Here is a 71,402-nt window from a genome sequence, read left to right on the forward strand (position 1 = left end):
TGTAAGGGTGGGACTGGTAGGAGAGGAGGGAACAGGACTGCAATCAGTCTGTAAAGTGAATAAATAAACCAATGGAGAAAAAGAAAAGAAAAAATAGGATTTTTACCAAAATATTTGTAAAATTAACTTTTAAGTTGTATAGAAATTTTATTAAAACAAATAATAAATTTTAACCATTATTGTTTTCTAGGTGAGTTACCATGAATTTATTTTATTTTATTTGCAAAGCATTCATACTAAAACAAGTTAAATGTGCCAGCAAATTCTTTTCCAATTTGACTGAGAATTAGGGGAGGGGTGCAATGACCCTACAAAGACAGATGATCCATTACCAGGTGATCTCTAACTCATAGGGTTCCGGTAACCCAAACGTTAATGGAAATATCTCTAAGCAAAAAACAAGGAACGAAGGCCTGGACTTGTCACCATGGCCTCACAGCCCATAGGAGAACTTACTTATCTGTCCTTCAGTTACCTCATATTCCAATCTGAAAATTCATAGTCCCCACTAGATATAGCCCTTTCCTAGCCCATTAAACTCTCATGTGTATATCGTGATTAATACAAAACACTTGGGTCTTATTTAAGGAGCTGCATAGTTTTTTTTTTTTGTTGTTTTTTTTTTTTAACAATAGGATGGTTAAAAACTAGCCTACAGGCAAGTCGTGCAAGATGTTCAGCATATATGCCCGCCTTCCTGTTGGCATGGCCTCAGGTTGGCAGGTGAATTCTGTTTCTTACAGGAGCAAACAGGTGCTTCAGTGTGTTTCAGAAGTCGTCGCTTTCTTACAAAACGAAGTAATTGACATTTTTCTTATTTCTGAGATCAAATTTTCACAAATCATTCAACCCGGATGAGCTGAGAAGGCTATTGACATGCTGACTGCTGAAATACGGTAGACCCTTCAGAACATGATACTCAAGTATTTCCTCCTAATCTCTTACTTTAGCAAAATGTCTGAATGTATAAGGAGGAAATAAGAGTAAAGAGAGTTTGTCTATAAAGAGGAAGCCAAGAAGGAGGGCAGCATAGATTTGTGTGAGCAATTTGGTACTCTACTGAGTCTGGCTTTATAGTAACAGTATGGTATAATAACAGTGCACAGTAGAACTTACTTTTATTTTTATAAAAAATGGCACACGCCTTTAATCCCAGCACTTGGGAGGCAGAGGCAGGCAGATTTCTGAGTTCGAGGCCAGCCTGGTCTACAAAGTGAGTTCCAGGACAGCCAGGGCTATACAGAGAAACCCTGTCTCGGAAAACCAAAAAAAAAAAAAAAAGTTTTTAATAATTAATATTATGAATGATAAGGTGCAGGGACATATTTCATTAACTAAAAATAATATTTTATGTTAATAATGGATTGAAATCTTAGCAGTTTGCAAAGGTGTCTCATGGAGGTCATTTGTTACGAGTTAGCTCAGGGCCTCAGGTTGTAGTTCTGTGACATAGCAGGGGTCCACCATACACAAGACCCTGGAAGTGATCCTCACATGGCCCAACAAGAAGTTAATGTAAATTATACCTGGATTTTAACAATTAACTTTTAGTGGTTTTTGTTTCACACTAGAATTTGTATACCCTCTTCCACAATTCAAGTTACTGTAACTTCACCTTAAAAGATTTATGTAGCCCCATCAGTTATAATTCTGAAAGTTTATTGGGTAGGTCACCACTAAACAATGCCCAACTAAAAAGGCTAATCTGTGAATGGAGTAAGTTTTTCCATGAATTTCCTAATTTAGGTATTTGTAGCCCAAGACTGTGTTTAGTGACTATATTATCCACATGCATTTATACAGTTGAAAAGTACAATACGCCACGTATCATGTGAACGCCTTCAGTCCCAGCACTTGGGAGCAGAGGCAGGCGTAGTTCCATGAGTGTGAGGCCAGCCTGGTCTACAAAGCAAGTTATAGGCCAGTCAAGTCTACGCAGTGAACACCTGTCTTAAAATTAGAAGGAAAAAAATTCACTTTGAGACCATTGCCACATTTCTTAAAGGAAGACTCCAAGGTTGTGAGTGTTTTCGTCATGGTCCTCCTCACTGGTCGCAGTCTTGCTATGTGCAGTCATCCCATAAATGTGCTCTGGTTTCCAAAGCTGTATGCAGTTGGCTTGTTCCTCCCCTGCTGCACTCTCACATCGTCTTTAGAATCTTGCTCTGTGCTGCGGTTATTTGTGAAGGACCATATAAATGCGGCAAACTGGAGCAGAAAAGCCTGTTGCTTGCTAATCTTTGTGGAGGAAGCACAAGACTGTTGGTTTTCATGTATAAAGATTTTTCTATATATGACATCACAAGAGAGGTTTGGTTGAGTTTTTGTGCTTCTAGGAAAGAAAAGGAAAGAAAAGGACGGAACGACTCTACCCTCTGTGCTAAGCAGAGCCAGCTGGTGACCACAACCGTGCTTTTTCTCCATACGGGACCCAAAGAGCACTGCCCAACACACTCTAGACCTTAGTGGCTGTCAGTTTAATCAACTGAAAAAAATCACTTTTCTATGACCAAAAAGCGTGTCTATAGGTAACTCCTAGCCTGCACGGCTCTGAAGAGGAACTTTTAGAAAAGTACAGCACTGGAAGTTGTATCAATGTCAAGTCATGTGTGCTTTGTGCTACAAGAACGTTAAATTTCTGGTCTTTATTTTAAGCAGCTGACTGTGAAAAAGAAAGGGATTTGGGATGTGCAAGAGCCCATCTAAGACCGCCTATATGACTATATTAAAAGATATTTTTCTTACACAAATCTGCTTGAAGCTGCTCTTTGTTTGATATGCCATCTTGTCTTTACATAGTAGATAATTCATTCACAACTTTCATGCAGGTAGATAAATGTATTCAAATGAGTGATCTGTATATTTTGTGTCACATCCAACATAATCAGGGATCTGAGTTAAAATTTATGCTGCACTGTTCTTTAACCCCAAATTCCTAACACTCCGTGTGTCTCTCACAGTAACGCTTTGTCTCTTAGCATGACTACCGGTATGGCTTGGTCACAAGCACATACTGTTCTTTGCAGTCTGAATATTCCCAATAATAATTGTACTTTTTCTTTCCCTTTTTCTTTTTCCCTTTCCCCTGCCCCTGCATAGGTTAGAAAGGCTGGTGGATGTCCTGAGGAAGAAGGTTGGAACAGGGACCGTGAGGACCGTGATCTGACTGAAAGCCACCCAGTCTGGGGGAGCAATCACATCTGGTGACCAGGCTGCCTCATTCAACACTGTGTAAACACTAAAAGCCTTAACTTAGCAAACAGTTGTTAGAAGTGGGACACTCCAAGCACATTCCAAGCTGAGATAAAATCAAATCACAAATGTTTAACCACTTTGCTGCTGACTACAGTTATTTATCCAAATATATTAACTACAGGCTTTTACCAACTAGAACATTGCAGCTTATTTTGTAGCTATTTTATATTTGTGCCTTTAATGTAAATCTTTTAGCCGGTATGCTATAAAAAATGTGTGAAGTCAGTTGGGATCGGAGCCCCGCATATGGCCCTTTCTGAATCAAAGTGCAGCAAAGTAAATATTGTCCAAGCCTTAATCCACTGTGTTAGGTCAAAACTTCAAATAAATGCGTTTTCAGTATAGAGTATATTTCTTAACTGATGGGAGAAGCTCAGACATGAGAGAATGTAGCCTACCTTCAGTGTATGTATACAGCTTTTGTTCATACTATTGAAGAATATAGTATAGATGGCATGAATTAAATGTATAATTTGCTTTAATAGGACATTAAAATGGCAATCACCAAGACATGATTTTTGTTTCACTATAAATAATATACACTGTTTTCAATAAAAAGGGCTATTAAAGTACACTTATACATAAATATTGTTGGTATTTTTTAATGTTGAGTCCAGGTAATTATCTAAGCATCATTTAAGCTGTAGAAAGAGCCAAGTTTCTGCTCATAGTTTGGGACACTTTTGGCTTGAAAATTAGCATGTGCCAGTTAGCATGTCTCTATCCTAAAAGGCAAGAATACATAAAACTTGTAAGCATTCTTGTTATTTTCTTAGACTATTCATTTTACTGTGGTAGAAGGGAATCAATATATAATATACAAAAGATTCCAAATAGGAGAGCATAAAAAAAGCATTCTTGCAATTTGGTTCAAATTTCTACTTTGAATTTATTTAAGACATAACTTAAAATAATGAAAGCATAGGCACTTAGCATATGATGTTGTGAATACTCATGAAAAATATTGTCAGTTTTACAGACTGAGTAGCCGAAAGGCCAAGCCTCAAACAGGATGAAATGAAAATAAAAAACAGAGTTAGTGAAATTTTATAATTGGAAACTGTTCTAAGTTCCTAACTCATCTATTAGAGTGAGCTAAAGTATTTATCATTTCCTGTTTTCAGGATAAATATGTTCAGAATGGTAGACTATACCATTCATTCATATGCCGTTAGAAGTATCTGTGTTATTTCTCTTTCAACTCTGAAGCACATTTTGAGTTGTTTTTTTTTTTTTGTCATAGATGAAATATGAATCGAAATACCGATACACTATTTTCTTGTTACTTAATCTATAAAATGAAGATTCATCTCACTGCATTCAGCTTTGAAAGCTGCTCTTGCTTCATGTTCTTAGTGATTTTAAATTACAAGACTTACAAGATAAATAATAGCCGGCCTTAAAATAAATGCTCTGCCCTTGTTCCAGAGACACAGAAAGCATCACAGCCTCTGATAGACCAAACGACTCCTTAAACACGGAAGGTAGTGGCTTAGTTGCCTGTCCTCATGTCCTGGAACAGCCACCCCACCCACCCCACCCCACCCCTCCCCACCCAACCCCTTGTGAAGACATGGTATCTTGCAACTTACCCAAGAGATGTGGGTAAGTATAGAAAATATCCATTCCTGAATGTTTTTAACACAGTCACCGGCAGAAGTTGAATTTTTCGTTTAGCCTTTAGAAACAGACACTTTCCTGAAGTTATTTACTCTGAAGTCTTAGAACACTGAGCACAAATAAAACTATTTTATAACTTCCAGTGTCACTTCGAGCAACCGGTTCCTGTGCTGTTGTACAGAGCAAGAGATTATAAAATGAAACTCATGGAGCACTTCTAACATCCACCACATTTACGAATAGGTTCCCCAAATCATTCAGAAATGTCCCGGACAACTTTTGTCTTGAGTCCTTACACATAAAAATGCCCACCAACACTCTTCTGAGTCATCACTACTTTTTATGTGGAGGAATAACCATAATCACTGAAAAATCCACTTATTAAAAAGCAGGGCATCTATTAAAGAATTCCGTTTGCAGAGTTTCCTTGAGTTTGCCGTAAGCATCACCAAGGCTGTTCCTATAGCAGCATGATAGTTCACGTCTTAGAAAAACAAGCAACCCATTTGAAGAAGAGGTTACTGTTGGTTGTAACACATGACCTGCAAATCATACTCCACATCGTTTTATATTTGGCTCTAGCAGCAGCCGCATGATAACTATATGGATTTTAGTATTGATTTTATTGTTGTATGGTCATTGTTAATTATTTTGATTCTGATAAGGAAACAAATACAGAGCCTTTTGGAACTTCCCAGAGGACTGAGGTCTTGAAACTATCCCCCACTGGAACTATAGGTCTCTAAGCCTCACTGTAGGAAAAGAATAGTATAGCAAATATTTTTCTTTTTAATTTTTCCAGATATTTTTATTGATTCTTTGAATATCTCCTACAGTGTATTTTAATATTTATCCCTACCTGCTCCCCTTAGCTCTTCCAAGATCCTTCACCAAATCCTTATCTGCCCCAACTTTGGATCTTTATTTTTAATTTAATAGCCTAGCAACTAAATTTTGTGCTATCTGGGTAATTATTGGTACAGAGAAATCCACTCGAGCACAGCAAAGATTTTAATGTCTCTGCTACAGAGATGCCCTCATGGTCAAGTCATTTATTGTTCTTGCAGAAAACCCAGGTTGGTTCCCATTACCCAAGTCAGGTGCCTCATAGCTTTCTATAGCTCTTATCTGCAAGATACAACACCCTCTGGCCTCCGTGGGCACCTGTATTCACACAAACACACAAAAGTTAAGCAAGCACACACACACCATAAATAAAAAGTTAAATAGGGCAGCAATTAGAAGCAATGTCTTGAAAGATACATTTTTAAGTTCTGTCATCTCTGCTACCATTGTTCTTTACAGATAGGCATGAGTTCTCTAGTGATCTAAAGATTAGATACATCTCTTTCTGTGTAGTTCAACATGAACTACATATGCAAATCCCTTGATATTACTGTCACCTCTGTGTACTATAGAACAAGTGCTTTGCCTCAACATTCACTTAGACATAGGTAGGCGTATTCTAAACTACCTTTCATTTGGTCTGTTGCTAAAACCCAATGCTGCAGTGTTACAAAAGTGGTAATGTATATTTCCAACACACTCTGCTTCCTACAACGCATATTTGATAAAAAATAAATAAATAAAACAGTTACAGGTAAAGTGGTGGGTTATAAGAAACATATAAGCATTGCAACAAAATTAATGATTAATACATAATAACTTTGAGTTTGATAAATAAGCCATTGTGTTTTAAACTAATTAACAAAAAAACTTTTTGAAATAAATATTTTAAGCTTCTATTTTGTGTGTTTCCTTATCAAAATAAACTGAAGAATCTTATTGGATAACTTACTAATAGAATTTGCTTATTTCACACACAAAAAAAAGGTTTAAAAGATTTAAAAGATTTATAGACTTGATAAGCAAAAGGGTACATAGAAATTAATCTGCATCTAGTTTTTTAGAGATTATAATAACTTCTTGAAGTTCCCATTGTCAAATGGTGATTATACATAAGGCATTATATGATGTAATAACCATAACAGATGTTCAGTCATCTTACATGCAGTTTGCGTCGTTCACAAATTTTTCACATATATTAGTGTGTTTTTGGTAACTCATTTACAGTTAACCTCTGAATCTGGTTATTACATACATAACCACAAATAAACACAAAAGCCTATTTGCCTGTTTAAAATTGATTTGTAAGTCGGTTGTCAGGCTCCAGCGAGCAGCATTTTGTGCATGTTTGGTTGGAAGCGCATGTGGTTTCTGGGGCTTTTAAACAAATACATGAACTGGTTGAAAGATTTATATTGCCCATGCTTAGCTAAATATGTCATCTCCAGAAAAGATGTGATTTATTTTGGCACCATTCTAAAACTCAAATATTTTAAACATTTGTTAAGTTGGAGCTTGCACATTTGAACTAGTAGCCTACGTTCCAAACTAGCGTCTCAAGTTACCAAATGTTTTGTAATCCTTTTACTGAAATAGCCCTTACTGAAAAGCTTCTCTTTCACTGCGTTCCTTAGGATGAGTTTACATCTATAGAGGTTGAAGTTGTTTTTAATGTAGGTCTTCACAAACTTGACAATGACAAATGTGTATTTTTAAGAATCATGAAAGTGATTTTTACCGCGCAGCCTTCCTATGCTCACCCTTGATTCTGCTGTTCTCTGGTGTGTTTTCACAATATGCTGGCACTTGGGAAGCCACCCGCTTAACTATCCAGCTATTAACAAGGATACATTTTAATGCACCAACTATCTAAATGCACCAATGTATCTAAAACTTGTGTTTACTTTTTAGTCACATAAAATTCCTTATCTCAAATCCTACATGTTTTAATACAGTTCCTACACATTGATCTTAATCAAATTTATAAGTATACAATACTGAAGACATTGTACTAGGCATTCATTGTGAAATATATTGCAGTGAAGAAGATCAAGTTACAAACTATTTATTATTTCCTTAATACAGATAAAGGTTGATAAGAGCAAACCTATGAGGTACCCTACAAGCCTCCCTAAGCTATTCCATCTGAACTGAAGTTCCTACCCGCTCAGTCTCTCTGGAGCTGCAGCATGAGCGGGGCTACACTGTGCCTTAAGTCCCAAAGCAGACCTCTTCCACCAGCTCCGTGGCTCCCACAAGCTCTTGTAAGTTAATATAGGGCCATCAGGGATGATTTTCAAGAGAAGGGAGATAGAAATGAGTGCTATAAAGGCTTAAAGAGGAGTAATGGAACGGGAGGGGTTAAACTGTGGTAAGAGGGAGGCAGACAGGATAAAGACAGTAGTACAGAGAGGAATAACACTAAGGATCAAAAAGATCACATGCAAACACTTAAAAGAGTGTACGGAAACTTACCACTATAGAAGCTTCCTAAAATAATATAACCGTATGACATGTACCTAGCGAGTTTAAATGGACTTACCATATAACAAAAATGTGACGTCCCTACTGTGTATCACAGGCTAACAATGGAAAAGCCCAGTGCTACTGATTTTGGAGTTCTTGGCCAGTGAGATTCGATAGACAACCTCTAAATAGTACAGACAATGCTCTTGGTTACCCTCAGAAACTTAGGAGTCAGATCCTCTTGCTGAAGGTACCACATACTTGAGTCACTGGGCATGGAGAAATCGAGTTGACATTGCCCTGGAAGGTTCATTCCCTACTGTCCAGCCTTCACAGTGCTGGAAGATGCTATGTAAACTAGAGGGAGGTGGGGATATGGAGTGATCATCAGCCTTATCCAGATGTGAACTCTGAGAGGTCTAATACCAAACAGCCTGTCGTCAACACACGCCCTCTGTATAATAATGGCTCAAATGTTATGGGTATGACCAACCATCTCTGATAGATTTAAGTCCCACTCCATAACATGAAAGAAATCTATACTTGGCAATATTATCTGAACTAAGAACCTGTGTCAAGACAGGTCATAATCCCTAGGGGAGAACCAACTACTACTATTCTGATAAATGGACACAGTGCTAAAAATGACTCCTAATGGTTTATCATTATACTCATAGATTATTGCATCTCTCCACCCTCACCAGAGAAGTGTTGTTTCTACAATACATGGCTGTTAACCGCAAAGACCCACAACTGGTCAAGGTGCAGAGAATAAGAGACTGCAGTATATTCCACCTTCAATGAGACCTGTGTACTACACCCCATCCTCCTAAGACTCAGGAATTGTTGCTTAAGAGAGCAGAAAGATTGTAAGAGCCAGAGGTAGTGGATGACTGACAAGGAAAGAGTATCTTCCAGACACAGCATGGCAATTGCACATAGGAAATCCTAGCGGTTATGATGACATACACAAGACCTGTGCAAGTTAACCTCGATAAAGTCTCAGCATGGAGATGGGGGAGGGGAATTTTATTATTATTATTATTATTATTATTATTATTATTAAACAGGTTTGGGGAGTAAGTAGGTAAAGTGTTCTAGTGTAAGTACACATAAGAACCTGAGGTCAGGCCTGGTCAACCATCAGTGGAAAGAGAGGCCCCTTGGTCGTGCTAACTTTACATGCCTCAGGACAGGGGAATGTTAGGGCCAAGAACTGGGAATGGGTGGGTGGGGGAGCGTGTGGGGGACTTTTGGGATAGCATTGGAAATGTAAATGAAATAAATACTTAAGAATAATAAAAAAAAACCTGAGGTCAGAAGTCCATCCTAGAGGACAGCTGGCCATGGACACAGGAAGATACTCGAGCGCTCACTGTCCAGTGATCTACAGATTCAGTGAGAGACCTTGACTCAAAACAATATAAAAATTTAAAAAAAAAAATGCAAAGGTAGAAAAATGGGTGAATCAAACAGGCTCATGTTTACCTCTGGCCTTCACACATAACTACAAGGGTGAGTGCACACTCGGATGCACACACAAACGAAAGAGAGGTGGGAGGCAGGAGGAGTCAAGAAAGCATGCTGGGGAGGGTACGTACCCTGCTGGTGGAAGTCAGTGTGGGAATGTCTCCAACGAGAGCTTTCACATGACCCACCTAGACTTCTGGTCATTTACCCAAGGGCTTTGCGGCAACATATCACAGAGACTTGCACATCCGGGTTTATTGCAACACTGCTCATAATGGTTGAGCTATGAAACCAACATTAGTTAAGGGGAAATGAGGCACATAGACACAGTGGAACATTTCAGCATGTAGAAGGATGAGCTATGTCATTTGAAGGCTACAACCATTGATGACTGTCTTAAGACAGACTCAGAAAGAAGTTATTGAATTTGTAGTTCCTAGACTTTATATAGATGTATGAAATTGTGTGTGTGTGTGTGTGTGTGTGTGTGTGTGTGTGTGTAATGAAATAGAGAATCTGTCTGAGGGACAATGGGAAGTGAAGAGGTGAGAAGAAGGATGGGGAGCATGCAGAGTATATTCTCAACATGCAATACAAACGTACAAAAACTAGAGCATGACGTTCATTTTTTAAAAAGGGATTTGCTGGGCATATTGGCACAGGTCTGCAGTCTCGGCATTTAAGAAGCTAAGGCAGGAGAATTCAAGTTCAAAGGCAGCTCTATATACTTATTCTGTCTCAGAAAAAAAATAGTCATAACAATTAATAATAATAATAATAATAATTATTATTATTATTACTATTATTATTATTATTATTATTATTATTATGCAGAACTCTGGAAGCAGTGATCCCTCTGTGCTGGAGTGTGGACTCATGATGAGTGGCTACAAAGACATTGTGTCATTTATACTGTGTAGTGAACTTAGGTCACGTACACATCCCCAGGATTGAGGTGGACAGTAAGAGTCCGTGGAACAGTCTATAAAGTAGGAATGTGTAAACTGATATTATTACCTTTAGAAAAACGAGGTTGTCTCATACAGGCCTTCTTGCTACATTTACCTCTTGTGTGTACCAATATTGTAGGTGATTTGCCTTTAAAATCAGAACGTGAATGGCAGGGCTTCATTTCTGCCCCCGTATGTACTGTCCCTGGTGTTCTTGGCTTACATCCACTCCCACCTGTTACCATTTTGTCCTGCCATTGGCTACAGTGCTGTCTGCTTGGCTTCTGAATGCCCAAAAATGTTTCCTTTGCTGCCTGCTGCCCATGAAGACATAAACTGCTAGAAACAGAGTCTTGGGATAAAGAGCTGTACATCTTCTTCCTAGTACATTTCAGATGTGGTAGCTTACCCGCATCCTCTTGTTCTTCTATGCACCCTCTGCTCATGTCCTTTGGCTTCTGTAAACTGTTTCTCCTTGTCATTTATGGTGACTGACCTTTGAATTATGCGGTACGTCCGTGTGAATGTGACTCTTGTATTTTATGTGAGTTTGTAGTCTTTGTCATTAGAAAACTTTCAGTAATGACTTCTTGCAATAAATTTGCCCCAAACTTCCCTTCCCTCTGCCTCTGGCTCCTTGTTGTGTGGTGGACACTTGACATCTCCCCACAGTGCATTTATTTTTTAGTTATTTTTCACCTCTTTGTGTTTCTAATATTTTCCATTGCTTTGCCTTCAGTTTTAATAACTATTAGGTTGGGTTTGGGGGCGGAGGTTGTTTGTTTTGGTGTCTAATGTTCTAATGTTCTGTCAGTCTTACCCATGGCCCTTTTCATTGCAGATGCTATCTTGTTTTGTTTTGGGTTTTTTGTTTTTTGGTTTAGTTGGTTGGGTTTTTTTTTTGTTTTGGTTTGGTTTTTTTGTTTTGGTTTGTTTTGTTTTGTTTTTCGAGACAGGGTTTCTCTGTATAGCCCTGGCTGTCCTGGAACTCACTTTTGTAGACCAGACTGGCCTCGAACTCAGAAATCCACCTGCCTCTGCCTGGTCACTATAGAGTCACTATAATCTGTGCTGGGATTAAAGGCATGCGCCACTACGCCACTAAGATACTAGCTCATTTTATCTCTCTCTAAAAGTTAGAACTTTCAGCTTCTTACACGCATCTCTCTTTAGCTTGGAGATAGCTTCCACGACTTTCAGGACTGTAAGTGTTCTAAGCTTTCTTTAGGAACATGAGTACATTATGCAGAAAGAGTTTCAGAGTATTTTAAGGCAGTTTCAAGCTTGGACGTGCGGGACCAGCGTGCCCAACAGTCTAGGGCAGACTTCTTCCTAACGCAGTCAGCCCAGTCAGTCTCCCACTGAACACGTGACTGTACGGCCCCTGCACTAAGAGATGCTTCCACTTTGACTGCCCACAACAGAATCTATTTGTAGTCCTCCCTGAGTCTAGGCATAACTCCTGAGTCTCTTTTTATGCTCCTGTCTGGTGAGTTGCACCTTGGCCTAGGTAGTGTGTTCATCGGAAGACCCGGAAATGCTCGGCACCTCTGCAGCTTGCTCACTCTGGCTCTCTGCCCTCCTCCCCTCAGTCTGCTTTGGAAACTCCCTAGACAGCCAGGGCCACCACAGGGCTCATGCTTTGTTTAATGTTTGATCCCTTCCTGTCGGGCGTTGCTATCTGTTGTTCACAGTCCAAAAGCATTGCTTTGTGTATTCTCACCATTATTATTATTATTTTTTTTTTACTTTCTTGGTGGACTTTTATTTTTATTCCTTACGGTTTTAGGATGAATCTGGAGCTTGTTACTTCACAGCTGCAAGTGTGACTTCTGGGAGCTGTCTCCATCTTCCCTGTAACCAGCCATGTCATTCGTGGCTGTTATGACATTCTTTTCTTCAGCCTCGTTTCCCTGACTGCCTTTTATATATTGTTCATTTACATTGTTTTCAACAGCTCCCTTTGGTGCTAAGATACCATGACTTCTCTGTATTGACTCTGAGAAACCAAGTTAAAACTGACTGGCTATCCTTTTATCAGTGTCTCCACAAAACACAACGCTCACCTCAGAAGGAACAAGAGATAGTTTATCGTGAAGCCAAATATGAGTGACCGTGGTCTGGAAACACAGAATAAACTTACCCCAAATTTCATCATGAAGGTTTTATTGTAATATACTTAAAAAGCCGTAAATTAAGACACTTCTCAAATATATTGGTGGGAACATCAGGCGGAGGGGTTGTAGCAAAATGGGGAAACCTGCTGGAGACCTTGGATGCTATCTGACAGCTCTTTGGTGGGAACCAGAGGTCTGTACACGCTTTCCAAAAAAAAGTCTTATTTGCTGGTCACCATGTGTTAGATATGACACAGGAGTCTGAATGTCTATCAAAGTGGCTAAAGATGCCCCCAGATAAATGGAATTTGGTTCTGGGCCCACAATATTCCAACTTCCCCACACCACTGAGCTTGCCAGTTAGTCAACATTTGCAGACTGCTTCTTACCAGGAGTTCTAGTTCACAGCAGTTTTAGAAGTCTTTAGTCAGTATATCTATCTGGTTAGACTCCAGTAGTATCTATGCTAACATTTTCACTGGGTCTCATGTCTTTCCCATGCCTCCTATGACCCTCTTTAGTTTCATTGTGCTTATTTTTAAATGCCTGATTATTGGGCTGGAACTATAGCTCAGCAGAGAGCCTTTGCCTAGCGTGTGTGAGGGCCTAAGGGGTAGGGGGAAAAAACCTAGCTTAAAAGTGGCTTTTATTCCCCTGATTGTGCCTTCTGCTGTGAGATCACCTGTTGAATCCTTAATTTCAAAATTTTTCCCTTAATTGTTGATTTTTCCCGTTTCCCTGTTTTCTTTAATTTACTAGTCATAGTGACTCTAAAATCCAGGTAGGGGCAGAGAGAAGACTCAGTGGGTAGGGATACTTAACCACCAAGCCTCATGATCTGAATTTGATCCCTGGAACCATTATGATAGGAGAGAACTTATTCCCACAGTTGCCACTGAACCTCTGCATATATGTGTGTGCATGCACACCACACACACACACACACACACACACACACACACCACATAAATACAAATATATAAATGTAATTAATAGAAATCCAGCTTTACAAACTCTAACATTAGAATTATCTGTGAGTCTTTTTTTATTGTCTGTTCTGTCTCTTTGGCATGCCCATTGATTTTTTGATTTCATGTCAGCCATCCTGAATCTCCAGATGGCTTGGCCTTCCTCTAGAGAAGGTTTATCCTTTACTGGGAAGCCTGAGCAGAAACTAAGCATCCTAAACAGGCAAGCACAACACTAGCTTGGGATTGGGTTGCAGTTTGAATAAAGTTCTGTTACTTTTGGTTTTCCTCTTTGCTGTGGAATAGTACACTAGAGCTTTGTGTTGTGAAAGCCACATCTTTATGGAAACTCCTTTAGTTAATCCCATTTTAGCTTCTTAAATATCCTAGTTAGGGATTCTGGTAAATTCAGCTTTGCTGCGTTACAAGAAGGGGCGTAGGCGTCCATTTTGAGGTCTAGAACATTCCAAAGACACAACTGGTTTGACTATTCCTTTGAGCAGGTATCAGCTATTGTGCAAATCTACACAGAATTGCCACCGACCCTCAGGGAAAGTGACCACAGGCCATTGGGTCACCATGCAGTTGATGGCACCTTTCCAGAATCTTGGCCCCTTAGTTGTCTTTGCCTCAACCCCTCTCTGATACTTTGAAGCAAATACTCTTTTGTAGTTTAACCAGCTTTTCTTGTCTTTCTTGGCAGAAGTGTGAGTCTACCAGAGACTATTCTGCTTGGAAGAAGAAGTCAGTGAGTCTAATTCGTGTTTTCATGTCTGGAGGTTACAGACTATTCATCCCCAACTCCACTTGGTTTTTTTTTTAATCACCTTTCTAATGATCTCATTTCTTTTATCCTTTCCACCCCCCATGTATTTTAAGGTATGGGTTTCATACCTGTTTTCTGCTCATTTGGATGTCCCAAGTACTCACACTCTGGTTTTGCTATTACTCCTGCCCACAGTTCCTTCTATAGGTTGCACTTTATAGTGCCTCTATAATATGAGCTGGAACCTGTAAATATCCTCTGTGCTTTGTTTCAAGAGCTGTGTTAACAGCAGACTCCTGCCCGGACACTTGGAAACGTGTGTGAGCCTTGGATCACTTCTAAAGCTTGATTTGAAATTGATGGGGTTACTCAGATGATACTATTTTTTGTTGAAAAAATTCCACATGGGGGCTAATTTTTTATTGTAAAACTTGTAAGGAAAACTTTTTTGTCCCATTTATAGTTTGAATTCTAGTTTTCTGTCCTTAGGCATGTCCCAGCTTTGTCTCCTATACCCTGATACCACGATAAACAAGCTCAACCTCACCCCATCAACCCTTTGTGCTTCAATGCTCAGGACCCTGCCTCTTAGACTAGGGGCCTTCAATGACTCTGCTGGTGGTGGATTTCAATAAAAAAAAGATTGTCATTTTCTGTCTAATACTTTTAGTTTCCTGTAGGAGGGACTAAGTAGATCATAATGGGAAACCATGGTCCAGCTCAAATATTTGAGAGAGAGAGTTAGAGAGAGGCAGAGAGAGGTAGAGAGAGGCAGAGAGAGGCAGAGAGAGAGGTAGAGAGAGGCAGAGAAAGAGAGGCAGAGAAAGAGAGGCAGAGAGAGAGGGAGAGAGAATCAGAGAGAGGCAGAGAGAGATAGAGGCAGAGAGAGGTAGAGAGAGACAGAGAGAGATAGAGGCAGAGAGAGGTAGAGAGAGACAGAGAGAGATAGAGCGAAGCAGAGAGAGGAGAGAGAGAGAGAGAGAGAGAGAGAGTTGTGCCACAATGCTCTGATTTAGTATTACTTGTATACAAGAGTAAAAGGAGCAATAATTATCTATCTTCCGAGAACAATAACTGTAACTCTGGCTCTACCAATAACTACAAACAATTTTTCATTAAAAGGAGAAAATGATTGAATACTCCAAATTAGCCCTGGCAAGAAAAAATAACAGCTGTCTAAAACGAAGTGTTTGAGTTATGAGCCATGAGCCACTTTGGTTTATCTGTAGCCAAAAGCTTCGAAATCCTTATTCAATTAGCCACGTTGCTGGGGAGGGCCCGGTTGCCCGAACACGAGCTGCCTAGTAGTGACTAAGAGCTATCTCTGACGCACAAGTTCAGACCTTGCAACTCTGTTTTTGTTGTTTGAACTTTCTTCTCTGTTGTAGCTAGGGATCCGGCATGGAATTTAAACACTTGTGTGGTAACTCCGTCCCTTCAGCCATTGTGTTGTTAAGCTCCAGCTAACGAACTTTAACACTGGCTCTAGTCAGGCAAGACTTAGGAACCAGCAGCCGTCAACAGTTCTAGTTTTACAACTAAAACTATGCGGTTTATCTGTCTTTACAGCATCTAGATGTTCTTGCCTGCCCAGTCCAGTCACTCCATAAAATGCCTTCGAAAATACATATGAAAATAGATAGACCAAGATACGCTAAAAAAAAAAATAATAAAATAAAAACCAAACCTTAGGAAGCAAGTTTCATTACAGAAGTTTATCTGCTCTGGCAGAAGGTTCAAAATGTGTGCCTGTGTTAAAAGTTAGGCACTCAGCTGAAATGCAGAGAGCAAAATTCCATAGTGTTTGAAAGGTGAGAACTGTGAGGAACAGCCAGCACGCATGCTGTCTCCTGTGCACTTTCCTTCCCCACCAATGTCTTTAGTTGCTTAGGGATCCTCTTGCCCATGTCACAAAGAATGTCTCAGAGCCCTGTGGATTATGCACACATTGGATTGCTAAGGACAAATGCTGTGTTGAAATCTCTGGGCTATGTTTCACTTCCAAACATATTCTGAGTCTAAAATCTAAGTGCCTGAAAAGGGGGAGACAGCTTCTTCTGTGATTCATAACTTAGTTCTAAAGGCAGTGCTGAGAAATTCAAGTGTGCTTGGAACGTTTCCATAGTAATTCGATATCAAGGACATCAGTGTTTCTGCTTTAAAGTTTTGCACTGTAGTTAAATGTGTGTTGATCACCAATCATCACTTAGGGCCTTGTTACATCATAGTTTGATCGCTTTGCAAAAGTAAAATGGTTTTGCATCTTAATCATGGTCATCTCCTAAAGAATAGCTAGATACTTTCGTTAGGTGACTAAAGGAATGGAAATATATAATCTTGTTTGCCAATAGGACTGTCAGGGAAAGCTTTTAAGGTCAGAGTTGCCTTTCAGTTAAAGCTCCAAGAATAATCACTTTATTTCTACTTTTATAAAAAACTGTACAAACATATCATATTATAGGCTGTAAGTTTAAATATCACAAATATTATTGTCTAAATTTTAAGAAAACTGTCTGAGCCTGTTATACTGGCTTTTCTCATGAGGCAGCTGTCTAGGCCAACTCTAGAGGTTCTCTGCTGAACTGTTTTATTTTCATGTGTGTGGCAAGAAAACCAATAAAAGTTGGAGTCTGTGCTCCCAGCACATTCTCCCTTCCAGTGAGCTCCAATCCTGAACTTTTATTGTTTAATTCATTTACTTACCATTTTAATTACAACTACATCTACCTTCATTCATTTAAGTCTAATTCATCCTTCAAAAACACTTATTGCCACCCCCTACATGAAGCAGTCCCTAATTCCCTACCCACACAGCCAAGTAACTCTCTGTTCCCTGTACATGGTGACACTGTCTGCAGCTCTCTATTAGGGCGGTTGGTAAGCTTTCTCTCCTCTCCTTATCCCTGCCCTGTCTCCCATTAGAATGCAAGTTTTTGGGGACCAGAGCTTCGCTCTTGTACATTTCTTTGCGCAGGTAAATACTTGGGTATTCTTCTTCAATGCTAAAACCTATATTTTCAAACTACATTTGTTTTTGGTAACATTTGTATGATGTGTCTTTAAAAATATTAAAAGATTAAGACTAAATGTTTTTGTCTATAATTGTGTTAAAATAGATTTATCTCATCAACTCGTCTAGCACTGGAACAGGGCAGACATGGTGTCTGCCTGAAGCTTGTCATTGTGTGACGCCATCAGTTTCAAGTAAAAGGTTACTGAACATTGTTACAGCCGATGATGCTAGTGTTTAAGGGAGATGCTTAGCTGGTTCATTGTAACTCAAGGTTTCCTATGTAGTTGTTTAGATGTGTCTCAACAATCCTAAGTTTGAAGCTCTTCTCTGGTAAAGTGAAGTCGTGGTTTCCTTTTGCTGACTCTGAAGGTCATACAAAGTTTCCACCCTACAGAGCAGTCCAGTTACATACTCACTAAAGAAGGGCAAGACTAAATAGCTTTCCAGAACCAAGGGAATCCAAATGGATGAATAAAATCCAGATTTCAGCCAGCGTGGTGTTCTCAGCTGCCTTCCAGTGCTGCTTCATCTGCTCTCAATTCCCATAAAATACCTGGAGTTTTATGTATGCGGTCTGGGTTCACACTTTCTTAGTCTTCCAGTTATATATTATTCTTTCAAACGCTGAGCTGTATTTGCAGATAATGTGAGAGGAAAAAGCAAACTGTGCATGAATATTGCTCCCCAAGCTATGACTCCAAAAAAATGAATATTTAATTATCATTTCATGCATCTATATAGTCTCCACCAGTTGCTGTCGTAGGACATATTGAAGATCCTCGGGTCTAAGGTGTGAGCCGTTCTGCAGAAGCAGGTCTGTTGTGTCAAGGCTTCCTGAAATACTGAAGCACGGAGTAATACTCCTGTGGCTATGACATCACCACACGGAAAAGCTTAAGCTACTTTAAAAGTGTTTTCTTCTCCTAAATATACCCTTAACTACATCTAACTAAAGACACTTCTCAGTATAGTGTGTGCTTGGAAACTGTTTCCAGTGTGTACCTTGCAAAGCTAACCTTCTTGAATATGATTGACTGCCTGCTGAGTGATCATTTCAGGAGTGTTCTGTTTGCAATTTTCTAGGAAATGTTGCTTCTTTACTCATCAAGGAAGAGCAAACCAGAAATGCCAGCATTGTTTACCGTGTGGAAAATTAAAATTATCTTAATGAAGAGTGTCCACATGCTGGCACATGGCCAGATGAATCATATTTGTCAAAGTTGCCAAAAGGTTAGGACACTTAACTGTCTTCACTCTCAGCTTGGAATTCATCAGACAAGAAAGTGCTATTGGTTCTTCGCTTTCATATTTAACATCTACAATTCCCTTAGCTAATATTTTTTCACTTGGGATTATCTTTTCAGTTACATGCTCTCCCAGCTTTTCGAAACCACATATGGAAAACATTTTTTTTTTTACAATTTTCACATTTGAGTAAAATAACATGGGAATTGAAGAATCTGCGTGTGTGCCATCAGCAGACATGTCTAAAGCTGGAAAGGGGCAACCATTCCTACTGTCCGGTTCGTCAGTCACACTGTCTCCCTGTCGGCTGCTAAGAGCTGAAACCTGTGCCATCACGGTCAACGTTTTGACAGATTTTATTGTAAGCCTTACTGCTGTAAATTCTCTTTGAGCCAAAATTTAACATATTAAATGCTCACAAACGACTTTTACTGTTTGTGATCCAGAAAATGAAATAATCTGATATGTTATTTTAAATGATGGAAGTAAGTGGACAGTTTAACTCTTTCCGTGTGTGTTACATATTAAGTTTTGGAAGAATTCTCATTCTCCATGCAAAAGGCCCCTACATTATCACCAGAACCATATGTATGCATTCTTGTGATTAGGGCATTAGAAAAGACATAAAGAGAACATTATATGATTTATATGTTCTCAGTAAATTTTATAATCAAAATAATTCCTTTTTAAGTTAAAAAGTAACACCCCAAACTATGAGCCACTTAAAAACTCTGGAGCAACCCCTTTGCTTACAGGGAGCTTCTCAGAGCTCATGTTAGGGAGAACTTAGTATGTCCTTTATCTGTTCTGGCCACTCAGGGAATTTTAGAAACATGATCCCAGTCGTTGCTATTCCTAGGAGACTGCCAATCAAGATTTTTTTCTCTCTCTCTAAAACATCTTCAATGACCATGACCATTAATATTTACCTATAAATGCGTTTGTACACAGGCTCAACCGTAGCACATTAGTGATGACAAAAAGAGTTTGTTACTCAGTTCTTTACCCTAAAATAACTCAAATCAACAAATATTTATTGAATGTCTACTGTGTGCAAATAACCCTGGGCTGGGCAAGTTTTAAAAGCCACCCAACTTTTCCAATTGGCAAATCAAAGCGTTATTTTTTTTTCAATCATCACAGAAGCCACTTTTGTGTCCTTAAGGACAAAGTGTACGAGGACGAGGACGGCAAAGAAGAGAAGGTGAATTCACAGCATGAAAACAGGAGAGAGGTTACCCTAAAATACCATCAGTGGACGGCATCATCTGTTATGTATGTATGTATGTGTGTGTGTATGATTGTGTGCATGAGACTGTATCATGTATGTATGCATACATGTCCATATACATATCTATATATTCATTCCAGAAAATTATGAGTGTATTTGAGAGAAACAGCCTGTGCTACAGTGACGTTAGAATAGATATTAACATTTGAACATATTAATGTATAAATAATGATATATAGTGATATTAATATTTAAATCCAGAGATTTGTTTTTAAAATAGACTTTACAAGTTTGATTAGTGTTAAGTCCTGTGATGCCAACCATCAAACCAAAATTGTTACTATATTACAGACCAAAAATTCAACCTAGAGTCTGCTGTTCTACAGAGCAACTTCCTCTAGAGTCGATTATGGCATGACCCTGTCGACGGCAGATTTCTAATCAAAGACTTCACTTCTACATTGTTACCGCAGAAGTTACTGAGGAAGGCTTTAATAAGAAGATCACATCATAGTAAAAGAAGCCACTTCAAAGCTAAATGTAAAGGTTCTAATTGATGTGAGAAAATGAAAATAAAGCTACCAGGAAGAAGAAAACATCAAGTGTTTCACTGTCCTGTTCCAGTCTCTGCATCTCATTTTGTTAATTCTCAGAAAGAAAACATTATCTGGGCTCACACCAAGTAACTGCAAGTATCGTCTAAGTGAGATATAGTAAAGGAAGGCTGACGCAACATTCATTATTCCCGAATGGAATTGGTTCTGCATGTTTCACATAGAAGATGTGTGCATGGATTGACTGTAGAAGCTTATTGCTGAGATTTTTACTAGGGGTATATTATGTTAACTTTAAAATGTTTCTTTTTAAGGAGACAATTTTTGCCATCTATTGGTAGGCTAATGTTACATTCTAATCAAAACGGACTCTAAATAACATTTGTTATCCAGAAGTTTTTCTTTCTTAAAAATGTCTGAAATTAATTCCTTAGTAACCTGATGGGGAAAATGCTGTTCAAGTTTTTTAAAATCTTACATTTGCCTAATGGGATTGTTCAATGTTAGCGTTGCCTGTACCTCTTCACATCTTATTTTAGTTATTTGACACACCGATCTGGTTCATTATTTTCAAAGACTACTGGTTGCTCTGTAGTAAATTTCTACAGTTGTTCACTTGAGGTCTCGAAATGACCTTCTTAAACACAGTAAGCACTTTGCATGACAATGTTGCAGTGCTTTAGTGTCTTCTGTTTATAAAGGAAAGTCTTTAGATGTGTTTTAAATCAAGTTTCACATGTGTGAGATCTAATGCTTGTATTCAAGAAGAAATAAGTCTGTAGAGTTTATTCCAATTTCCACTTAATTCTCTCCTCCCAAACTCCTTTGGCCAAAGTTCTTGAATATTGGGACCCTCTTACCTAGGACCTAGCCTGCGTTCACCTGCCCCCTTGTGGTGTTTTTATCCAAAAAGTTAATTAATTTCTGAAACTTGACATGACACAGTCTGAGCCAAGAAACCTCATTCTTTGGCATTCAGAGGCAGCAGAGTTCTCTTCTATTAGTCAGTCAGTGGCTAACATAACAGGACAAAGGAAATCATTTAAGGTTTTTGTTTAACCCAGAGCCTAAGAAGGAATTGGGCACATGAGAAATAAATGCATGGAATAATCTGGAGTAACTTAATTTTCTCTAGAATCTTTGTTAATGACCTGAAGTCTAAGAACTAAAGAGTTATTTCAAAAGTTTTTTTTTTAATTCAACCTAACATTTGTTCTATGTTGATATTTTCCTTTTTTTCCATGAGTGAAGAGGCTGCTACTCTACTTAAATTTTAAGTAAAGTTTCCAAGTCTCCTGTCAAAGATACATGTATAACTGTAAAAATAAGTTAATATATAATCACATATTTTATATGCTTGACACAAATATGCTATTTGTCCTTCTTCATATGCCCTAAGACTAATTATGACCCCTTTAATTGAAGGTGACAGGTTTTGTAGATGGGAAAAAGATGTGTGTGTTTGTGTGTGTGTGTGTGTGTGTGTGTGTGTGTGTGTGTGTGTATTTAATGAGCCAACTTACCTTGTCACAAATTCACAGTCATTTTTCTAGATGTAAGACTTAAGGATTATGCCTCTGGTTAATAAATAATAATGTAACGAAAAGGAGAAGGGAAGAAAAGCTCTATTTACATACATACACTATTTGTCTTTCTTTGAGATGGTAATAGATTATTGTTATCAACAAGACCTCAGATAACATTCTAATGACTTCTATTTCTGTTTACAATGGAACATTCCTAGCAGAAAAGAACTGTCTTTTTTCTGCCCTATTCCATCCCCATTCAGGCCCCTACCCATGGCTGGCTGGGTGGAGACGCTGGCTTCCTGTCATCTCACCTGAGCCCGGGAAGACACAGAATGGAATTCTATGCAGCCCTCTGTGGGCCCCCGTTCCTACTGTCTACCACTGCTTTTTGGTTTCTCTTAAATTATAACAGTTGACCGACTAACAGGTTCCCAGAAACAGGTTCAGATATTGGCAGGCAAACCCAACCTCTTTGTCCTTCCAAAGTACATAAGTGCTAAACTGTGCTCCGGCTGAGAGAGTTAGTGTTCCAGCAAGGCTAAAACCCGAGTCTCCTGCTCCCCAGCAGCTTGCTGCCATCTCTCCCCCAAGGGATAGTGTGTGAGGACGCCCTTGGCATCATTTCTTCGGCCCGGATTAAGCACAGGTGACTGAGAGTCGGCCTTATCTTCACAAGGCATTAGTCACTCTATAAAAGTTAAATTTATTATGAAACGTCTTGTTTGTCTTAGCATATATCTTCTCTGGGAAGTTGGAAACAAAGGCATGTCCTCTAAGGCTCCTCAGGGGGCAAGCACATCCTCCTTTGGAATTTAACCTTAATTTGAACCAAGATCTGTGAAAGAAAAGCACTTTGGTGTATTGTTCCGGAGCGCCACCCTTCTCTCCCCTTATCTAAATGCAGCTACTTTTGTTTTGTGGGTTTTAGACTTCTCCTCCTTCTCCTTCTCCTTCTCCTTCTCCTTCTCCTTCTCCTTCTCCTTCTCCTTCTCCTTCTCCTCCTCCTCCTCCTCCTCCTCCTCCTCCTCCTCCTCCTCCTCCTTCTTTTTGAATTCTCCCAATTCCAAAGCACAGTGCTCTCTCTGAGTTTAAAATTTATCCTTAAAAAGAAGTCAAGACAATTGTAAAATTATACTTTGGAAGTGAGTCATTTTATGTAGCCTTAATTCTGATGTTCTCAAAGTTGTATCCATTTTTGAACACTTTTTTTCATTTTTCCTTCTCATATGTTATTTTAAGGCCCACTCTGCTTTAGGAGTCGGGCAAACAGCACAGTGGCGGATGCTTTCCTAGCATTCACATGCCCTGGGTTGGTCCTCAGCACAGGAAAAAAAAAAAAAAAAAAAAGGAAAAAGATGTAATGTTCTTATTTCTCCAAAATATACTTTCTAAAAGTCTTTTGTAAAATGTAAAAATGTTCTTATTTCTCCAAAATATATTTTTCTGAAAGTCTTTTCTAAGACACTGGCAAATATTATAATATATACATAGTTCATTCTTTGATAGAAGTAGGGAACAATTACATGTAAAAAAATTATATTAGGGGGTACTGAGTTGTTTTTAATAGTGAAAAGCAAGAGTGAGGTATGATTTGGAAGACCCATTGGCTTCGTGTTCTGCTTCGTTCTCTTGACAACGCCTTTCTAGTGCTCCCTGGGCCTCTGACGTCATAGCTACTACACTCCTCCCAAATCCTAAACCCCATCTCTGTTGTCCCTCCATAGTAATTGTCTATAAACTGTAAGGAAACGATTTCAGTTTCAACAGCTACCACTCAGGCTAATGACTAGTTTCTTTAATACTGCTAACATCTATCACTAAGCCTGAAATCATCCAAATAATTATCCTTTCTTGATGTTTTTTCATAGGAAAGAAAAATCACTAATGAAAATTCTAATGGAAGTCATTTATTCTAAAAAAAAAGGACATCGACAAATTCCTTCAACCACATGCTTTACTATAGTATTATGGCATTATATATTTCACTTAAATGGTAATGCTGAAATTATTTGGGTAGTCGTGTTTTTGTTTTAATTTGGGAAGGAGAGAAAGTTAAAAGTATAGAATGTATGCCTAACACAGTTAGAGAATGCCTAATAATAAGTCAGAGGATCATTGTTCCTAATACAGTTAGAGAAGGTGTAATATTGAATCAGAGGGTCATTTTTCTTAACATAGTGAATGTGTAATAAATATCAGAGGATTGTTGTTCCTCACCCAAGTCCACCACTAGCTCAACTCCAACCAACTTTTTTTTTTAATTAACATCAGTTTAATAGTATTCAACAATGACAACTCTTATAAGTCTACAGGCACAGGACATAGAACCACCGTAAACAGCATTCCTATCTCAGCTAACAGCCAGGAGCACCTCCACCCTTCTCTGAGACACCTGCGCTCACTGGTGGACTGAACTCTGCTTCCGGGTTCTCTTGCAAAAGCCAGCAGGATCTCAGTCCCTGTCCCCAGCCTATGAGCTTCATGTTTCCACACTTGCAGACCAGTGACAGAGGACAGCACACAGCATACAGCGCTCACGGGAATTGACAGAGCGGGAGAGAAGTACAAGAATCATTTCACAGCTGAAGTTGGTTTTCTAAGATCAAAACCCAAACACTTCCAGCAGATGTGGATGTCCTCTGATGCAAAAACATTCATACATTATTTGCTGTCATTACTTTCTCACCAAAGCCACAGAATTGGGTGACAAACACGCGCACTCGCGTGTGTGTGCGCACACACACACACACACACACACACACACACACACATTTTGCACCACGAAGTCTCTGCATGTTCTCTTCCTTTTCTTAAGCTCTTTTGTGACTCAGCACCACCATTAATCCCACACAGGGTTTCAAAAGTACAGGGAACCTTCATGTTCCATGGCCCAGCCATAGCGTTGATGTGACCCCATGACATAAAGAGTAGTGGCTAAAAGTGGAACTGAACTGTCAAAAGTCACAGCCTGTGCCGTGTAGTGATGACTTCTTTGGTGGAAAAGCGTGTAGACAGAAGTTGTCGTCTGGCAGAATATTCGCAGCGCTACTCTCAGTGAAGTTCTTCCACAAACATTTGAAGTGAGATGAACTGCAGAGATTGAATGAAGGCTTCATACTGTGTTTTGGTTTATGAAAGAAGACACAAGTTAAAAAAAAAATCAACTAAACTAAACTAAAGAACCAAACACCACGATCTCCCTGAAGGAGGGTTTCCCAAGGAAAAAGCCCATGGTGTGGAATTCAAATTAAAATAAGGAGAAAAGAATGTGGTTCTAGCCAATGGTTCCTACTTTTAAACTAGCAAGGAACTAACTCACTTATGTCTGGTGAGAGAACATTAAGAAGAAACCTGAGAGGAATTGTAATGTTGGTTACTTACCAGTCAGGCAGACAGCACTTCACTTTCATCCACTCACGCCATCTTAGTCCCCTGTGTAACAAAACTTACGAGTTTCTTTAGCTTTTCCTCCTTTTTAAAAAAGAAAAATGTCAACAATACTGCTGAATGTTCTCCACACTGAAGAAAAAAAAAACTGAAAATATTTAGTACATACCTGTTTTTCAATATGCTTACCACAGGCTTAGAAAAGTTTAATTCTCACCATTTCTAACCAACAAGCCAACCAAACAAGCAAAACTCACTGTCCGTATTCCCCAGAAAGAGGATTTGGAATCCCATGCTTGAGCCAAACCACAAAAACCAGCCACTGCCTGACCCTGCGTTTGATGCTGACCCCAGTCAAATGGGGCATCAAAACTATAACAACTGTAAGAGTTGGTTCCAGAATGAAAAGCCTGATTTGGTCCCTCCAGCCTGCTGCCCTGGCTTTGGGCCTGACTGGTTTGGCTGGCAGGCTAAGAGGCCCATCATTACCCCAATTGCTCTGCTGCCTGCTGGGTGGCAGCCATCACTGCAGGGTTCATGATAAAGACTCCAAAGCTCTGCTACCACCATGGTTATTTCCTAGGCCAGCCCTTCCACTTCTAGTGATACCAAACCATCTCGGACTCTCAAACCCACCTGGATGACCACCAAACCTTCCACTTCCCTTTAACCGCCTATTGCTCTTCTGCTTGGGTTCAGCATTGCATATGCGCACAGTGATTTCTTTAGTGACCAGATCCTCTCCACAAACAGACTGGACAGCCTTGGCATTTGTAAACGCAGCAAAATCAAAGGGCCTGAAGAGTTTAGAAAGAAGGGAATCTACAACGTTCTCACGATGACAGAAGAACTGTTGAAGCTCTTTGGTCATGATGTCCTCCATATAATGCCCAATAAACACCTTTCTGCTTCTCAAATTCTCTTCTCGGCTTTGCTTAGAATCCAGAAGTTTACAGTCACACCATTGGCTGCCTGTCAAAGGTTGCTGTGATATTCTTTCACGTGGGTTTTATATTCCATAACTTGAACATAGCCAAACTCTTTCAGTTTTAGGGTTCTCTCTTTCTCTCTCTCTCTCTCTCTCTCTCTCTCTCAATTTTATTGCTTATTTTATCTATTTACATTTCAAATGTTATCCCCCTTCCTGGTTTGCCCTCCGAAAACCCCCTAGCCCACCCCCTCCACTTGCTTCTATGAGGGTGCTCCCCAGACACACTCCCTCCTCAGTGCCCCAGCATTCCCCCATTCTGTGGCATCAAGCCTTTACAGGACCAAAGGCCTCCCCTCCCACTGATGCCAGATAAGGCCATCCTCTGCTACATATGCAGCCGGAGCCATGAAGGGTGATTCCAAACTCCATGTGCACTCTCTGGTTTGTGGTTTAGACCCTGGGAGCTCTGGAAGGGTCTGGTTGGTTGATATTGTTTTTCCTATGGGGTTACAAACCTCTTCAGCTCCTTCAGTCCTCCCCCTAATTTAGGATCTCTCTTAACCTGCACCATAAGACCCTCTCCAAAGCACTGGAATAGTCTATAAGATCCTGTTCAGTTGTTTTCCATGGGAAATCCAATGCTATTAAACCAGATGTTCTCTTGCTACTATCACTTTTGAAGAAGTACCTTTCTCCGTTTTCCTTTTGTTATCTTCGGGGTGGTTGGCAATACAGACTAGATTTCCCCAGCCAGCTTCAGGGGATGCAGAATTCCTCCCACCAGTCTATCATCACCCATCTACCAAGACACTGGATTGCTGTAGTGCAGGCTGCATGCCCTGGAAAGTGGGCTGTAACTGTGCACAGCACTACTGTTCCATGGTCTTTTTGATGATATTTCAGTGTTCTCATCGTTACCTGCACATGTGCAGACATCCTTGCTTAGTTCTCTGCTAGCTACTGGAAGCACAATGAAGAAACTGAGGCAGCAAGAGAGCAGAGATTAGCTAAGCTACTGCTTTGTGCCCACCCCAACCAACACTTTACATCGCTCTTATTACAGATCATCTCTCCCACTTGTCTGTACTTGATTATATTCTTCTGTTACTTAAATTCACAGTATAGAACAGGTTTCTTCATGGACATTATAAACTAACAATGAACAATAAGTTCACAGCTTGAATACTTTTATATCTTAAACTCTAAGTTACTGTTTTTCTCGGCTGGCATGGCATTGGTATATATTTAATATAAACTTTCTTTAAAGAGAATGCCCTTATAGAGCTAGTGCCTCCTGGCTCTCAAATCTCCCCGGGGTTAATTTTAGATGACTGTCTTCACAGCATAAGTAGACGCTTATCTATACTACATCATTCAGGAATTGTTCAGTGATAACTGGGTGGGTACCAAAAGGATTTTGTGACAACACGATTGTTCAAATAAGCCGGCCCTGGTAGAACACACCTATCACTGCAGCACTAGCATGCAGAAGCAAGAGAATCCTTAGTTCCAGGACAGCCTGGACTACTTAGCAATTCCTTGTCAAAAAAAAAAAAAAAAGAAAGAAAGAAAGAAAGAAAGAAAGGAAAGAAAGAAAGAAAGAAAGAAAGAAAGAAAGAAAGAAAGAAAAGAAAAGAAAAAGAAGAAAGAAAGAAAGGGAGGGAGGGAGGGAGGGAGGGAGGGAGGGAGGGAGGAAGGGAGGAAGGAAAGAAAGAGGTGGTGGCACACGCCTTTAATCCTAGCACTTGGGAGGCAAAAGCAGGCAGATTTCTGATTTCGAGGCCAGCCTGGTCTACAAAGTGAGTTCCAGGACAGTCACAGCTATACAGAGAAACCCTGTCTCGAAAAAAAAAAAAAAGAAAGAAAGAAAGAAAGAAAGAGAGAGAGAGAGAAGAGAAGAGAAGAGAAGAGAAGAGAAGAGAAGAGAAGAGAAGAGAAAAAGAAAAGAAAAGAAAAAAGAAAAAGAAAAAGAAAAAGAAGAAAAAAATCAAGCACTAGGGAATTATCTCAGAGGTAAAGTGCTTGCCTCCCACATGTAACAGGGTTTATAAGCGTAAAGACAGATGTCAAACAAAATTGAATGGAAGAAGGGAAAAGAGCATGCTTTGTGGATGTGAGAAGAGAATGGTTTGGGAGTTGCTGAAATAGGGAAAGAAATGGGACAGAAAACATGAAGGGTGATTCCAAATGTTATGTGCACCACCGCAGTAAATGCTACAGAGTTTGCAAAATTGTAGCTACAAAACAAATAACAGCCAAGCTCCAGTGTGTAGGGTATACAGTTCAGTGGCAAAGCAACTTCCTGTGCACAGAGACCGGAGTCCAATCCCAGCATCACAGAAAAAGAAATAAAAGTTCATGTGAGTGTGTGCAGAAAAATCTCAAAATCCTGTAGAAATCCAAATATGTAAAGTTGTGCAAACCAGTTAGAATAATCAAACATCAGACTGCTCTATTAATTATGAGTGTTATTGCTAGCTAAGGCCGTTAGGTAAAACTATTAAGAAAAGTGTATGAGGTATTTCTTTCATTGCTATTTATATGTTTCTTAACCAGAGAAGAGTCACATAAAATAACAAAGATAAACATAGTCCTTAGCTAATAACAATCACAATCTAATAGAATTATAAGAAGTTTGGGGCTGAGAATAAGTGGTATGTGCCTTTAATTCCAGCACTCAGGAGGCAGAGCCAGGCAGAGCTTTATGAGTTAGAGGTCAGCTTGGTCTACTTTGTGAGTTCTAGGACACCTAGGGCTACATAGTGAAACCTTGTCTTGAAAAAGATCTTCCCCCATCCCCACTTCCAAAAGAGAAGTCTTTTGCTGACCTATGGTGATGGGGGAAGCTAAAAGTTAAGGAAACCAACTGTAAAGCACCCAGGATTTAACCAATATATTAATCACTTAATAGTTACAAAATAACTCAGTATAAGAAATGCACATATAAGGAAAAAGCATCTTCTCAAAGGAAATATCTACTCTGTTTATGTCTTGAACAGCTTGGTTTTGTGATACTTAGAATGTTCTATTGTTTTTCTGCAAGTATATCTTGGCAGAGAGGATTAAAAGAAAAAGATAGTAGGGGAATGGTCTTAGTTACTTCTATTGTTGTGGCAAAACACCATGACCAAGGCAACTTATAAAAGAAAGTATTTAATTGGGCTTATGACTCCAGAGGGTTAAAGTCTATGATGGGAGAGCAAGGGCAAGGTAACAGGAAAAGCTGAGAGCTAACGTCTTGATCCAAAAGCAGAAAACAAAGAGAAAGCTCTAGACATCCTATTAGTCTTTGGAAACTTCAAAGCCCACCACAGTGACACAGAGCCTCCAACAAGACCACATCTCCTAATCCTTACCCAAAAGATCCACCAACCGAGGACCAAGTGTTCAACTGTACGAGCCTATAGGGGCCATTCTCATTCAGAAAACCACAGGCATGGTAGTAATTAGTGATAATAAGTCAGTATCACACCTGATTCTAGGGAAACGAAGTTAAATAGCACAGTGTCTCACCGAATACTACCCAGTCCTGAAATAGTAACACCTGTAAATAGTTTTAATGTGGGGAGCGGCACCATTATGGTGACAGGTTCAGAAAGTCTTGGCAGAACAGGGGAGATGGGCTCTTACTGTGCCTCTAGGCTTAAGAAAGGCTTCCCCTAAATTCCTGTGGAGTTTGCAATGGATAACTTTCATAAGAATGATTTCTACTGAAATGAGAAACAAAATCCAAATGTAGGGAGCCAAGAGGTAGATGTAGAAATTGAGTCAGTGGATAGAGACCATTTTCCCCAGGAAATTACTTTCTAACCATTCTGAAAAGATTTAATAATGAATTTCATATTGCAAAGTACAATTACAAGCCGATGGTGGCAATGCTTCCTCTTTTTCTCCTGGGTGTTAGTGAATAATTGCTTTCCATTTACACAGTGTCAAGGACATGAATGCTTTCAGCAAGAGCTTATCCCTTGAAGGAGGGTCCTAGCCACACCTTTGCGTTATCCATGCCTTTGCTCCCCATTGCTCTCTTCCCCTTTTAATGTCCTGGGGTTTCATAGTCTCTGATCCCAAGTGCCCCCCACCCCCATTACCTGGTGGCTCTACTATAGCTTCTCCCTAAATATGATCCACTAAGCTCCAGTGTCCTGAATTTTCAGTCTATGCTGCACATGCCACCTCTGAACGCACACCCCTGTCAACACCACTTTTCCACTCTCTCCTCTCTGGAGGGACATAACAAACACTAACATACTTCCAAATCTCCTCTACTCATCCAACAGCTCCCTACTATTTGCCAATGACTTTCATCTTAAAATGTCTCTCTGGCCAGGGAGATGGCTGAGTGCATAAAGGTGCTTGTCTGTAACCCTGATAACTTGGTTAAATCCCTGAAGCCCTCAGGGGGGAGGGGGGAGAGAGCAGACCGTGCATGTACTATGCATGTGCCCAGTCACACAGATGTACACACAAAATAAGTAAGCAAAATCCTAATATATCTTATCTCTAGAACATTCTATTTTTTCACTTTCTACAATATAGTGTAGCATAATCACTCCAGCTCTTTAAAATTCACTTTCAGAAAGGGTTTTAATGCTATGTCAAATCTAGGTCATTTCCCATATATTTTCAACTACTATGTTAATTTGACTCAAATGCATATTTCTCTTTTTCCTTTCTGTGAGACCCCTCATTTCCCCCTTTCACTGAAGATAGCTTTTTTTCTCACATAATATCTCCTGATTAGCTTCCCCTTCCTCACTCCTACCAGTTCCTTCCCTCCTCCCTTCCCCCACCCATATTCTGTTCCATTCTGCTTCACATTAGAAAACAAACAGGATTCTAAGGGATAATAATAAAATGTAATAACATAAAACAAAAATGATCACATAGAAGTCAGACAAGACAAAAAAGTAAAAAATAAGTAAATAAAATGGAATTCATTCAAACACTGAAGAATACCATAAAGAACACTAAACTGGAAGCCATAAAATATATGCAGAAAGCTGGGTGTGGTGGCGCACGCCTTTAATCTCAGCACTTGGGAGGCAGAGGCAGGCGAATTTCTGAGTTCAAGGCCAGCCTGGTCTATAGAATAAGTTCCAGGACAGTCAGGACTACACAGAGAAACCCTGTCTCGAAAAACCAAAGAAATTAATATATATATGCAGAAGACCTAATTCAGACTTGTGCAGGCCCTGTGCGTACTGCCTCGGTCTCTATGAGTTCATATGAGCTTTGGCGATCCCTCCATTGTTTAACCTAAACTGTAGTCTTTAATTGTGCAGTGAGCTGTGTTATATATGTGAATTCTTATTCACACAATGATATTAATAAGTAGTTTTTCTCCCCCTTAGGAACCCAGATATACTAGATTAAGTAGATGTTACTCTAGTGTAACAATATACTACCATGTGGTCTTTACTGAATAATTAACAAAAGTTCACAGAAACATAGAATGGTACCATAGCTGTGACCACAAATATGTACTAATATAGGAAATATGAATAAAAAGTGCATTTTAAAGTTGAATGCGAAGTAAGAGGACCTCACAGAAATAGCGAAGACTTCGTGACTTGAAAGAGTATCATGGAGTCGATACTATTTGCTTCGAGTGATAGCACATTTGCAAAATCAGCGTGACTCAGCCTCTGAAAACAACTGTAAAACTGAGAAATAACACAAATTAGAATCCAACCAAGCCTGAAGCTTGGGGACAGAGAGTTCCTGCCAGAGGCTGAGGACACACACAGGTGTGTGTGTGGAGGGGGTGGTGAGGGGGGACTGAGGTCTCCCAGGAGGCGTTTGCTGATTGGAGGATTGAGTTGCACAGCATTCTTTAGTTTGTGGCAATCCCTAGGCTGGGTTCCTAGAAACAGTTCAGGCTTAAATTAAGCAGTTATAACGTGAGGGAAAACATTAAAAGTATCATAGTAACCATCATATCACATACAATTTTCTTTCTAGACCACCAACTGATTTCTGAGAGCCTAAGACTCTCAGAAAAAGAAACACTGAGAAAGAAAAAGCTAAGAAAGTGTTATTAGTCCCGTGGAACAAAGGAAGAGAAAAACTGGAAGTCTAGTAAAGAGAAACACAGCATTTTACTTCCATCTTGAAATAGCTGTGCTCTGTGAGTGCGGCTAAATTAATTCTAAAGAGACCAGCCTGAACTGCAGGGAAGTGTCTGAGACTCATCCGCAGGAAATTTAAATCTCCTTAGACAATATCACCTAAAATCCCTACTGTTGTTCCACAGCCTGCATTTTTCATTCAGTTAAGAATATGCAAGAATGCCAGGAAATAGATTTCTCCACTAAAAGTCAAGAGAAAATAAAGAGACGCAGAAATAGACCCAGGTACAAATATTGTGGTGCTCAGATGCATAAGGGTTGAGGGCGAAGGGTATAGCCCAGAAGGTACAGTGTGTGTCTACTGGGCATGAGGTTCTGAGTTCAATTCAGAGCACATCATAACTGGAACACAGTGGTGCACAGTGTAACACCAGCACTCGGAGACAGAAGCCGGAGGATTAGGAGTTCAGAGTTATTCTCCCTACACAGAGAATCTGAGGCCAGACAGTGCTATCTAAGAAATGTGTGTGTCTCAGGGCTAGAGAGAGGACTCAGCAGCTAAGGGCATGTACAGCTCTTTCTGGGGACTTGAGTTCAGTTCCTAGCACCCACGTTTGGTGTCATACATCTGCATGTAACTCCAGCTCCAGAGGACCTGATAAATCTGCCTGTGTGTGTTCACATGTGTGCATGTGCACACACATGCTCTATACATACTCACAAACACATGAACTGAAGTTAATTCATCTAGGCATTGTGGTATACGCCCTTAATCTCAGCATTTGATAATCTGAGACAAAAGGAACCTGAGTGTCAGGCCAGCATGAGGATATTTCAGACAATAAATCACAAGGAGAAATCTGAGGCTTCGATAGATAGTTTTAGTAGCCGCTTAGAATCAGTGAAAATGTGGCCCTGAGAACTGAGAGAGGCCATTGGTGCCAATCAAAATCAAAGAGAAGAAAGAACATGGAAAGATCTATAAAACATCAAAGACATGGGGTGTGGCATAAGGTTTATCCAATGTGTGTGTGTGTGTGTGTGTGTGTGTGTGTGCGCGTGCATGTGTCTGAAGTCTGAATTCAGAGAAATCTGAGTTAAAACCTCTGTGTGTGAAGTGATATTACCTAGAACATTTCTAAAAACCAATGAAAGATGTACCTCTAATTCAAGAAACTAGAAAACACAGGACATATCCCAGCAAAACTGCTCCTAAAAACAAATATAAATATCTGCATCTCCCAGCTAATAGAATTGAGGAAGGAGGACAGGGGGCGCCACTTGTGCCTGGGTCCTGAAGAGAAGCAGGAACTACTTGGCACTGGAGGAGAGATGTGTAGTGCCTGCTTAAGCCCAAGATGCAATCCAGGCTGCTAACGCATCTCTCTCCCATTCCCCATCAGTAAGCTTGTAACTAGCACCTGGTAATGGCCATAGTTGTTGTGGGAGGAGCAAAAACCAGAAAACAAACCCTGCTCTGTTGTCCTGGAGAACCTGCTAGAATCGGAGGGAGGAGCTGTGACACTGAGGGGGAAAAAAAAAAAAAAAACTTGAGTATTCCAGAGCTCACGCTAAGTACATAGTGACAGTCCAGGCCACCTCTGGAGGGGTTTCAAGTGTCTGTGCACTGAAAATGACTAGGGTAACAATAAAAACTCATTCTCCTCAAATAATGACTGATTGGAGTAAGAGTCCACACTAAGATAGGGAGGAATCCATGTCTGAGATATTTATCCAGGCTTTAATTTTCATTATATATATAAAATGTGGTGGGGGCTGGAGAGATGGCTCAGCAGTTAAGAGCACTGACTGCTCTTCTGAAGGTCCCGAGTTCAATTCCCAGCAACCACATGGTGGCTCACAACCATCCGCAATGAGATCTGACTCCCTCTTCTGGAGTGTCTGAAGACAGCTACAGTGTACTTACTTATATAATAAATAAATCTTTTTTTTAATGTGGCATTTATTGTTTGAAGAGATAGAAATACATCAAAAGAAAAAAAAAAGTGCATGCAAAGAATGAAGTGAAGGAGTGAATGGGACTGGATCCAGAGTTGGCCAAACTGTTGGGAGTACCAGCAACTTGAATTAGAGGAGAAAAAAAAAAAGGAGACAAATACAAGATAGTAAGACTAAGACTGAGAGCTGGCTTGTTAGAGAAACAGAAATCAGAAGCAACAAATATCACCTTTCAAGCTCTATGAATAAAAAGACAGCAACAACCTGGGACCCCCCCCCCCCCACGCACACAATCAGAATTGTGTGCTACAAGGAGTGACTACACAAAGAACAGGAGGGGGAGGGGCGGGAGGAAGAGGGGAGGAGTGTGAGAGGAAGGGGAGGCTGGGGGGCAGGGGGTGGGGGGATGAGACATGCGGTAACTTGAGGGAAATGTTTATCGAATGCTGGTGTTGAGATGTCCACTACTTCCTGACACAAATGCTCAGCCTACAGCTTCTTGTAGACTGTCACCTGCAATCCAGGAATAGCTACCCTTTGCACTCATTTTGTCCTCTGTAAACAATGGAAGGCTCATCTCTCACCCAAGCTTGAAGTAACTATGTGATCCTTCAACTTAACAGCAATGCCTTATTCTCTTAGCATTCCCTGGCTAAACTATCCTTCAGAAACCATGGCTTAGTTCCTAGCCAGATCTAGAATCTTCTAAGTACACCTTGCTTTTTTATTTTTTCTTAACTAAGTCCTGTGGTCTTGTGGGGACCTGTACATTTACATCCTGTGTGTCGCAACGTAAAAGGGCACTTTTCTTTTTTATGGAGGGAACTTATTGTTTACTCAGTTATTACTGTGGAACTTCAGCCTCGAGAGAGGAGGTCTTGTTTGTATTCACTGAAAGCTTTTATTCTGAAAATTAGGCTAGAAATGATGTGCCATCCCTGACAAGAATTGACCAAAAAAAGACCTGGAGGTTCCTTTAAAAAAATATCGAATAGTAGTATGGTCAAAACCTGTGATCTCTGATAAAGTAACTAAGGTGAGATTGTAGGTAGAGTAATGGGGACCATTGACAAGAACACACTAATTAATTACAGGTACATGACGAGTGACTCAGGGGCGAAAAGGATGATTGTTCATGAATGACTAAGACAATAAAAATATATGAGAATTTTAAGGAAGCCTTGTTATTGAAGAATGCTTTTATTTAAATATGTGGACTATCCATCAAGTACCATGTAGACAAGCATAAAAGTCAACTGAAGTTCTTGTTTAAAAAAACAACAACAAAAAAAAAAACAGTGAGTATGAACTGTCAGCCAGTGGTAGCTGTGGTGGCACAAGCCATGAAACAAAGGTGCAAAGACCTTGCCAGTGTCCCCTGGCAGAGACCATGAATGTGTTGGGTTTGTTACTTGTTGAAAATAAGAGAGGCCACACACCAAGAGAACTGGGCGTTTCCATTTCAGGTTATGAATACAGGATCATGGCTTGTGGTAGGTGACTGGTGGAAAGTTCAGAACATAAACTTTGAGTAGGAAACTGTTGGGATGCGGGGGGTTGGGTATCTTCCTCGACCTTACCTTGAAAAAGAAAAATCAAAAATAAAGCAGAGCCGGGCGGTAGTGGCACACGCCTTTAATCCCAGCACTTGGGAGGCAGAGGCAGGTGGATTTCTGAGTTCAAGGCCAGCCTGATCTACAGAGTGAGTTCCAGGACAGCCAGGGCTATACAGAGAAACCGTGACTCCAAACAACAAACAAACAAACAAACAAAAACAAAAACAAAAAAGAAGCGGAAAACTATAATTTGCCAAGAATAGGTAATTCTGTTTTGTGGGGTGGTAGAATGTTTACTATACTGTGGTTCCCCAGATACCTTGCTCCTATGTGGGCTTAGACAAAAAAACAAAGTGGTCTTGTTTTTGTCTGAGTCTTCAGGTTACAGAGTGGCCTCATCTAGTACTGGTGCTTGGTAAAATCACTTGTTGCATAAGTTGCCCCTAGAGAAGAGACAGAACTCCCCTATCAGATCTAAAGAAGTTTATATTGATATAGAAGTAGAAATAGAACCTTAAAACAGGGACCCTGAAGGGACAGATCTTAGGTGAAATCATCCTCTATATTAAGATCCTAACTAGAATGGGAGATGAAAAAGTGCAGAGGTTTATGTCGGCTAAAAACTGTTTGGTGTTTCCACAAGGATGCTGTCTTTTACTAAGTCATCTGTTGTATTAAATTACAAAGAGTCACTTTTGCTGTGTATCATCAATTTGCCAAGGATTTAGGAGTGTGCATCCTTTAGCCTCTGAAAAAATGGAATGAATACCTTGCCATCCATCCTTTTATGAGTGATACAAATTCTCTTTCTCCAAATACTTATGCTCGTTTAAATATTACTCAGTACAAAAAAAATTGTAACCTTTATTTTGGCTTTTGAGCTGCATTTCTCACAGAAAAACAAAAATTGTCATTTTCCAAAGCTAAATAGAACATCAGCCAGGGGCAATACCCATCCATAAAACAGTTATTCTGCATCCAGAGCAAGAAAATCAACATTCCACCACCAGAAAAAAAAAAAAATAGTGGACTACCTAGTCCTCTGGAATTCTGTTTACGTGTGTCTAAATTACTGGATACTTGTCTCATTTCTAGTATTAGGTGTGATGAAGAGACAACTCACTCAGCAGCTGCAGCAGTAGCAGCAGCAGCAACAACAGGTTCTGTGCAGGCCACAGAGCCCATGCTCTTGGAGCATCAAAAGGAGATGGAGCCTGATTAACCATTTTGAAACCTATCGGATGAGGAGACCTCCTTACAAAACAACTTTTATACGCTTTAATTAAAAACGTGTTCCGGCAGCTCAGAGCTGAATGGACTTCAGGGGGAGCAGGGCTGAGCTGGTTGCTATGACGACACCAAATCTTTTCCCGCCAGGCCCTTCCTCAACACACTGACTAGCTCTCCCCCGCCATTAATTTGCTTCTGTGCCATCTTTCACTCGCTGGGTCTGTCCCCTGGCTAGGGTGGCTATAGAAGGCTGAATGCCTCCTGATGCCTCTTTCAGGCGGGACTCACAGCCTTCTCTTTTTGGCTCTCCCCATCCCTAGTGACCTCTATGCTCTGTATTCCTTTTAAAACAAGTTACTTCTTTGAGATTAAAAATACTTTATTATTTTAATGACAATCTAGTAGTCACCCCTTACTACCCCTTGTTACAAATCCAATTTACCAAATCATGAGTATGGCTGAAAAGAATTTCATGGAGTTCAACAGCATTTATATTTCAAGTCACCAGCTGGCTGCCTGCATGGCTGCCTGCATCTAGAGGGATGCTTTGCCTATGCCCAGTACGCTTCTGTGTTGCTGAAGAGGCCCTAAAGAGAGGCTCTGTTCTACTCCATTAAAGCCAAATTTTGCTTTCTCTTTCTTAAAGACAACTTTGTACATGTTTTAGCATTTGCCTGCCTGTGTATTTGAGCACCATGTGGGTGCTAAGAACGAAGCCCTGGTCATCTGCAAGAACAACACATGCTCTTTAACCCCAGACTCAAGTTGTGTTTACCCTTTTTTTTTTCTTTTTTTCTTTTCTAGATTTATTTATTATATGTAAGTACACTGTAGCTGTCTTCAGACACACCAGAAGAGGGCGTCAGATCTCGTTATGGATGGTTGTGAGCCACCATGTGGTTGCTGGGATTTGAACTCCAGACCTTTGGAAGAACAGTCGGGTACTCTTACCGACTGAGCCATCTCACCAGCCCCGTGCTTACCCTTAAAATCTCAGCTTAGTTCATAAACAGCACCATCTGGTAACAATGTAAGAGCAGCCAGACATGGTGACGCATGTCTATAATCCCAGTATGTATGTGTCTGAGGCAGGAGGATTGTGAGTTTGAGGCCATCCCAAGCTACAAAGTGAGACTACATCTCAAAATCTGTAAGTAAGAAGAACACTGTAAAATGTATGGCTAGAAGAGATGCTAAGGGCTAAGGCATGGGGTTGCCTTACTTTATTTATCTTAGAAGGCTTTAAAGAATATCTTCAAAATTGTGCTTGTCATGCAGGCAGTTCAATAGCATCTCACAGTTCCAGTGGTACAACCAGGAATTGGGTAGGACTGACCCCTCGTAAGCCTCAGCAGCCACCTTGAGGAACCTAGTGTCTTTGTATTTGTATACTCAGTGGATTTCTATATAGATTGTGATATTGCTATACAGCTTCCTTAGGTTGCTCCTTGAATCATCAGAGGGCTTCCCAACCTTTCACTTGGATTGTAAATCCAATGTAATGTCCCATCCATTCTGTTATATAGGATGAACGAGGTGAACGGAACTGAGTGGAGATGATTTCTCAGTATTCCTCTTTTCCTCTGCAACGTAATCATTCTATTGTTCTATTACATAATTATCCTATTACGACTACGACTACCACCGTGAACTGTTTGTTAGATGAAACAAGCAGCTTCTCTCTGTTTGCCTGCCTCAGCGGAGATATTGCAACTCAAGAGTCAGGTCTAGCCTGGGTCTGCTATGGCCCATTGGCCACTACTGTACAGGGAGGATGTGGACCTTTCCATGTGTTGGGGGTTTCTACAAACCGTAGAGAGGTATTATCTCTCTCAAGAAGTTTCATAAAGAACTCCTGACTATATAAAACTATGCCTGATAGGCCACATGTAAATCTGAGTCACAAATATCAGGGGGTGAGAGAGGGGTGGGGGACAGCCTATGACTGGTCAGCATAAAGCTTTCTTTAAAAGGAGATAGGCAACAATGACTAATGTTTGGTCATTAATCTCATAGAGGGACTGAGTCTGTTATCGAGAATAATGGTACCATTGAGGGGAATTTCCCATTTAACTTCCCTTTTCTCCTGTCAGTATGTGGAGTTGGAAATCAATGCTCGTCTACATTATGGGTGTTTCCCTCTGTAGGATGTTCTGTCTGGATCTCTCTTAGGTGGGGGCTAGAGAAAGTGCATTTAAATTGTCTAGATCATTGGAGACAAGGTTTCAGGTACCTGAAGCAAGTTAGAGATGATGAGAAAGTATTCAAAAGAGGCACACTTGAAATATCAGCCGAGATTTCATTTTAATATGAGAGAGAATGGGGATTCCTTGGCAAACGTGCCCTATACCACCAATGTGGAGCTATTAATCACGTGCAGGAACTCAAGAAGCACACGTCATCCACCCTTACTCTTTAGATCTATTCCAGATCAGACTTGGAAACATTCTGGGGGAGAAGTGATCTTACAGGATGAGTGGACTGAAGACAGAATAGGTCTTTCCTGTTACTGTCTCCATGGCTGAGTGGTTGATTTTCCAGGCCGGGGTGTGCTTTGGGGCTGTGTTTTACATAGTAGTAAATTCTCAGTTTTCCTGCAATGTCTTATGTCTTCTCCCTTGCCTAATCCTGCTCCATGGCTAAGAACATCTACATAGAAATTGGAATATCTTTTGTTTAGTAATTCTTCCATCCTGTGATGGCTGGCTCATGTGAAGCTACATAATCCTGCCTGTGTGCTCTGGCACTAGACAAATTGTTTATGTGAGAAAACCACAGGGCTGTCCTGTTGCTTCTGCGGAAGGAGCGCAGCGGTCTCCCACATGTGCAAAATCCATGCCAGGATTCCAGGCAAAGGTTCAACCTTCACTTTATGTTGCAAAGACAGTTTATTAAAGGTGACTGAAGGAAGTCATTTGCACCACATGCAGATGAGCCTGCCTCCAAGATTCAAACCTAGTTTTAATACGTTAATAAAAAGAAGGGTGGGTTTCCAGAAGTCACTTTCTCTTTATAACCTCTAATGTCTGAAGTTTAAAACTCAGGTAGAAGATGGAAAATGAGCCAGGTGTAATTCACACTCTGGGAAGGCTGAGTCAGGAGGATTGTGAACTCGGGAGGCCAGCCTAGGCTACACAGCAAGACTTCGTCTCGAAAGTTGGAGAAAATTTTCTATATACTTCTTTGAATACACAGAGTATCAGCAGACAGGGGTGGGTGTTTTGCATGATTTTCGAAGTAAATGAAAAACACAAAGACTCCACTCTGCAAGAGTTAGTAAGTGTCTTAGTGTGCTCTATTGGGACAAAAAGGGGGGAAAAGGGGGAAAACGGACTTCTATTACATTTTATCAACGACATTGAAATTTCTTTCCTCTTGTCCAAGGGCTTAGACCTAAAAACTGAAGGGTGATATGAGGCCCATAAAAATAAACTCATGTATGTTTCTCCACGTGGAAAGGGATTAAATAACTAAAGCCCCAATGGCTCCTGATGCGACTAATAACCTGTGCCTTAACTAAGACACACTTTTCAAAGCTTACCCCAAACTAGCAGATCTGCCATCACTGTCTCCTTGCTGAGGGTACTGGCCTGAAGATGCAAGGGTCTCCTGGATACGCCTCAATAAAGCTGTGGTTTGCTTGAAGATTGGGGTAACCATGATTAATTAGTGAGAAACGACTCATCTGCACCACGGAGTATTGTTGCTTAAAACAAACAGAAGCACATTATATCCTGTTTTTAAAATTATTCTTTATCTAGCAGAACTAAAAAAAAAACGTCAGTGCATTCTTTCCCCAACTGAGAGACCGGGCTCCTGTTGGAAGCTTAGTCATGACCACAACACCAAACTAACCAGAGATGTAGGTATCTTTGACAAGGTTTCAGATAGTCTCTCTGTCTCTCTCTTTCACACACACACACACACACACACACACACACACACACACACACACACACACACACGGCCAACGAATTGATAGTGCCTGTTTTAACTTTCATGCACTAGAAAAACAGAAAAGCAAAGCAATGTTGGAGAGTGCTGACTGGGCAGGGACCCCAGGAGAACCTCGTAGCAATGGGCACCTGCACTGGATTGTGGGCATCGTTCCAGGGAGGCAGTAGCCGCAGAGGACTTCTGCAGCCTGCTGCAGGGGGTGGGGGGGAGTTATAGTGTTCAGCCACCCGCCCAGGCTCCATGGTGTCCTTTTCTGGATACCTAGCATGAAAGCCAATGGGGAGCTCCTCAGCTGGGGGCTGGGAGGGATGGCTGCTTACTCTGCGCTTGGGGGGGGGGGGGGGGTAAGGGGGGTGGAGCAGCACCACCAGGACAGAGGGGGCCGGTAGCTAGGGCCCTTGGGCGGCCTCCTGCCCGGCGCGCCCCGGAGGCTGGAGGCCGCGGTGGAGCAGAGTAAACACGGCACTGCGGGGCTCGCCCCACCCCTGCCCGCTCCGGGTCGTCGAAGAGCCCGCGACCCCGCCCTGGGGTGCCCCAGGCTGGACTGGCGAGCTGAGGCCGCACCCTGGTGCGGGTCCCTTGGAGCAAGCCTGGCTGTCCCACCCCGTCTGGCTGGTCCCCTTGCACAGGCTAGAGCCCTGCTTTGCTCTTTTCGTTGGCCAAGCACAATTGTGTTATTGGAGATAATGAATTCAATCCCCATCAAAGGGCATTAGGCTTGCCCGGGCCCTGGAGTTGCTGGTGCCTTTTTTTTTTTTTTTCCCTAGAAATGAAAGGCTGAGGAGGAGAAGAAAAAAAAAAAATCTCTGGGGGAGCCTTTCCCCTGATCGCTGCTTTTGAAGTGAAGGGGCCCGGGCATTGTTGTTCACCTCGTGGCCCATAAGGCTGAAGAAAGCCCGGGCTTTTGATGGGCTGAGAACCGCCTCGGCAATGAGCACTACGGGCCAGGCCGCAGTTCTGCGGGCAGCATATGTCTCAGGGCACCCGGAACCCGTCTGGCGCGCAGGACCGTGGGCCTCCTCCTCCCAGAGGAGCTGGGACTGGACCCAAGGCCAGCACCCAGAGGCGGGAACCCTGGGGTCTGCCCAGGGCTGAGATCCAATTTGATGCCCCCCCACGGATTTGGTGGAGTGGCGCAGGGGGTCCCTTAGAGTAAGCCTTTAGGAGCCAGAACCGCCCTTCCTTCTGGAAAGTAGAGGCCTTGGTGAGGGCCACAGATCCAGCTGATCGGAACCATTCTTTCCGCACCCTAGACCCCAACACAGTTGGCTGAATCCGACTGCAAAGGTGTGCACCTCAAAAAAGGGACCTCTAAGGGTTTTCCACGGGGAGTGACGGACACTGGACCCCAGGAGCGTGCAATTTTCTCACACAGCCAGGAGGGCACTGGCTCACTTTTTAAAAAACAAAAACAAAAAAACAAAAAAAGCAAAAAAAAAAAAAAAAAAAACTTCTTGAAGGCATTTATTTTCATTGCCCCAATGCGAACTGACCCCACCTGGATCCATCCTCTCACCCTTCCAGCCCCCCACCCCCTCCTCTGAACTCTTCGGTCCCAGGCTTGGCCACAGAAACCTTAGGGCTCCTGTCAGGGCCCTCCCTACCTCGGACCTCCTCCCTCTGCCCGAAGGATCCGGGTTATCCGCCCCATTAATATATTAGCCAGGCATAACACAAAGGAAGCGCGTGTCGGCAGAAGGCCTTGTGACTCCAGGGAGAGGCCAGGAAACCTGGACAATGCCCTGCCCACTTCACCGCACCTTGCAGACCCAGTCAGTGTATCCGCCTCCACCTGAAAAATGGTCATAACTGGGCGTCTAGGCGTGAAGCTCAAAGCTCCTAGGTGGAACCCAAAGCTAGACAAATGTCCCACCAAAAACGTTCCAGCCGCCTAGTTAGTGCAGAGAAAACCGGTGTTGGGGAGCACAGAAGATACAAGACACTGATTTCCTCCCTCCTGCGTAAAGGACCCTTAAAATTACATCCATAAACGAAACAAACCTCCACAGAGACCCTTACAGTCTTCTCATTCAATCGACGTTTTAAAAATAGCTTCTCGATGTCAGAGAAAGGGGAAAAGAAGAAGAAAAGGAGAATCTGAGGCGGTGATTGGACAAGCAATAGGGGAACAAACTTCAGAGGAAACGGGAAGAACCCCAGACTTCTACTTTCTTTGATTATTCCCAATTTCCAGGCAATGCTTTGGAGTGGAGGGGAGAATTTCCAGGTGGTTTCTCTTAGGTTCAAGGGCTTCAGGGCCCCCCTATGTGTAATCCTTAAGAGGAGTTTGGGAAGGTAGAAGGCGACTTTATGAGTAGAACTTTGAATCCTGTTTCCCCGGGTGCCCCAGGTCAGGTTCTGTGTCGGATTTCAACAGACTAGCATCTCACCTGGATTCTAAAGCCCGGAACACAGCCCTTTCCTCCCCAGATTTTAAGGGATGATACCCTGCCTCGAAATTCCAAGTCCACTGCAGTTTTAGCGCACTCCAAAGTATCCTGAGGTAGCATTTCTAAGCCTCCGCTCGCGGGGCTGCAGAGCTGTGTGATCGTAGCTATAGCAATTGGAGAGCTAGAGAGAAATAGAGGCAAGAAAGTCAGTAAAAGTGAGTGACTTCTCCCTAGGTCAGGTTTTAAAATGTTTGGAATGAAAATGTGTTTTACAGGTGACAACTGAACTTCTTAGGTATTCTCCAGTCCCACACTGCTGGAGGAAAGGGGGCGGGGGTGAGGCTTGTAAACCCAGCTGTGCAAAGTTCAATGAATGGAGCTGGCCTGGGAGGGAAAAAGAGAAATACCAATGGCATCATTATGTCCCAAAGTTAACTATTTGGAAGGTAGAGGAGACTTAAAGAAGTCTATGTTAGATGTATTTGGACAGCTAACTACTAACCTTAGGTAGAACTAATGTGGCTACTTTTTAAAATGTCTTCTCTATGCGGTGGATTGATTCGAATGACGTTCTGAGCTCTGCTATGCTATTTTGCCCTTACATTCTTAGTCTCCTGGGACTCTCTTGAGGTGTAATTACACTTTCAATTTGGGTAAATTTTATACCTAAATTTCAACATAATTTGATTACCTATTTAGGTCAGGGTGGCTTGTAATAATCTCTTCTTGCGCTCAATTATCTTGAACCAAGGGGCATTTTCTAACTGCATTTGGTTGTAAAACACATCCACAATTCAAGCAAATAGTTAATTTTCAAGACAATTTTTAAAAGTTTATTAAATACATACTACATAATTTAAGCAATTTTATTTTCAATGAGGTTTTTTCCCTCTTGACATATTGAAGTGTCACATTAAAATACATTATAGCTAAATGTTCTATGATATTACTGCTAAATCAACAGAAAGCCAATTGATCTTGGGGAAAGGTTAATTAATTTGGGCTACAGGTCTCCTACTTTCGTCTGTAATGAAAAGAATTTCTATTGATCAAGGCAGGTTTTTTTGTAAAGAAACTTAATAAGCATTTTTCCTGGAACTAAGATCAATATTTTAAATGCCAAAACAACAGAATTTCCTAATTTTATCATTCTTGGAATTCTCTCCTGTCGTGGTTCATTCAAAACGGTTAAACTCGAGAAAAAAAAAATGTTTAACAGTTTCAGTAAAATCCGCCTTCTGAAAAAAGAAAGCAGAAGTTAAGAACTTCACTAGCATATGCTTATTTTCATCGCTTATTATTTCCCATCCGTCTTTCTGAAGTGTGGGAGGCCACTAAGGGACAATAGAAATTGGATTTTATCTTTGAGATTTGAAGGTGATCTCGGCCGATCTCACAGAAACCGGGCTGAGCTGCCTTCTGCTTGGGAACACTTCGGAGTTTTTAGTTGCGCTAAATAGAATTTCCTTATCTTGGGCTCTTTTTTGTTTTGTTTTGTTTTCAATCAAGGTTTAAAAGGGTTTCAGAGCTGAGCTTCTAAACACAAGGTGAAAGTCATTATTGAGGCTCCCCTCCCAGGAAGGCGCTGCACTCACTACCCAAAGGCCTTTCGGTGCTACTGTTTACTCCGTGGCGTGGCGGATCCCACGGCCCCTGGAGCTTTCCACTTGGGTCAGTTGGAAGCCTTTTCCCTCCTCGCTGCCCCCGCTTCCGGCCCCTCCCCCATCCCGAGCAAAATTCAAAAAAAAAAAAAAAAAAAACCACCCTCAGCTCTGGCCATTTACTGAGCCCTGGGCGCCCACTTTCTGGAGGATGAAGCAACAGTGAAGAAAACAGGACCCGGGGTCTAAAACGGGGTGAGGGCGGAGGACGCCCTGGTCGTTCGCAGGCGGTGCTCTCGGGAGGGTCCCTGCGCGCCGCTGGAAGCACAGATGTTTTCTTCCTGGCCCGGACGCGGCGCCCTGGCCGGGCGATCCGGCGTTTGTGTGTCAGGGTTTCCGAGGAAGGGATTACGCAGCGGGAGCGACTCGGCCAGGCAGGCCGCGGGGTGGGCTTGAAACCCGGCGCCCGGTCTCCTTTGTTGACTTTTAGGTCTGTAGCTCAACAGAAGATTTATTCGCTAGGAGGGGAAAATGCCCAAACAATGAAGAACTAACTGCATTTGTCACCTCGGGATGCTTGCGCGGTCCGCTCTACCCCTTCTGCCCCGGCAACCATCTGTCCGGGGCCCCCAGCCTGCGTGCATCTATAGGCGCGCCTTGTCCCGAGGTGGCACAGAGAGCGTAGACGCAGAACCCGGTGCGAAGCCCACGGGGCGGGAGCACAGCCCGCAGGCGCCTGTGAGCCAAGCAGGACTCGCCGCTCTGGCTTCCAGCATCCTGCATCCCCTGTCCTTAGGGCGGCTTGGACCACAGGCACCTCGCCTCTTCAAACTCAGAAAACTCCAGGAAGAGTCAAGGATCAAGAACTAAGACCTGCACAAACCTGGAGGAGAAAGGAACTGCACCCGAAGTTAGACTTTCGTTTCGGGACAACATGAGAAAAGCAAAGGCCGAAGATCACGCTTTTGTATTACATAAGAGTTTGAATTTGCTGGCATTTATTTACCCGCTGTATGTGTAACTGTTGAGATCGAAACCTTTTCCGTCTTTGGGATACGCTTGGTGTCCTTTAGAGGACTCGGAATTGAGTTTTGAAATTACTCACGCCAGCAATTTCTCTTTCCTCCTTTCATTAGTCGCAGAGAGCAAAGCAGGGATTGCTGGATTTTTCTCAAGTGGCTACGTGGCACCCCTTCTCTCATCTGGGGAGGTAATTACGCGATAATTAAGCGACTGGCAGGGCTCTTTTTATCTTGTCTGTAGTGTGGAGAGCTGTGATCACAGTACAGGCTGCCCAAGTTCAAGCCCTGGTGAGGATGGAGTTCACACCCGAGGGCTCAGGCAGGCCGGCCTCTGCTTTGGCTTGTGCCTGTTATTGTTGGTGTCAATCCGAACAAGCCTTACAAAGAAATAGGTGGACTGGAAAGTGAGCCTACTATCAAAGGAGATTAATGATTTTGTGATCTCAAGCAACTACGGGGTGTGAAGCTGCATTTCAAAGCTTCTTACAAGGCAAACAAGCCGTCAGCTTTAACTTCTTAGAAACAATATTTTAAAAATATCTTCACAAAACACAAAACAGCAGCTACCCTGAAATACTCACAAAGCTTGCCTCGGCAGGAATGAATGAACTGCCCTCCTCCCCACCCTCCAAACCCTCTATGATAGCTAAGTTTTGTTTCCCTGTTAATGTGAGGGTTCAGAGTCTGTGGTAGACAACTTAATTTTAGCAGACACAGTTGCTATTTCATTCTTATTCAAATACTTCTTGAATTAGAAGAAATAGAGAATTGATCATTTAATTTCAAACCACGGGGAAAAAAAGACTAAAAAGAGGCACAGAAGGCTTACCCCCCCACACACACACCCAAAGAAAAAGACTCTCAAGTAAACATTACCGGTAATAATTAAAAAAAAAAAAAAAACTTAGTTCTTGGAATAGTGTCAGGATGCCTATCTGGTTTAATTGAATCCCCCTTTGCCACGTTTTATTAGTTACACATTCAAGTTGTAAATGCACTCATTTTATTTTAATTATATCCCTGTTTTTCCTTGATATGAAATTTCAGAATTTGAAAAATATACCATTCAGAAGACCTATTTTGGATTCTAATTAAAGATCTAGTTTGGATTTTAAGTGAAAGAGAAAAACAGAAATTCTTTGTCGTTAACATGTGATTTATTTAAATTCCTTAACTGCAAATGATCAGGAACATAATCCACAGATTAAACTCTTGTATTATTTTTGTTATTGAAATCAAAATATCTTAATTACAAATCACATCGATAAAAATTAACATCTTAATTTGTCAATTTAACCATCACTTAAAGCAATTTCGGCTGTAAAGAAAAGGAGTAAACCATGCAATAAATTAACATTGAGAAGGCAAAGAGGAATAATAATGAAACCCGTTTGTCTAAAACTAACACCACGTCCAACTGTGGAAAGTGCATTAACACTGGATGAGCCAAGAATAGGATGGCAAGAACTAAAATGGCCACAATTGGGATTTTGGAATTCGGGACCAAATTTTGAAATGCATTTCTTATAACTTCTCTCTCAATAGTATGATACTTCCTTTTTTCCCCCTGGAGTGGGGGTGGGGGAATCCTTTAAACGGTATACATACACAAAAGCTAATTTTATACATGTGACCTCAGCATGACATGACCATGATGGCTCTCTGAAAAGCAAGAGCAGAATTAGGGAGGAAGGCAGTTCCTGAAGAACTGGATTTCCAGCGTAGGTGGGTAGAGAGGACAAGTGTGGAGAGGCATCCTTGTAACTTGGCCAGTCAGGCAATTTTTGAAAATGTCTATCACCTAGCTATTACCTCTACGTGTTATGCAAAGTTGAACGAGGTCTTCATATCTGGGCATGATATTAAGTCCATAGACATGTATATTCATTTCACTTAAGGACGTCCGAGATCTGAATGCATCCAGAATGTAAGGTGAAAGCAAAGGGCTCCAATGTGCATAACCGGTTTATACCTTCCTGCATAAAGGCAGCACTGCCTTTCAATACTCTCAAGAGCCCCTACTGTCTACTTGGTTTCTTTACCACTTCCATCTTTACTGAGTTAAGAGTATTGCCACAGACCTGTAAACTCGTGTGGTGGGCCTAACAACAACAACAACAACAAAAAGAGCACGAACAAATATTTTACAAACTTGACCATCTTCTTTTTAAATAAGCCCTGCAGGAACTAGAATGTGTCCGCAGGGGAAGGAGTGAAAGGGAGAAAGGGGAGGAAGATTTTCTATATATACATTTGTGGATCATTAAATGTTGCCAGAAAAAAAAAAGTGTTGGTATGGAGTCGGTAGTATTTGTGGTAATACACACAATGAGTGTTGAATACAATAATAAAGTAACAGTCCTTTGAACTGGGGAAAATTGTGCGTGAAAAATAAAACTATTTGGAATTTTATTATGTGGTTGGTTTGGTGTGTGTGTGTCTGTGTGTGTGTGTGTGGTTTTGTTTGTTTGCTGTTGGTTTTTCTCTCCTGCTACCAGGTTGGCCATGCAGACAAAACCCTCAGTTCTGGGAGCTAGGAAGTATTTAGCACGGGTCTGGAATACACACCTTGGTAGTAGGCTGGCTCCAGGGCTGAGGGCTCGATGGGGCTCCTCGTGGCCACTGAGGCGCTGCCAAGGGGCAGACTGGCGGGCAAGGTAGCGCCATAAGGAGAGTACTGCAGCGCCTGCTCGTATGCCTTGAAGTCCAGCTTGTGCTGTTGCTCGGAGGAGGACATGAGGTTGTTGATGGAGAAGGGGTGATTAAAGGAGTAGTGGGGATCCCCTTTCAGATGCAGCTGAGATTCGTGGGGTGCCAGGCCGTGAGCCGGGTGAGAGGGGGGTACAGATGCTAGCGCCCCTGGCCCGGAGCTTATGGGGGGCGCAGATGAAGACGCTGGAGACTTCAACTCCGAAGCGCCCCCTGTCGCCGTGGCCCCGCTGTGGTCCAGAGTCTGGGGGCTGGCGGCGGGCCCTGGGGCCGGCGCGCCCTCTAGCTGGCTAGCCTTTCCGTGCACACCCCGGTGAAGGGGTGACTCGGCGCTGGGGTTCCCCGGGCCTGAGGGGTCCTTGCGACTTTCTGGGCCCCCTTTGGAGCCGCCGCCCCCACTCCCACCTCCGGCCCCCGGCTGCTTCTCACACTTGAAGCGCTTTTGGCGGCGCAAGTAGCAGCCGTTCTCGAACATGTTGCCGGAGTCCGGGTGCAGCGTCCAGTAGGAGCCCTTGCCTGGCTTGTCCGGGGATCGTGCCACCTTGACGAAACAATCGTTGAAGGACAGCGAGTGGCGGATGGAGTTCTGCCAGCGCTGCTGGTTCTGGCGGTAATAGGGGAAGAGGTCCATGATCCACTGGTAGATCTCGCTCAGCGTGAGCATCTTGCTGGGCGCCTGCTGGATGGCCATCGTGATGAGCGAGATGTAGGAGTAAGGCGGCTTGGCGTGAGGGTAGCTGCGCTTGAATGTCTTGGCGTCGCCGCCGCCCCCCGCGCGGCTGCGGCCCAGGTTGGACGGCGCGTACGCCATGGGACTCATGCACGGGTTCATGGCGGCGGCGTAGGGACCCAGGCCGTTCATGGAGGTGGCGGGCTGCGCGCCCATGGAGCCCATGCCTCCCGGGCTCAGCGCCGTACCCATGGCCGTGACGCCCGCCGCAGTCATGCTGTTCATGGCGCCTGCAGAGGCCCCTGGCATGCCAGCCACAGCACCGGGACTCAGGCCGGCCCCTAAGCCCGTGTTGGCGTAGGACATGTTGAAGGAAGCCGGGGTCATGTTGCCGCTCGTGGTCATGGTGTTCATGGTCATGTAGGTGTTCATGGAGTTCATAGAGCCCAGGCCGGAGTTCATGTTGCTGACAGGGACAGAGGAGTAGGCCTGGAGCGGAGACAGCGAGGGAAGAGGCCCCGAAGGGCGGGGTTAGTAGTGTGCCCCAGAGTTTGGCTGGCCCAGGGTGAGCCCGGGGCGAGCTAACAGCATTTCTGCAAAGCTCCGGAACTCCCCAGCCAGGGCAAACTGTTAGGCGCCTTTTCCTGACCACGCAAAGATGGCTTACATAGCGGGGGCGTGGGGGAGAATCCTAGCGCTGCAAGCAGGAAAGATTAATGCTCACAGAAAATATGTCCCCGGGAAGATGCATAATCGCCTTACAAGCCTGGATCAGGGGCTGGCTTTTAAGGTCCCTTCATTTCATCCACGGCAGGCTAGATCCAAGGATCCAATCCCAGACCAGCCTAGACAACTTGCCTTTTGGCCCGGTCAATTTTGAAATTCCGAAAATAGAATTTATGTCGGAGCCCCTGCTTCTTCACTTCACCCACACAGGCCTGCTTGAGTGATCAACCGGGTACCAGCTAGACACCCACCCTGTGGAGGGCTGGCAGGCACCGCTGATCGCACATCGGGATGCATCGTGCTGGCTGCTGTTAAACTCTCACCCATATTGGCCTATTTGTCAATATGACCCTCCCTCCGTCCCAATTACTCATCTCCCAGCAACTGGCTTTGTCTTAAGAGTTGGTGCCAAAGATGACTTTCTGTTATTATATTTAGAAATGTTTTCCACCTACTTGTAACAATGATAGTATTTTAAAAAAGAAGCAAACTTATCAGTTAAATAAAGTTCTGGGAAAAAAAATAAAATGAAAAAAAAAAAAAAGCTGCACACCAGAACAACGCGGTGCATACAATTAACTTTAGCGTGACTTTGCATGTATAGCTCTTCACGCTATACAAAACCTCGCGTTAATTCTGTTACCTGTTTGTAGTCCTCTGGCAATTGAAAACTTTGGTAACACAATTCACACACACACACACACACACACACACACACACACACACACACACACACACACCCTGTAACCGATAGTTGCTGCTGCTCACACCAAAGCCTAGGCTTTAGAGCTATAGTTCGGACCAACTTAAAATTCCCAAGTGAAACTCTACTTGCTTTCTCTTAATGCTATTCTGCTTCCTAATTCTCAGCTTTGAGATGTAAGAAAGCTCTTTCTATGGGGGTCTTCTCTGGTGGGCCGAGGTGATTGCATCAAAATTAAACTCCTGAAAGTGGTCTGAGCGCCTACTAAAAGTTATCGGTAAGCGAAATCTCCATCCGTAGCAGTCGAGATAATAACTAGGTGGCTAAAAAACAAGAGTCCTGACGTATAACTGCTTATTTGGTAATCTAACAGAAAATATTGACGTCCTTAAATTTATGTTCATCAGCAAATGTAACTCCATGTGAAACTATAAGAGATGAATAGATTTCAAAAAGAAGACTCAAAAAAGAGATGGTTCCCAAAGAAACACAGAAACGAATAAATAAATCGCCGCGAAGGTCTTTTCGGACTCTGTACTTTTCTGTACAGATCTTAAAGTACTTTGGGATTTATTTCTAGTCCTCTCTCCAAGATCGCACGAGGCTTTCTCGGTAAGCGCTTTCGATAACGGTAATTACACTTTTGAAGGTAATCGGCAGCTGTTTCTAGAAAATACTTTCAATAGGTAGTGGCCCTGCCTGTACCTGATTCTCCTCGCAATGCTTTTGTGCACAATGTAAAATAAACCCAGTGAACATGCCACCAAGGGGACAATGAAGAGAAACAGGTTCTTGGCCCCGAGTTCTGGAAAAAGATTCTGTTCGCACTAGCGCCACCCAGCGGTCCTAGAGACGAACGAATAGACACTTTTCTACAAATGGCTTTTGAAGAATTAAGTTTTATAAAATTTAGAAATCATTCTTTACGAAAAACTCCAACTTCTGCAACAGATCATTTTTATCCAAAGACGTCGGCTAATTACATGGTGTGACCGAGAGGCCTCCCGGTAAGCGAGCACCGACTCTCTCAGTTATTCTTTACTCAAGCCAGAGCCCGCCTGCCCGCCCGCGGCTCCCGGGGCTGGGCTCCAGCCCCGGCTCTCTAGCGGGCAAAGACAAGTGCTTCCCTTCCGGAGCCCGTGTTTTCAAAGCCCAGAGTTTCCCAAAACTCTCCGCTGGTTGCAAGCGCCAGGACCCAGCGGGCAGCGGGCTGATCGAGAGGTCGGGTGGGGGCCACACTGGAAGCCGCGCCTCGGGCGAGCCGCCCCCACCCCGCCCGCCCCAGTCCGGGCAGGAGCCCACCTCGCCTGAGTCTCCCCGGACACCGACTCTGGGGACGCCCCACCGCCTCCCCGCCTCTCACCTCCTGCGTGTCCGCGTAGTAGCTGTTCCAGTCGTTGCTCTCATGCCCTTCCATCTTCACAGTCCCTAACATCCTGGAGCCAGCCCGGCCGACACAACCATCCAACCCTGTGCGGAGCGACGGGCGGGTGCGCTGCTCGGGGCGGGGGAGGGGCGCGGAGCCGCTGCGGTCACCGGAGCGCTCGAGGGCCCAGCGCCACCCGGGCGAGGAGGAAGCCCGGCGCTGCGGGGCGCGGCGTGCGCGGCGGCGGCGGCGCGGCGCGGCGGGAGGGGGCAGCGCCGGGGACAGGAGGCGGCCGCGGAGCGCGGCGCCCGGCAGCGCCTCCGCGGGAAGTGAGCGGGCGGCCTGTGCGAAGCGAGTGCAGTTGAGCTGATGTGGATCTTACGTCGCCGGAGTGCCCACCTCCTCGTCCTCTCCCCATTTGTCCGCCGCACAAAGACGCTCGCACCTACAAAGCCCGAGGTGCACCTGTGAGGCGGCCGCCCGCCAGTCCAGCCGCCGCGCCTCCCGCCCCGCCGCGCCAGCGCCGCGCGCCCCCCGCGCCCCTCCCGCCATCCCCTCCCCCAAACCTGGCCCTCACTTTGTTTACAAAGCAGTATAATTGGTTTAAGCCTCGCGGCTAGGGAAAGAGGAAAATAGGGCGGGTGTGTGTGTGACCCCCTTTGGAAAAGGAAAAAAAGAGAAAGAAAAGAAAAGGAAAAAAAAGAAGAAAAGGAAAAATAGGCGGTGCCTTGGAGGACAGGCCAGGGCTCTGGACCCAAAGAGCTGTGCTGCGGGAGAAGGACCTGGGTGGTGGCATCAGAGCTACAGCGCAAGGATCGTGCTCGCTGAATGACCCCGAGTTCCCTCCTAGAGGTGCTCACCACCCCCTGGACCTTACTACGACTCCGCTCTTGGTCCACTTGGCTCCTTTGCTCCCCTCATCCTGATTCTTGACCCAAAGTTCAACCCTGGAAGACTACCCCTACTTCCCGGCCTTCGGGGCTTGGAGAGGGGAAAAGCCCCACTTTTGCCTCGTCACTAGAAACCCAGTCATCTGAGTCAGCCGAGCAAAGTGACGTTAGGCCGACCTGGGCTCCTGGCGAGCAGAACGGAGGCGCTGCCACGAAACTCGTACCTGCGGCTAAGAGCAGGTGAGTCACAGCACCGTTTTATATTTTTATGACATAACTTTTTTTTTCCGCCTCAGTCCACTCCACTCCCCTTGTCAACTGCAGCGATCAGAAAGAGGAAGAAACTGCGCGCAGATGTTTGTGTGATAAGGCAGGCGGATCCTAGTCAAGCCTGCCTCTCTGCCGGGCTCCTCCTCCTCCTCCTCCCCCCCTTCTACAGCCTCTGGGACCAAGCTAGAGGCGACCGTCTGGTTTCTGATAGAGAAAGGTCAGGGGGAGGGGACATCTTCCTAAACACCGGCATAAACTGGGAGTGTATGGGCCTGGGTGCTGGAACGCATCTGCCACGCTAAATGAGGTGCCAGCCTGAAGCTGGAGTCAGCCCACAGAGGTGCCTGGTCGTCTCTGAGCTGGAAGAGCAGGGCTAGGCTATCAGACTCTCAAAAGGTCCTGGGTAGATGGGGAAAATTCTCCCCCACTCAAAGTCTCTCGCTTTCTTCCAGTTCTTCATAGTTAGTGGCTTGCCCTCGTATCCAGCGGAAAGAGACTAACCAAAGAGATTAGGCTAGACAGAGTGTGTGATAGGTTTGGAGAAGGTGCTTACCCCCCCCCCCATTGACTGCAAGTGTTCGTGAAAATGTATACTACCTCGTGCATTTCGAAGTAAGTGTGACTGTGCGGCCCTTCCTGTGTGTTGCTCCAGTCTGTAGGTATACTAGATTTCCATTAGAAACAATCAAGTTAACTTTAAAGTCACCAAGAGACTAAAATATTCTTGGTTTGCAAAGCTTTTTTTTTAAGGTAATTAATCTCATGTGAAGGAATGTGTTTTCACTTGTCTTCCAAATAGATTACCCCCCCCCCAACACACACACACTCCGTGCTTTGTTCTTTTAAATCTTTCTTCCCTGAAATCTGGCAAGAGAATCAGGTTAAATCCTTGAACCAAATAAATCTCTTAGATCAGTAGGAGAGCAGAGAAGGTGAAGATGTGTAGTTAAGGAAATAAAAAAAAAGATAAAAGCATTGGATTACAATTCCTTTTTGAACAAAAAGTGTGTGTGTGTGTGTGTGTGTGTGTGTGTGTGTGTGTGTGTGTGTGTGTAGACATCACATTATAAGCAAAGGAATGAGAGTGAAATTAAATCCGCCTGGAACACAACAGAGCAGACAACTCTCCCCAACTGCAATTTGCCCCTGTGACTAGAAGTCACTCCCATCGGCTGTGTAAATGTACCTGTGGATATATGTCAGAAACTAATTCTTTTTGCAAAGTTCCCACCGACAGCAGGATCTCCGTTTCATTTGTAAAACGCGGGGATGCGTGGCTTCCTCAGTCTGGTCCTGGGGACTTCCAGCAGGGCCGAGAAGCTTCCTTGTTCCTGCATGGTTGATTGTCTGATGTCCTCTTGGCTTTTCTACAGCAGCAGCTAGCATGACTTGGACGGTTCCTGTGGGTAGTAACAACTTAGCAATATATATATATATATAGTGTATAACAAGTTGATGACTTTTGGGGGGCCCTGTCATGTGGAAGGAGTTAATTAAAATATCACACGTCCTTTCAGCCCGGTTTCCAAATCTACTTTGCCCCCCTTTCAAGTCTACTTAAAAGGCGAAGGGGGCCATTCATAGCGTGAGACCACATTGAAGTTTCTCAAAAGCATCGTCAAAATCCGAGAGTGGTGTTACAGAATGGACTCTGCTCCCTTTAAAGCCTTGATCCGGGTGTTCTTGGGTTTGTGGCAACAACACAGCGCCTCCTGCACGTACGTTCCCGCAATGCCGGCGGGCTAGACTGGATTGAACCGGGGAAGGTGCCAGGCAGCAGGGGCTTTGACTCAGAGTGGACTGAAGCCACGAAGTAGGAAAAGCAGTACTTCAGTTACTTCTTTGCATTTAGTGAAGGCCTTTGTGGACACCTAACAAATTCTGTTGGTGAAGTTGTTTAGTGCACCAAGAGACCAGGTTCCCCCAGATTAAAAAGTGAAACAGTGGGGTCATTTCCTTCTAAGTCTTCGACTTGGCAACCGCACCTCCCCCCAACCCGCGTGGCGGCGGGAGGGAGGGGAAGCGAAGGGCTGTTGCCTTCACTTTCTGCTTAGTTGGTACCCAGATAAGGAGTCCAAGCATCCTAAACCTTGTTGTATCTAACATCTTTCCACCAGTAGGCCCCTATGACATAGAAGACAGGGCAATTATACCTGCCTTCAACTTGGGGGCGGCGGCGGGGGGTGGTGGTGGACTGAGAGAACGCAAGAGAAGGGAACCACGCCACGTGGTCTCTTCTGTGATGCCCATACCGAACTTGCCCAGGATCAGGATTGTCGGCCATAGCCTAGGTCGCCCCAGGTAGCCTAAAGGCTAAAGTATATCCAGGAAGCCAAGGGCAGTCGGGAAGGCGGTCTGCTCTGGTATGCCAGTCGGTTTCAACAGAGGAAGCAGCTCTGTCATGCCTGGAAGCTGATCCAGCTATGGCCTTCAAAGCTATCTGCTCAATGCCCCACCAGTAGCACAAGGTCCCTTGACTGACTCTTCTGCCTTAGCCTACCCTTCCCAGAGTGACCTGGGAATCCCGCAGGTTATCACGGGACAGAAGGACGCAAGGGATGTGGCATGAAAGGAGGACAAAAAAAATCCCCATAGGATCCTGAGACCAGCTGGTGCCTCTTGTGATGCTAGTGACCTTCGCTGTGTTGCTGAACTAAGACAGGGCGTAGGGCTTCGAGCCTGGACCACCCCTGCCCGGCCCCCGTAGTACCCGCTGGAGTCTCTAGAGCGCTCCCTCCCTGGATCTCCCTAGTGTGCCCCCTTTCCTCGCTGACTCTACCTCCCATCTCCCCAGGGTTGTGGCCAGGTCAAGGCCGCTGTGGCCCCAGGCATGCTCGGTGCTGGGTGGTCGGAGTTCCTCCCCTGGGCCCCACCCTCTCACCAGATAAGAAGCTTAAATCCTCCTCCTGCGGGGGGGGGGGGATTAGACTCAAAGCAACTAAGTTAACTGGGTTCAAAGCCAATTCAGACTCAGACCCGCTGAAGGCTGCACCCAGAGACCTGCACTGGAAGCGTCCCCTTGCACTTGCTGTGCGGCGCCCTGAGGGTTCGAGGTGGGCAAGGCTGGGGAGGTAGCTTGGGTGCCTTCCCAGGGTGAAGCCAGCTCTGGTTACCCCTGGCCCGGCGGCCCTAACCAGCGAGTGCCACTACTACCCAAACAAGACTGATATCAATTCAGGGCAAGCATTCGGGTTCCTGCTCTTTCGCTGCTCCTTCTTTTCCCATCTTCACACGATCCTTTTACTCTTTCTTCTGCCATTAAATCTTCGTGAAGGAATCAGTTCACGGCCTGCAAGAAGTCCAGTCTCCAGTAGGTGAGAGCCCTGGGGCCACCTGATAGGCCAAATCATCTACTGTTCTGAGCCCGCACACCTGTTCAGGTGTGCCTTTGCGCTACACATATTCGCATTTAGGGCTTTCGGTTATTTTGTTTAAAACGAACAAAAACAGGCATTGAGTTTGTCGTTCTCTCGCTCCTTGAGCTGTCGCCAGGTTTCAGAAAGTCCGGGGGAGTCCGTGATCCAGGCTTGTCCGTCCGCAGCCGGATGTCTAAGCCGGAGCTGCTCCCCACCTGGCCTCGCCCCGCGGGCGACAAAACCGTCAGTCTGGCCGCGAGAGAGCTTCACCTTGCCAAGATCAACTCACATTTTCATGTATTCAAATGAGAAATGTTGGGAAGAACTACTTGCCTCTGGGCAATCCACAGCCTTGGAAGGAAAAGTTAAGTCTCCCATCTTCCCTAGAGAAAAATTACTTGCATCCCTGCAGGAGCGCTCACTGTTCCTCTCCGGCACCTCCCGACCCCAGGCCGCATCTGGATCCCCGTGGTCCTCTTGAGACGCTTGTCCTGAAAGTTAGCTACTGCTTCCATCGGCTGAGCTAGTTGGAAGATTTGCTCAGCCGGTCCCTATTTCCTAAACTAGCCCCTCAAGGGCGGGGATAGGTCGGGCTCACTGGCCTTACTTACTGTTTCCTCTAATTAAAACACAAGAGGGTTCTGAAGGAAGATGGAAAATGATCGTTTCACATAAAGAGCTGGAAAATAAAGGGCCAGGGTGGCAGATATCCTACTGTGTACCACAGACTGTGTACCACAGGGCTTTGAGATCCCTGGCGTTTTCCAACTGCTGCCCTAGTGTGTGGTCCGGACTTCATCCTTCACAGGACAACAGTCCAGTCCACGCTAAGGGGAACCAGCCACGGAAGCTGAGGTCTCCGAAAAGTCAACGAATTTCACCTTTTGCTTCCAGGGTTGCAGCTTAAATGTAATCCTTCCCTAAGGGCAGAAAGTAGCCAAATCTTTAGCTTCCTAAAGCCACCCACCCCCTCCAATCCACAGGAGTGCCGCACTTTCTACACACCCAGCAGCAGCGTTCCCACATCCTTAGGTGGTTTAGCTTGGCTTATTCAAATGTGATTATCCTCACATTTACATAGTTCTATATAACTGATGATTTCGAAACAATCAACTAAACCATACCATTCATTTACAAAGACAATAAAAGCATTTCATTTTCCCACTGTATTCATGTCCTGTCAACCCCCTCTAATTTTGAGAGTGAGTAACAGACACAAGTAGGAGGTTTTTTTTTTTCTTTGTCCAAAAATATTGATTGGTGGGCAATTTGGGCTTGCTGCTTCTCCTGTTTCCAGTAGCTATCCTGGAGTATACTGGGGCTGTTTATCGTGGTGACACAGTTATTTGGACTTTTGGTGTTTTGTTTTGTCTTTTGTCTAATGGGTTACAGAGCAAGGCCTAGCTCATCTTGCTTTTTTGGTTCAGTTTGTTTTTGAAGAGGCAGAGTTGTCATTGGAGCCATTGGCTTAGGTGGGCAGGGACTTCCAGTATTTTCTGGAATGGTGTGATTCAGGCTCCATGGTGTTCCTGACTCAGAATAAGGAAATGTTTGCCCACTGTTGGACATTATAAGTGGCAGCAAGCCCAAAGCAGCTCCCCAGAGTGAGAACTTAGGCTTTCCCCAACTAACAGTGCATTAGGCTTTAGTTCCATGTCTTGCTACAGGGACCTACCTGCTCTGTCCTTAACATCCCATACAACAAATTGTCCTCACCCTATCCTTTCTTGTTTGTTTCCCCTTATGGTCACAAGTAGCTCCCAGAATTTCCTCTGAGGAGAGCCTGGAGCAGAACTGACTAGCCCTGAGATTGGCCTGGCTGGTTTCAGGCAGGGGGAGATTCCTGAATTTGGAAAAGGAATTCAGAATGGTCAGAGGGAAAAAAGCCTCAGACCCCCAGCTTTGAGCCTCTTGAACCTGGGTCTCAAACTGATGGCTATCAGGTAATATCAAAACAAAATGTTCTCCTTCTCTAGCTCCCTGAAAATGGATAGAATCATAGTGGATATAGGTTGGTCGATGTACCGGCCCGAACAAATATTTCACTTTCCCTCGCTGTGAAAAGGCAGTGGCAACAGCATATATCAATAGAAGATATTGATTAAAAGTTAACCCCATCAATTTTCCATCAAGCACAAACGTTTTACTCAGAACAGTACAGGAAAATGTCGGGGTTTAAATAATGTGTTTAAACTGGCAAATAAATAAATAAAGGGAAGAGATTTCTGAGGTTGAGGTTACACAGGGTACAGAGCTTGCTTGCTGGGCCTCACCCTGCACTGGCTGGTGCTGGGGGCTCTAAGGCTGCCTAACAGAGGTTGCTTGGTGACAGTCACCTTCAGGATCTTCCTTGGTTCCCTTTTCTCGGTGGGCCTTGGTAGAGGGAGCAGGCATTATCAGACATTGGCCTCCACACTCCCTCCACCCTTAGAGTACAAAGTATTGTGTTCTATCCATCTTCCCTGAGTCCTGTAATGACTTTTCTTAAAGAAACACCACTCACCAACCAGAGAGTCCTCAACTTAATTTTTCCTCACCAAATTTTATTTGCCATGCAAATAGGCATCGGGAAGTCGTTATGAGAGTGCACAGCTCCATCACCTCTTCTGAGGGTTCTCCCACTCCATGGACACATCTGGTGTTCTGTGTCCTCTAGAGGTGTCTGTGCTGCTCAATCAAGAAAGAGCTGCTTGAAGCTTGGGTAGGGCCAGACTCACTATATACTGATAGGTCTCGCAGGTCTGATGTAAACTTGTTTTCCTGCAAATGTTTTTGAAGATGCAATCAATTTGCAGGTTGTACTCAGCTTATCCAACTCCCCTTTTCTCACCAAGACAAAAATACCTTCTATTGTGAATCTCTCTGGCCTCCCTATGACCACCCCAACACCCCCCACTGAGAGAAATGGTTTCAATAAATAAAGCCCACTGATGGGGTTGAAGGTCAGTTTACACTGGAGCTGGAGCTTCTAAGACCCCTGCAGGTGCTGGAATGGGGATGAGGCAGGTCGCCCTCATAAGACATCAGGGAGGAACTGAGGGCTAGAGAGTAGGTGTGGAGATTCAGTCTGCTGTCTGAGGATGTGCAGGGGTGAAGTCTGGACCAGAGCACCCTGCTGCTCATCTCAGGTCTGCTGGGATGCAGACAGTCACAGAGGTGGACTTTACCTTCCTCCTCCAAATGAGGCTCTGGGTCACGGTGCCTGGATTTGGCAGTGTCTGGGAGCGAACAAAGCCTTGAGGACTGGTGTGACAAAGCCAGACCTGTTTCTATTTCAGGAATGACGGACCCTTGTGAACCTGGGGATGGGGGGGACCAACTGTTGTGAGTGGAGTGACGTAGGTTGATGAAAAGCACCCGTGTGGAAAGGGAAGTCCTAGGAGCACCGGTCCCTGAAGATTTCCCTCCTTCCTGCTGAGTGATGAGCTCTGTGGTCCCCGTCTCCTGGTAAATCCCAAGCAAAATGTCTTCTGCTTTTCACATTTCACTGTCACTATCATCAAAGGTGGCAACTAAAACATGAGAGAGACTGAAGGTTGAAATCAGACATGAATCCCAATGGGTGATTCTGCAGGAGGCTGGTTCCCTCTGAGCTGCCTCACTTGTCAAAATGGACATATTAGAGTTCACCCCATACCAGCTGAAAGCAGAGCAAACTGAAGACACAAAGGTAGGAGAGAGCTTCACAGAGTTCCAGGGGCACAGGCAGGCTGGGGGTGGGGTGGGGTGGGGTGGGGAGACTGTGTGGCAGGTGGGCTTGCCTTGCCACCCAGGTATACCTTTCCTTCTCCCTCCAAGGATTTTGTTTGTGGTGACCAGCCTGGACTTTCCCTGCTAGCCACCCCAGTGACATTCCTGTGTGGGGACTGGACAGAAGGTCCTTCATGTTTCCTGAATCTTCCTTGACTTCACTCTCTCTCAAGTTGCCAAGGACCTATGGGCGGGGGCGGGGTGGGGAGGCTGAAAGGAAGAAGCTATGTGAAAACCATGCATCTCCCTCTCTGGGCTGAACACAACTCAACTAGGAAAGTGGAACACATTTTCCTTTCCTTGCACTCCCATTCAGAAAGGGGAAGACAGCTGTGCTCTAGCTATCTTAGGTTCTAGAAACCGTTGTCCCAGGCCAGGATCAGCAGCAGTTAGTGGGGAGTCTCAGCTCTTCCTCAGTCCTAAGCTCTTCCCATCACATGGGCTGTTGAAAGTCCTGGAGAAAGCCTGATGGGGGTTTAGATTCAGGGGTACCCCTGCAAGAGAAGAGGGCTAACAGGAGAGAAGCTGGGAGGTACTGGGTTACCTCAGGACCTGAACTCAGGGAGACCTGAGATGAGAATTCCATTGATCATTCCTCCTGACTTTTTGGCTCACACCACTCCCCTTCCCCTGGGCAGAGCCAGAAGGACCCATTTACTCTTCGTTTAGAGAAGTACCACTTAGATATTTTCTAAAATCCCCAAACCCAAGATGTCATTATAACAAGGTATCTTTATTTGCTGTCTTTAAGACTATTTGATTTAGATTCCCTTTAAAAAAAAAAAGGTTTCTTCCTAGGAGTGAAAGTCCATCAGAAATGAAGCAGGAACACTGGACTCACGGTGGATCCTTCAAATACTAACGATTATAAATATTACCTTGTGTGTACAAAAGGCTTAGTGGAGTCCTAAAGCTTAATTAAGAAAAACAATACAGTGTGTGGAAAGAACAAACCACAAGAGGGTCTCCTCGGGCATGGACTCATCTGCTGGGTGAAGATTCATGAGTGATTAACCCCTCCCACTGAGGGAATTGGGAAAGGCTTGCAGTTCAGTTGTTGATAGAGGGGCTCTCATGAATAATGTCACACAAATTTCAGACAGTGCTTGGGTGGGCTAAGAGGGTCCTGTGTGCAGGCTCCAATAAGTTTTTGACTTCTGCTTCTCTGAGCAATCGGAATGGGGACAGATAAAATATTTCCCTTTACCGGAGAATAGAAAAACAACACATCTTCAAAGTTTATTAATTTTTCTTGGGTCGGTACTGGGGGAGGTGAATAGAAGACACTGGGCCAGCACACAGTAAGTCTCTGGCAGTGAGCGCTGGTTAAATGAGGTTCTGTTTTTACAGCTTACTTGGGGGAGAGCTGTTAGTTTTTCTAAGCACAAACGGGCATTGGTTCTCTAAGCTCAATGTTTAGGCTACAAAGCCGGTACAACTGTCTTACATACCTACCTTCAGAAAAAAAGAATGGTTCTGACCTCAAACTCAGTAAAATCCCCACTGCATTACCATGCTTGGAACTATCTAATCAAAGCCTTTGGAGGACTGCAGTGGACGGGGAATGCTAGATGTCAGCTCCTACCTCCAAGAAAAATAAACCTTTAATTCTCAGCCAACTACACCTGCTTACATGTATCTTTTCTTTTCAATGGGTCTCTTTACTCAGAGGTTTCCCTCTGCTCCATGCTTGCTATTTTTATCTTACCTAAGAACACTGAGATCAGACCAGGCGCCAGACTTCTGAGGCACCCTGGGGAAGAAGTGGCTGGCTTGCTAAGGTCTGTTGTTAGAAAGACCTCAGAGTTCAAGATCTAGGGAAGACTTGGTCACCAGTGTTGTTGGAGAAGACTGGAGGCAGCCAGTCTAGGGTGAACCTTAGAGAGCAGAAACTGTCTCACAATATATGCATTTATTTCCATGGGGGGTGGGGTGGGGTGGGGAGGATAACGGTATAGGAACATTTGGCCAGAGCTTCTTCTGGATGTTGCCCCAGGAAGCTGACTTCAGTGGGGGATGCTGTGTGGTTTTCCTGTCTTTTGGGTTCCCAGTTGGATTTGGCCAATGAGGGGCGATGGATACTTCTGTGGCTTTGTCCTTCTGTCCTCTCTTTCAGTTTAGCTCTTCTTGTGTTCTGCTAACTCCTAATGTTTGTAAACATCTGGTGAGCCTCTCTAATTCCATTCACAGTCAGGGCAAAGAATTCTTTGACTCTGTCTTTCCCCCATGCTACTTCTTATTTCTTTGAGCAGCTAGTTGTTTCCTCTGCAGACCTGACAGGAGTTATTTCCCCTGTCATCCTTTTAATACTGTAACTCATAGGGTTTCTACCTGTTCCTTTTACTGTCTTGAGGTGGAGGCATGGGGCTTCTAGGTGGTTGTGCTTTTGAAGGCAAGGCTGTCCTTGGGTCTAGCCTCAGAGCAAATTTGGAGATAATCTGCTTTATACCCTTTGCTTGTATTTGGTGAAATGCATTTTATATCTTCACTAAAACAATTACAGCCCCAACTAAATATTAATTGATTAAGATTGTTTTGACCTTGGCTGTACTGACCTTGCTGTCAAGCAAGGATTGAGACTTTTGCTAAGTTGTATTAATATAACCTGGCTGTGAACTAAGTCCGGCATATAGGAAGTGAGTATTCATGTACATATTGAGAAAGACCTTTGGCTTTCATTTCCACAACATTCAGTACTACCTTGAGTTTAATTCTTTTTAGGCCCATAACTTGATAACAATTCAGTATTAACTAATGCTAGGATGGTGACATTGTAAGTATTTCTTCATTGTGGAATGGGCCATTCACACTTTTTTCTTCTTTTTATTAGATATTTTCTTCATTTACATTTCAAATGCTATCACAAAAGTCCCCTATATCCTACCCCCGCCCTGCTCCCCTACCCACTCACTCCCACTTCTTGGCCCTGGCGTTCCCCTGTACTGGGGAATATAAAGTTTGCTAGACCAAAGGGCCTCACTTCCCAGTGATGGCCGACTAGGCTATCTTCTGCTACATATGCAGCTAGAGACATGATCTCTGGGGGTACTGGTTAGTTCATATTGTTGTTCCACCTATAGAATTGCAGACCTCTTCAGCTCTTGGGTACTTTCTCTAGCTCCTACATTGGGGGCCCTGTGTTTCATCCTATAGATGACTGTGAGCATCCACTTCTGTATTTGCCAGGCACTGGCAAAGCCTCACAGGAGACAGCTATATCAGGGTCCTTTCAGCAAAAATCTTGCTGGTGTATGCAATAGTGTCTGCGTTTGGTGGCTGATTTTTGGATGGACCCCCGGGTGGGGCAGTCTCTGGATGGTCCATCCTTTCGTCTTAGCTCCAAGCTTTGTCTCTGAAACTCCTTCCATGGATATTTTATTCCCTATTCTAGGGAGGAATGAAGTATCCACGCATTAGTCTTCCTTCTTGATTTTCTTGTGTTTTGGAAGTTGTATCTTGGGCATTCTAGGTTTCTGGGCTAATATCCACTTATCAGTGAGTGCATATCAAGTGACTTCTTTTGTGATTGGGTTACCTCACTCAGGATGATATCCTCCAGATGCATCCATTTGCCTAAGAATTTCATGAATTCATTGTTTTTAATAGCTGAGTATTAGTCCACTGTGTAAATGTACCATGTTTTCAGTATCTATTCTTCTGTTGAGGGACATCTGGGTTCTTTCCAGCTTCTGGCTATTATAAATAAGGCTGCTGTGAACATAGTGGAGCATGTGTCCTTATTACCAGTTGGAACATCTTCTGGGTATATGCCCAGGAGAGGTATTGCTGGATCTACCGGTAGTACTATGTCCAGTTTTCTGAGGAACCACCAGACTGATCTCCAGAGTGGTTGTACCAGCTTGCAATCCCACCAGCAATGGAGGAGTGTTCCTCTTTCTCCACATCCTTGCCAGCATCTCCTGTCACCTGAATTTTTGATCCTAGCCATTCTGACTGGTGTGAGATGGAATCTCCAGGGTTGTTTTGATTTGCATTTCCCTGATGATTAAGGATGTCCATTCACACTTTTTTTATCCTTAAAAAAATTTGAGCATTGGCCTACTTCTCATCTACAGGATTATTTTATGGTGCTAGGAATTGACCCTAGGGACTTGGGCATGCTTGATAAATGCTCTGTCACTGACCTACACCTCACAGATTCTTCTGTGATTTAGTTTCTGCCATAAATGTTATAGATTTTCACCAGATTCTTATTTGCACCATAATTTTGTTTATTTAATTACATAAAATTAGAGTCTCGTGGTTTCTGTGGCTTAATGTTTAAAAGTCTTCACAAATCAAAATTTTTCATCCAGTTAATTTTTTTTCCTCTGTGTGTGTGTGTGTGCATGCAGAATATAAAGATATACCTTTATTTTCCAAATCTTTTAAACTCTGGGCAGACTCTAATTATGAAGAACCTTGTATTCTGCCTGGAGAACTGCATTTGGACTTCCTTCTGTTGGGTACTATGGAGTTATGGAAGCTGAGATGTGATGGAAATGAGTTGTATTAGTTAGGGTTTACTGCTGTGAACAGAAACCATGACCAAGACAACTCTTATAAAGATGACATTGATTGGGGCTGGCTTACAGGTTCCGAGATTCAGTCCATTATCATCAAGGCATGAACATGGCAGCGTCTACTCAGACATCGGGCTGGAGGAGCAGAGTGTTCCACAGCTAGGAAAAGGGTCTCAAAGCCCACGTCCACAGTGATACACCTACGCCAACAAGGCTAGACCTCCTATTAGTGCTACTTCCTGGGCCAAGCATATACAAACCATCACATTCCACTCCCTGGCCCCCATAGGCTTGTTAAAACACATGACTCTATGGCGACCATACCTACCCATAGCATAATGCAAGACACATTTAGTCCAACCTCTAAAGCCCCCATAACAGTCTCAACAATGTTAAAAGTTCAAAGTTCAAGGTTTCTTCTAAGATTCATCCAGTCACTTAACTGTAATCCCCAAAGTAAGACAGGAAACCAGCTGGGCAAACTCCAAACTCTGTATCTCCATGTCTGATGTCAAAGCAGTCTTCAGATCTCCACTCCTTTTTCATCTTTGTTGACTGCAACAAACTTCTTTCTCCTGAGCTGGTAATACTCTCTATTAGTAGCTTTTCTCAGCAGAAAACTCACAGCTCTGGCATCTTGAACATCTTGGGGTCTCCAAGGCAACTTCAATGTTACAGCTTATTTCAGTGTCTGGGATGGATGATCTTATGGGCTCCTTCAAAGGGCTGGTGTCATTTCTTCAGCTCTGCTCTCTGTAGCACTCTAAGCTCAGGTTAATTTCACTCCCCTGCCTCTGTGGTTCTTGGTGGTTATCCCATGGTACTGGCATCTCCAATACACTGGGGTCTTCTGCGGCAACTAGGCTTCACCAATAGCCTCTCATGGGCTGTTTTCATAGTGCAAAGCCTCAACTCCTTTGCATGACCCCTTCAGTTCTGGGCTGTCAACTGCAACTGGGGCTATATCTTCACTAGTGGCCTTCCATGGCCTCTCACAGTGCCAAGTCTCAGCTGCTCTTCATGACCCCTTCATGTCTTCAAAACCAGTAACACCTGGGTGACTCTTACACATTACCAAGTACAGTTGCAGCAGGAAGTATATAACTTTTGCTAACTCTGGAAGACAGCTTCTTTGTGCTCTCAGAAAACACTTTCTTAGAAGATTTCACCTCAGTGATGCTGATCTCTTCTTAATTACCACTAATTTCTTAGTTCCAGCTAACCAGCATCAATTTTCCTAGTAGTCCCTTCTATTCTTGACTCTAAAGCCAGAGCCAAATGGCCCAAACTGCCGAGTTCTGCTGAGGTTGGAACAACTCCCCACACGTTCTATTACTTTATCACTTTCTGTTTTTCAACTCCTTCACTGCCTAAGCTTGGCTGTCCTGGAACTTGCTCTGTAGATTGACCTTGAACTCAGAGATCTGCATGGCTCTGTCTCTTGAATGCTGGGATTAAAGGTGTGCATCACCATGCCTGGATTTAAGCCTTTCTTCACCTAGAATCTGCTCTGTTCTAGGCTGGCCTTGAACTCAGAAAACTACTTGCCTTTGCCTCCTAGGATTAAAGGCTTGTACTACCATTCCTGGACCTAAATTAAGCTAGCCCAAAAGTCACCATTCCCTTAATTCAATTTAATATATGTGCACACAGAAGTCAGCTCCATTTCACTTCCTGGTGCCCCTTTATATTTTTCCTTTGTAAGCTTGCTCTTCATGAGCAAGAAGACTGGCTTCCAGGCAGCTAGGATGAGGGTCTCAAAGCCCACACCCACAGTGACACACCTACTCCAGCAAGGCTACACTTCATAACTGTGCCACTCCCTGGACCAAGCACATGCAAACTATCATGTGAGTTACGATTACTTCTTGTGTATGAACCAGAGGCGACTCCAAAAGTCATGACAAGAGAACTAGTGGGTAGACATTGCTGAGTCACAAGGATTTGGTAATATCATAGAATTTCATTGCCTGCTTGAATAATCTTATTCTGCTCTGCTGAGTCAAATTCCTTCTCTTTTAGATAAATCCACATTAATTTTAGTTAGAAATACCACAGAATGAGTATGAAATGGCTTTGGATTTTAGATCAATAACCAACATCACTGTGGTTGTTTTAATGAGAATGGCCCCCAAAAGCTCAGATACTTGAATGTGTAGTCCTCAGTTGGTAGACCTGTTTTGGGAGGTGTCTCCTTGTTGCAGAAGGTGTCTCTGGATGTGGGCTTTGGGGTTTCAAAAGCCCAGGCTAGATTCAGTGTCTGTCTCTGTCTTGCTCTGCCTCTAACCTATAGATGAGATATAAATTCTCAGCTATTTCTCCAGTGCCATGCCTGTCTGCCTGCTGCCATGCTCCTCACCATGGTGGTCATAGCCTCACCCTCTGAAACTCTAAGCAAGCCCTCAAGTAAATACTTTCTTTTATACATTGCCTTGATCTTTTCAGTAATATAAAAGTAACTATGACAGAATAACTCTCCTACCTTTCTGTCCATCTTTCTTTTGCTAAAAATGGACTTGGAATAGACATTCCAAGCACAGGACCAGCTAAGGACCTCCAGTGAAACTTGTGTCTCTTTGAACATCAGTGCCTTACTTATTAAATGATAATAATAGTACTTAGCTCATGGACTGTGTTTTCCTCACCGTCTGACCACCTGAATACTTGTGAGGCGTGGATACCGAGATGGTAAGCACAGAAAGGTGCTTTGCTGTTGCCCTAAAGGAGCTACTTCCATGCCCACAGTGAAGTCATCCTCATAGAGCATTCCCAGGGCATTTGGACTTATGTGACCAGTGTGATGGAGCCTCAGGGATGCTGAGCCATTTTCTGCAGAGTCCTTTCCATTTGTGAGCATTAAGCAATCATTTTGAATGTGTCCTGTGAGGGAGCAAAACAAACCTGCAAGGTAAAATTATTATCCCATCGTAGAGGTGAGGATGAAGAAACACACAGCCTACTTAGAGGTTTCTCTCCCAAGTCCTGGGAATGCCAAAGAACACTTGCATGATTGGGCTGTCTCTGGGCTCGACTCACATAGTTGTAGTGGTAGAAGATTCTTCTCAAAATTTGGGGTAGCCTCCTTCCAGGGTCTGGGACTTCATCAAGGATCTTTAGAAGTGCTCATCTGTGATTGGGTTACTTCACTCAGGATGATATCCTCCAGATGCATCCATTTGCCTAAGAATTTCATGAATTCATTGTTGTTAATTGCTGAGTAGTACTCCATTGTGTAAATGTACCACTCACTGATAAGTGGGTATTATTAGCCCAGAAACTTAGAATATCCAATATACAATTTGCAAAACACAAGAAACTCAAGAAGAAGGAAGACCAAAGTGTGGATACTTCGTTCCTTCTTAGAATAGGGAACAAAATACCCATGGAAGGAGACAAAGTTCGGAGCTTAGAAGGAAGGAAAACCAGCCAGAGACTGCCCCACCCAAAGATCCATCCCATATACAACCACCAAACCCAGACACTATTGCATATGCCAGAAAGATTTTTCTGACAGGACCCTGACATAGCTCTCTCTTGTGAGTCTATGCAAGTGCCTAGCAAATACAGAAGTAGATGCTCACAGTCATCTATTGGATGGAACACAGGGCCTCTAATGAAGGAGCTAGAGAAAGTAGCTAAAAGGGTATGCAACCTTATAGGAGGAACAACAATATGAACTAACCAGTACACCCCAGAGCTCGTGTCTCTAGCTGCATATGTAGCAGAAGATGGCCTAGTTGGCCATCACTGGGAAGAGAGGCCTCTTGGTTTTGCAAACTTTATATGCCCCAGTACAGGGGAACGCCAGGGCCAAGAAGTGGGAGTGGGAGGGTAGGGAAGCAGGGTGGGGGGGGGAGGGTATAGAGGACTTTTGGGATAGCATTTGAAATGTGAATGAAGAAAATAGCTAATAAAAATTGAAAAAAAAGTAAGTGAAGAATTCAGAATATGAAGCTTATTTAACCCCCCACCCCCACCTCACCCCCACCCCACCCCACCTCTCCCCAAGGCTCCCTAAGCTTCTGCTCACTTGTTTGAAGTCACTTTCTCTCTCCCAAGACGACCACTGTTTTAGGGATTCTATTGCCATGATGAAACACCACAACTAAAGCAACCTGGGAGGAAAGGGTTCATTTGGTTTACTCTTCCACATCACTGATCATCATAAAAGGAAGTCAGGACTGGAGCTCAAACAGGACAGAAACCTGGGGTCAGGAGCTGATGTAGAAGCCATGGAGGGGTGCTGCTTACTGCCCTGCTCATCCTGGCTTGTTCAGCCTTCTTTCTTATAGGACCCAGGACCATCAGCCCAAGTGCCACCCTCCCACATCAAACACTAATTAAGAAAATGCCCTAGGGACTGGAGAGATGGCTCAGCGGTTAAGAGCACTGACTGCTCTTCCAGAGGTCCCGAGTTCAATTCCCAGCAACCATATGGTGGCTTACAACCATCTATAATGGAATCTGATGCCCTCTTCTGGTGTGTCTGAAGATAGCTATAGTGTACTCACATAACATAAAATAAAATAAATAAATGTTAAAAAAGAAAATGCTAGATAATGCTATATAACTTATAAGAAAGAAAAAAAGAAAAAGAAAAAGCCCTACAGGCTGCAACCAGACCTATCTCTTGGAGGCATTTCTCAACTGAGCCTTTCTCCTCTCCAGTGCCTCTAGCTTGTGTCAGGTAGACATAAAACAAGCCAGCACAGTGATTATGCAGGCTTACGTGGAGGCTACGTTTTTTGTGGTTATTTGTAATATGTCAACTGAGTGTGCTTTGTAAGTGTCTGTTTAGGCTATTCTGGAATTTGAGCTCTATATAATGGACTCAGATAACACGGGGCAGTCTGTCTAGCTTCTTTGCCCCCACATTGCATGTGTGAGAGATTCTGTGTTGATGTCCCCAGTGTGGAACTTGATTCATTTCCTTTGTATAATCTGTTAAGATTTATGACCACACATTTTGTGAATTTTGCTTTTAATGAACATTTGGGTTGTTTTCAATTTTTAGCCAGATAGATAAAATGGCTAAGTTTTTTTTTTAATTCAAATATAAATGGTAACAATTTGCACTTTTCCTAAAAAAATGTATATATTCTGTATGTGTCTGTTGCTGTACTTAGCAAAACTGGTGAATATTAAGTATGTGTATATTCAACTTTAATAGATAAGGTCCATTGTTTCTTAGATCATATCAGAAAAAGCTGAATATTGCAGAATTTAAGCTTATTCTCTATGTCCTGGAAACTTGAATCTCATGCCTCAGAGTTCAAATTTCTCTATAGGCGAGTTCACGGTGATCAATGTGGCAGTACACTCACAGGTAATACAGACACACTCCTTTAGAAACAAATGATTGTATGTCTGTATAAGGAAAGGTGTTATAAATGGCTCATTAAGCTAGGCGGTTGGCCATTCTGGGAAAAACAGCTGTTGTAGGTGATGTATGACCAGGTTTCCTCTTGGGACCCGTTTCCACCATCCATTGAACTGAGACCTCTCATGAAGGGTTTAAGCTGCTGGAACCAGGGCCTGGAACTGATTTCTGGACACTAAGCCTTAGGCAATCCACTGTGACAGGGGTTGGGAGTGGACCATGTGCGGAGCTCAAGTGTTGGAACCTCTTCGAGGCGAGGCTCGTTGCTAAGCAACAAGGGAGCCGGGCCTTTCTTTCCCCATTTAGCTGGTAGAGCTGCCTGGGCCTCCTTGGGTGTTGGCAGTCTCTGGGTTATCTGGTCCTTCATCATCAGCTAGGGGAAGTTCTGGCCTTCCTGAACCAGCCAGGTAAGCAGAAGCTGTGGACAGGGTGCAGTAAATTCCTTTGGACTCTGGCAAGACTCTGATAATTGGCTGAGCTAGTGTTCCCACTTTCTTATCCACTTTGGTGGGTTCCAGTTTCACAAAAGTCGTGTCAAATCCGGGGTTGGCGCGTGATGGAGGCAGGAGTAGTTGATGGGCTTCTGTAGACTATAAGCTTGAGCTAAAGGAACATTTCTTTGGGTGAAACGGGCATGGACTGAAGAGGCCCCAGAGAACTTCCAGTAGAGGATGACTAGGCTTCGGGCCGGGGGCGGGGTGGGGGAGCAGGGGGATCGTGAAAAGGCGGGGTGGGGGTGGGGGATAGATGGAAACGAAGGTGAGGAGTTAAGATACCTGCGAAAAAGCTCAGAGTGCAGGGAATTAATGTCACCCGCTGACAGTCTCAGCCACCCTGAGCCAGGAGAGCTTGTTTTGAACAAACCTTAACTACAATTAGGCGAGAATGTGCAATGGAGTATAGCTAATTTCAGAATAGAGAACTG

At 43.5% G+C, this 71,402-nt stretch overlaps 2 protein-coding genes, 1 long non-coding RNA gene and 1 pseudogene across 24 annotated transcripts in view; 2 read left to right on the forward strand and 2 right to left on the reverse strand.

The window, feature by feature from the left end:
- Nucleotides 1–13,695: 13,695 nt before the first annotated feature.
- Gm20016 lies at nt 13,696–21,617 on the forward strand. Of its 3 annotated transcripts, none has more exons than XR_105484.4 (3): nt 13,696–18,701; nt 19,860–19,991; nt 20,299–21,617. It is a non-coding gene; the product is annotated as a predicted gene, 20016 (long non-coding RNA). The 3 variants fall into 3 exon arrangements; XR_872776.3 differs by lacking the exon at nt 13,696–18,701 and adding an exon at nt 18,729–19,077; XR_003950172.1 differs by lacking the exon at nt 13,696–18,701 and having other exon boundaries at nt 19,119–19,991.
- Nucleotides 21,618–24,279: 2,662 nt separating this feature from the next.
- Nucleotides 24,280–27,899, reverse strand: Gm2568 (annotated as a pseudogene).
- Nucleotides 27,900–47,269: 19,370 nt separating this feature from the next.
- Foxa1 (forkhead box A1) lies at nt 47,270–54,671 on the reverse strand. 6 transcript variants are annotated; one of them, XM_017314962.2, is made up of 3 exons: nt 54,655–54,671; nt 52,306–52,753; nt 47,270–50,002 (listed from the first exon to the last, which is right to left on the reverse strand). In XM_017314962.2, the coding sequence occupies exons 2-3, from the start codon at nt 52,375–52,377 to the stop codon at nt 48,668–48,670; spliced, it is 1,407 nt and encodes a 468-aa protein (XP_017170451.1). In that variant the 5' UTR covers nt 52,378–52,753; nt 54,655–54,671; the 3' UTR covers nt 47,270–48,667. The 6 variants fall into 6 exon arrangements, with proteins under 6 accessions (XP_017170451.1, XP_006515546.1, XP_006515542.1 ...); XM_006515483.1 differs by lacking the exon at nt 54,655–54,671 and adding an exon at nt 53,423–53,553; XM_006515479.4 differs by lacking the exon at nt 54,655–54,671 and adding an exon at nt 53,376–53,469.
- Nucleotides 53,346–71,402, forward strand: part of Ttc6 (tetratricopeptide repeat domain 6) — a 191,208-nt gene continuing 173,151 nt past the window's right edge. For 14 of the 15 annotated variants that reach the window (XR_001780477.2, XR_001780479.2, XR_001780482.2 and 11 more), the window contains exon 1: nt 53,346–53,438. The gene's annotated coding sequence lies outside the window, so the exon portion shown is untranslated. Of the gene's footprint in view, nt 53,439–70,756; nt 70,885–71,402 lie in introns of those variants that run through there. The other variant, NM_001312644.1, reaches the window with a different exon arrangement.

Source organism: Mus musculus, chromosome 12, assembly GCF_000001635.26.
Source record: "Mus musculus strain C57BL/6J chromosome 12, GRCm38.p6 C57BL/6J".
NCBI classification, from domain to species: Eukaryota; Metazoa; Chordata; class Mammalia; order Rodentia; family Muridae; genus Mus; species Mus musculus.

Bases quoted from the DNA above. Each gene is read 5' to 3' on its own strand.
- Foxa1 (XM_017314962.2), bottom strand. From the start codon at position 52,377: ATGTTAGGGACTGTGAAGATGGAAGGGCATGAGAGCAACGACTGGAAC. The intron at 50,003-52,305 runs GTGAGAGGCGGG...TCTCCGCTCCAG, and splicing joins ACTACGCGGACACGCAGGAG to GCCTACTCCTCTGTCCCTGT.